The sequence below is a fragment of the Lipophrys pholis genome (assembly GCF_963383615.2).
Source record: "Lipophrys pholis genome assembly, chromosome: 11".
Taxonomy (NCBI): Eukaryota; Metazoa; Chordata; class Actinopteri; order Blenniiformes; family Blenniidae; genus Lipophrys; species Lipophrys pholis.
In genome coordinates, this window is record NC_137631.1 from 2,451,734 (window position 1) to 2,517,595 (window position 65,862).

General features: G+C 43.6%; 3 protein-coding genes across 12 annotated transcripts in view; 2 read left to right on the top strand and 1 right to left on the bottom strand.

Annotated features, from left to right (window-relative positions):
* LOC308116881 (alpha-1,3-mannosyl-glycoprotein 4-beta-N-acetylglucosaminyltransferase C-like) overlaps positions 1 to 24,497 on the top strand; it is a 49,982-nt gene extending 25,485 nt beyond the window's left edge. Inside the window, exons 3-5 of the mRNA XM_080475343.1 lie at positions 21,079 to 21,224; positions 21,318 to 21,465; positions 23,125 to 24,497. Of these exons, the coding sequence (XP_080331469.1) occupies positions 21,079 to 21,224; positions 21,318 to 21,465; positions 23,125 to 24,293 (1,463 nt within the window). The 3' untranslated portion in view covers positions 24,294 to 24,497. The remainder of the gene's footprint in view (positions 1 to 21,078; positions 21,225 to 21,317; positions 21,466 to 23,124) is intronic.
* A 4,485-nt stretch (positions 24,498 to 28,982) lies between these two features.
* rnf141 (ring finger protein 141) lies at positions 28,983 to 39,787 on the top strand. Of its 9 annotated transcripts, none has more exons than XR_013935819.1 (8): positions 28,983 to 29,160; positions 30,543 to 30,740; positions 34,775 to 34,883; positions 36,414 to 36,595; positions 37,837 to 37,944; positions 38,262 to 38,432; positions 38,851 to 39,539; positions 39,678 to 39,787. XR_013935819.1 is itself a non-coding variant. In XM_080475744.1 (7 exons), exons 2-6 carry the CDS (start codon positions 30,604 to 30,606, stop codon positions 38,410 to 38,412), a joined length of 687 nt encoding a protein of 228 aa, XP_080331870.1. In that variant the 5' UTR covers positions 28,992 to 29,334; positions 30,543 to 30,603; the 3' UTR covers positions 38,413 to 38,451; positions 38,851 to 39,787. The 9 variants fall into 9 exon arrangements, 5 of the variants coding, with proteins under 5 accessions (XP_080331870.1, XP_080331871.1, XP_080331867.1 ...); XR_013935822.1 differs by having other exon boundaries at positions 29,002 to 29,160; positions 38,262 to 38,451; XR_013935820.1 differs by having other exon boundaries at positions 28,989 to 29,334; positions 38,262 to 39,539.
* Positions 39,753 to 59,284, bottom strand: LOC308117083 (AMP deaminase 3-like). 2 transcript variants are annotated; one of them, XM_080475739.1, is made up of 16 exons: positions 58,975 to 59,284; positions 57,447 to 57,514; positions 50,448 to 50,670; positions 50,148 to 50,313; positions 47,932 to 48,097; positions 46,522 to 46,741; positions 46,293 to 46,422; positions 45,731 to 45,925; positions 44,659 to 44,790; positions 43,364 to 43,527; positions 42,861 to 42,987; positions 42,596 to 42,759; positions 41,346 to 41,466; positions 41,012 to 41,185; positions 40,819 to 40,929; positions 39,753 to 40,690 (listed from the first exon to the last, which is right to left on the bottom strand). In XM_080475739.1, exons 2-16 carry the CDS (start codon positions 57,502 to 57,504, stop codon positions 40,511 to 40,513), a joined length of 2,331 nt encoding a protein of 776 aa, XP_080331865.1. In that variant the 5' UTR covers positions 57,505 to 57,514; positions 58,975 to 59,284; the 3' UTR covers positions 39,753 to 40,510. The 2 variants fall into 2 exon arrangements, with proteins under 2 accessions (XP_080331865.1, XP_080331866.1); XM_080475740.1 differs by lacking the exons at positions 57,447 to 57,514; positions 58,975 to 59,284 and adding an exon at positions 53,345 to 53,624.
* Positions 59,285 to 65,862: the final 6,578 nt, after the last annotated feature.

Here is a 65,862-nt window from a genome sequence, read left to right on the forward strand (position 1 = left end):
TTTGATTGAGATGATTGCAGTGGCTCCGAGTCATTGTCATTTAAATGGCCACCCAGTAAATTCATTGTTTATCTTGCTCACATTAAGCCTCTTTGTTAACTTTGGGACTTCTTCCTGTTCCACAGCGAGAGTTAATATGAGGCTGGACGCCTCAGTTATTTTGTTCTCTTCCAATTCTGCTTCGTTAGTCAGAAAATCAATGGGAAAAACACTGTTTCATCTCTTTCACTTCTTTTTCACAAGCAAGCATATAGATCGAATCCTCCACTTCCTATTGGAATCCCATCTTCACATTGGTAAATTGTCACTTTACACAATAATCGACACCATTTACAACCAATGACAAGAGTCAGATTAGACCCCATAGGAGCCCACTGTCTATAGATTATATAGGAAAAAAAGAAACATGAATACCCTTTTAATCTACAGGATGTGTTTCAGTCTGGGTTTAGAACCTTCCCAGCGCTGAGTCGCCACTGCTGGAGGTTCTTAATGAGCTCTTCCTGGCCACAGACTCTGGTTGCTATGTTGCTCTGGTTCTGTTGGACCTTCCAGCTGCCTTGGACACAGTGGACCATCAGGTCCTCCTGTCTCGTCTGGAGACCTTGGTGGACATAAGGGGCAGTGCTTTAAAGTGGTTCAGGTGGTATTTAGAGGAGAGAAGTTTCTGTGTCTGTGTTGGACCCGTAGAGTCCTCTGCAGCACCTCCTACATGTGGAGTGCCTCAAGGCTCTATACTGGGCCCTCTTCTATTCTCCCTCTACCTCCTTCCTCTAGGATCGGTTCTCCAGAAACATGGCATCACTTTTCATTTCTACGCTGACGACAGACACATTTATTTTCCTCTGAATCAAGAAAATGCTTTTTGTGTGAAACCACTTCTTGACTGCAGAGTTGAAATCAGGTCCTGGTCGTCCTGAACGTTTTACATTTAAACAATGAGAAGACGGAAGTCATGTTGTTTGGGCCCAGTGGTTCCACCAAGGTTCTTGTTGATCTGGGTCCTTTAAGGCAACACTTAACGCACTCGGCTAAGAACCTCGGAGTCAGACTGGACTCTGATCTTAAACTAGATCTACAAATTAAATCAGTGGTCAGTTGAGACAAGGAGCCAGAGTGAAACCTTTCCTGTCATTGCATCACTTTGAGATTTTAATCCCTGCTTCTATCACCACTCGGTGAGATTACTGCAACGCTCTTTACGTTGGGCTCAGCCAGTCTTCACTCTCACGTCTTCAGCTGATCCAAAACGTCGCTGCTGGACCTTTTTATCAGGATCCAGAAAACACCAGCACATCACACAGGTTCAGTATCGGTCCACTGCTCCCTGTTTCTCTGAGGATTGATTTTAAAATGATTTTATTTGTTTTTAAAGGCCTCCATAGCCTCTCCTCACAGTATTTGTCCGACCTGCTCCGGCCGTCCACTCCCTCGCTCTCTCAGGTGGACAGGTCGGTCCTTGTTGTTTGTCCCTCAGACCAACAGGAAGCAGAGAGGTGATCCAGCCTTTTCAGTCAGAAGGACTTTCCTCTGCTCATCAAACAGGCCGACTCACTTCCTGTTTTTAAAACCTCTGAAAACTCTTCTTCTCTTTGGCTTTTAACTCTGACAGGTGGACTTTATTGTTTTTACAGTTTTAGTTATTTTTATTGTTTTATCTAGTTTTTATTGTTCTACGTTGTTTTTTATTCTGTTTCAGCTTATGTCCTGACTTATGTCCTGACTTATGTCCTGACTTATGTCCTGACAGGTTTAACCTGGAGCAGAATGGTCATTTCACTGCTTCATCATCCAGCAGCAATCACTCTGATTGTAACCTTACTATTGTCAATTGTTTTGTCACTTTGGTGAAATGCATTAGAGATGATGAACATGATGAATCACAACAGGACCAAACGGAGAAAGCGAGGCAGATCCACAGTGATGTGTCTGAGTTACAGTGAGAGGTGGCAGCATTAGTCATCAATTGACGGGTCTTTAGATCAGACGGAGATATGAGTGCAGAGCACGTGTGGGGCTGAACGGCAGATGAAGTCAGACGGGACATTTTCCAAGAGCATGTCAGCCTCTGTCCCCTGTGATCGATGAGCTTTATGGGAAACATCATGGTGAACTGCTGGCGATCTCCAGTGGATTTAAGTGCATCCTATATGTTTATCTATAGTAGCAGCTTCTCTTGTTCTCCGCTGGCAGGCAGACCTCTGTGCTGAGGATCTGCATGCTGAGGCTACATCCTCAATGTGGGTTTTTGGGCCAGGTGCCAAACTACGGCTCCGGTCTGATCACGGTGCGTTTGGGAGTAATAAAGGCGCGATCGCAGGAAGCGTTCACAGGGGAAGAAAACCCTCCACTCTTTTACTGCAAACAAATTCAGGGCCGAGGTAGTGATAACACCAACGTAGGACTGCTTGCCGAGCAAAGGACGGATGAATCAGGCTGAGGAACAGTGAGTCCTCGGTTAGACACACTGAGGACACATGATATGAGTTCTCTGCTGCTCACAATGGCAGCGCCAGTCCAGCCGGGACAAGCTTCCTCTCAACTCACAAGACAATACATCATTCTTTCTGGCTTATTATTTATCTATTCATTCATTCATTCATTCATTCATTTTGCTAGAGCTTCAGAACTTCCTGCTCTGGTGATATCTGTAATGATGTAATTCTAAGGTAACGTGTGACAACACAGTAAATGTTTGGTGTCTGTCAGTTGGCCACAGCTTTGAGATTCTAAACAAACAAATCTAACCTTTACCCAAATGCAATCTATTATGGCCTTTTAACTTTTATGGTTTATTACGATTTATTGTGAAAACAAAGCAAATAAAGGATTCAGGGGACTTCTTGGTGTGAGACAGTTTGAGTTTAGAGTTAATGGTTTCACACTGAGCGCTGCTTTGTTTAGATTATAAAATACATATATTTGATTTGGTTAATCTGGCTTCTGGCTCATGTGTCTGGAACGTTGTAATGTTTATCAGTTTTAACAGTTTATCTGATCAGACTACACACAACCTGTACTGTAGTGTAAGTGGACGTGAGTCTCAGGTCTTTCATTTCATGGTTTTACAATCCGGTCTTACAATGTTGGTTTTCACCTCATGAATAATACATTTTACTTATGAGGCCTTTCAATAACCACAAGGAAAAAATATTTAATAAGACCGAAAGCAAAGTTAAATATGTTAAAAACCGGAGGGTTTATGGGTTGATTGGGGGTGATGAGGTCATGCAGAGCGGCTGGGAGTGAGGAGGAAGAGCTTAGCAGGTAAAGGAAGGACGTCACAAATTTATCAATATCCCAATAATATTTAAAACTCTCCTTTTGAAAAAAATAAATCAATTTAACCAGGTGAATCCAATGGAGATTACAGGATCTCCTTTCCAAGGGAGTCCAGGCCGAGATGGCAGCAGCAATTACAATTACATTTAACAAACATTAAAACATTAAAAAACAAAACACATCCATTATAAAAAATCCTCTGTGGAAGGTGAAATCTGAACACTAAAACGTACTGTGGACAGGAGAGGAGGGAGGGAGGGGGAGACCCTCTCTGGGTCTGAAGAGGTGTGGGATGATTTCAGAGCCACAAAGATTCTGAGTGTCTCAATGCCACTTTGAGCATGCACTGATGTTTCTATTGCACCCGTTGCCATGGAGACCAACATTCTCTCCCCATATTCCTCATCACATCTCTAAATCTTTTTTCCACGTGTGTGTGTGTGTGTGTGTGTGTGTGTGTGTGTGTGTGTGTGTGTGTGTGTGTGTGTGTGTGTGTGTGTGTGTGTGTGTGTGAGCAGCAGTAGTGAGGGTGCACCTTTCCCATTCATTTTGAAAGTGTGGACCTCAGCAGGAGCGTTGCTCCCCCCAGCTCCCCCCAGCGCCCCCCAGCGCCCCCCAGCTCCCCCCAGCTCCCCCCAGCTCCCCCGCTCAGCTGGGGAATACTATTTTACCAGTCCTGTTTCCCTGTGAGGAGGTTCGATTTCAGTCCTGGAGTCTGTGATGGCTGCGGAGCACGTTATCACATTGTGTCACCATATCATGTGTCTAGAGTGACAAATAGCGCCATTGCTCACCTCGGGCCATTGTTGACTACTCACAGGAGAGCTGTTTGTTATTGAACCTGCAGTTCAAGAGACTGCGTGACACTCCCCCCCCACCCCCACCCACCACCCCCCCCCACCCCCCCTCAGTCCTTTCTCATTGAAAGAAATGTATCATTGGTGAGTCCATAGTTGATATCATATCCCATCACCCTGGTGTTCAGCAACCAGTCCAACATAAATAGAGGTGACTTGATAATACATGTGGACCACCTGGCAGCACTCAGGAAATGTGTTTACAGTAAGCACCCCCCCCCCCCCCCCCCGCCCCCCCCCCCCCCCCAGCCCCGTCAGCATCAAGTCCCGATCTGCTCCCGTTAGTTTGGGGCTGAAATATTTCCTTTCCGAGGCGTTTACCTGCTGCAGTATCCATCTTCATCTGACTGCTGCAGTAAATAGTTGTGATTTAACCTGAGATGAGCTCATAAAGGCTCTCCGCAAGGCTCATCCTCCCTGGTTCTCTTGTTTCTCTCTGCTCTGTCGTCACTCCTCTGTTCTTCCTTCCTTCCATTATTACCTTATGGCTCAGCTGAAAGCAAACGTTTTGCTGGCGTGTTCCCGTTTGGGGGGTTTCAGGTGATCCATTGCACCATGTAGATTTCAATACAGTCACATTTCCTCATTACCCACTCATATTTGACACCAGGAAGCATTTTATCTCTTAAACTTGCCAAAAGCCCGTTCCAGCGCCGGCTCGCTCCATCGTCCTCACCTGTGTGCCTGTCATATAAACAACCTTTTACTGTCTGTCACGTGGCACCAGTAAATTTGTGTGGAGCTGAAACCTTTACGAGAAACAGCGTCGTGAAGCCCGATAAAACGCAAACATACTGAATCTCCCTCTCACCAGCTCCTCCACTTTACAGTGGTCAACACGGGACTGGTACATTTGAATGGATTTCTGTTGACTCAGCCTTTAAAAGAACTATTGTCACTGTGATAATCATGTTTTCACGAGCGGCAGGCACCCAGCAATGATGGAGGGACTCTGCTCCTGTGTGCTACATCAACAACTATCAAGAGTAAAACCGTGGGAAAACTGTTTTTTAGAGGTTATGTTCAAAAGTATAAAGGAGATTGTTTTTGCGTTTGAGATTCTAAAAATGGATCTTAATTAAAACAATAAAAATAGTCATGATGTCACCTTGTCCATCTTACTCTAGTGATTTCTACTGAAGCCAACCGGCTGATCATGCAACTGTAAACCACGAGTTTTCAATCCAATCAATTTCATTTATAAAGCACCAATTGACCAACGCAGTCAAACCAAAGCACTTTTACATAGAAGTTGACAACATGGGCAAACGTTAGTGATGGTGCAAAGTGTCAGGCTCCATGTTGTATCTTAGCTAAGTCTCTCACGTGTCACTTCCTGTGTTGTTCTGTCATACCTCTTTGTCCGCGTCTAACGTCCACTTGTCCTTCCTGCCGCCGCCCCTTTGTACGTCTGATTTGTCTCAACGTGTTTCACTTGTGTCCTCCCACTCACATCGTGTATTCAAGCCTCCTTCCCTCCCTCCCCAGGGCCAGATCATCCATTGTACCCCAGTACCCCAGTGTCTGTTGAGATCCCACATCTCACTGTTTTCCATTCTGTTTCTCGTGTCTTTTGTTTTTGGAGTTGTTTTTTATTTTGACATAGGCTTGGATTACCCTTTTGGACTCTTGATTCCTAATATACACTGTTAAGGTTCTATATTCACCTCAGTCTGCTTTTGGGTTTTAGAACGAACACCCCCCCCCCCCCCCCCCCCCTTTTTTTTTTTTTTTTTTTTTACAGGAAGAAACCTTTACAGAACCAGGCTCAGAGGTGAAATCTCACTGATTTGCTCAAACAGGACAAAACAAACCAACAAATATCCCCCCAAAACCTAAAAAACTGCTTGGTAAAAGTATAAAGGTCTTGTGAAAAAATAATTAATTAAATGTAGAATTTTCCCTAATGCACTGTAACAATTCTGCACTCAAACTAATGGAACCATTTGTCCTTCTTGACAGGTTATTCTCATTTCAAATGAACCGGCAGTATTTTACGCGTGGACTGTGACGACTGAGACACTCTTCTCCGGTCCTCAGAGAGGTTTTTCTCCTCTGAGTGACAGGAGAGACCATCTGAAGGTTATCGTGAACGGTAAAACGTCCCGATGTGACTGTGAGCAGGGAACCTCACTCAGTGACCTTGTCCTGTATGAGGACGGCGCGAACGAAAGCGGCACGCCGGCCCATTTCTAACCAAGTGTCGAAGATGTCATGACAGGCTGCCAATATTCTTCCCAAATTAGCCCTGAACACGAAAAGCCTTCAGCCTCGTCTTCACTGCTTCTTCCACAGACAAGCTCTGATGTTAAAAACAGGAGAGTCGCTCGGTAGCTGCAGTTACACGGTTACTTTTTTTTGGTCAATCCGATTAAATTCTTTCCGATTAATGAATAACTGAATATTTGGAATATGGTGCCAGTTTTTTTAATGTGACCCGATAAATTTCAGTGGATCAATCCCATAATGCTTTGCACTGTGACGTTTGTGGTCTGTGACACGTGCACCGGCTTTACCCGGAAGTCACCTGGAGTTAACCAGACTTATCATGCTCGTGGCGCTTCTCTTTTCATCATTCCTGAAACTGCAACACCAACGAAAGCTCGTGAGGAAGTAGAGTCAGAAAGAGGCGAACGAGGGAAGCTTTCGTGCGCGACGTGGCACGGATTGTATCACGTTTAAAAAAAACAGCCAATTGTGAAACTGCGCGACTCGTAGCTGGTGAGTTGTCTGTATTTTCGGCACTTGTATTCGAATGCGTAGACTTTACCTGATTTTCTTTTTTTTTTTTTAACAAATTTGAAAACTACTTACACACAGACAACTTTTGCGGATGCAGGTTCACATTGACAAAATTCTTGTACACGTTGACAACTGTGACTTCAGACAGACAGATGGAGGTACACCTGTTCTAGTGGTGGAGCGGCTTTACAGACAAGAAGCTCGTCTTCCTTTCCAACGTCCTGCGGGACGCTGCGATAGTAACGCACATTGACTTGGAAAAGTTACTTTAATCTGATTACTGGTTTGGAAATAGGAACGTGTTAGATTACTTGTTGCTCCAAAAAAGTGGTCATATTAGAGTAATGTGTTTACTACTAAACCGGCATCACTGGTTGCCGATGGTTTCATTTAAACCATTATCTCCCGATGTAGAAATAATGTCTAAAAACGTTGTTCTGCCTGTGGCAGTGCTGTTAAACGCTGGCAACCTTTGCTTCTGCTCCATGTAAATCAATAAACAGGGTTCAGACAAGCCATGAATATTTCATCTTTATGATTAAATCGATGAGCGTTTCAGTGTTAGAGAACAAACCAACAGAATGCTCCTGAAGGAGCCGAGTGGATAAACAGGAGGAACTGTGTGATACTGAGCTGACATTTACTGCACAGTCACACCATGGAGCCGGGATTATATCTGACACGGTGCGATGTGTGGTTAACCTGTGAGGTGATTACTCTCTCCTGCAGGTCTCCTATAGACAGGACAACTATGGATCATTTCTGTCAGAATAAAACAAAAGCCTCAAGATCAGGGGTCCGCGATGCTTTGTGAAGTGAAACACCACGGAACTAAAGAAGGAAAAGCAGGAGGATCTCCTGATGGCGTTTATTGAATTGTGTTTTTAAATTTAATTTAATACGAACAATCAATAACAAACCAATTTATGGTGATTTGGTGTGTGTGTGTGTGTGTGTGTGTGTGTGTGTGTGTGTGTGTGTGTGTGTGTGTGTGTGTGTGTGTGTGTGTGTGTGTGTGTGTGTGTGTGTGTGTGTGTGTGTGTGTGTGTGTGTGTGTGTGTGTGTGTGTGTGTGCGTGTGTGTGTGCGTGTGTGTGTGATTAAATTACCTACATTGTCTGCATGCATTTATCAACTCACCATTTGGATAAATGATGATTTGTAGTCAAATATGTGGGATAGAAATGTTCTAAATTGTTCTGTAACATAAGACTGGTGTCGTGGCGGCTTCTCAACATGGAGACTTGGAGTCAACATGCATTTTGACAGTTTATTTTTCAGTTTTTCTTTCCTGTGTTGCCTGTTCAGGGGTCTCCCTTCCCCTCCTCTTTATGCCGCCCAGTATGCCACTCAGGGAGGGAGGTCATTAGTCCCTGATGGGACTCACGTGTCACTAAATAAGTCCGAGGAAACAGTGATCCACTCAAACTGTTACAAATTCCCTGTAAAGTGTGTTATGTCTTCAGTTGGAATAAGTGATTGCCAGTTAGGCATTATTTTTGGACAGCCCAGTCAGGCCGTGAGGTCTGAGTATCACTTCTGGGTGAGCAGTTTATTTTTTCAGTAATAAGATGGTAGTGGACCCCGCGTTACATATTAAATGCGTTCGTGAAGGAGTAAGTCATTAATAGTTCACCAAGCATGCCTACAAGTGTTTTATGGGATATTTAAGTGGGATATGTTTAGTTTATACGTTAGAAGGCGTGTATTTGGGAACAGCCCTGTGTATATTTAGCTCAGATCTAGATGATCTACACTCTGATCTACATTAGAGGGGATTTAATCCCAGTTTATGGAGCAATATTATCATTATTGGTTGCTTATTTGTATATTGCTTATTTGTTACAGAAAACCATACATCATTCACTCTACATTCATTCTACCTTCATCATTCTACATTAATTCTACCTTCATCATTCTGCATTCATCATTCTACATTCATTCTACATTCATCATTCTACATTCATTCTACCTTCATCATTCTACATTAATTCTACATTCATCATTCTACATTCATCATTCTACATTCATTATTCTACATTCATCATTCTACATTCATCATTCTACATTCATCATTCTACATTCATTCTACCTTCATCATTCTACATTAATTCTACCTTCATCATTCTACATTCATCATTCTACATTCATCAATCTACATTCATCATTCTACATTAATTCTACCTTCATCATTCTACATTAATTCTTATTTCATCATTCTACATTAACTCTACCTTCATCATTCTACCTTCATCATTCTACCTTAATCATTCTACATTCATCAGTCTACATTCATCCTACCTTCATCATTCTACATTCATCATTCTACATTCATCCTACCTTCATCATTCTACATTCATCATTCTACGTTCAGATCCACGTGCTGTACTGCCAACTATTCGACTCTACTAAAGCAGATAAAGCTCTTCCGGGTGTCCGTCTCTACACTCTGACCAGAGCAGTCGCTGTGGATAGAGTGGTCCCAGCACCATCAGCTACACCCGCATAATCAGCATTACAAATATTGTTGAAATATTTGCTTGTTCGCCGGGTCTACTAACAAGTTAAGCACAGGCATACAGTGCCCTCTAGTGGCAGCACAACATTTTTATTTGTCTTCAGTAAAATTCATTTACATTTCTTATATTGTGTTGCATCAAAGACACAAAAGCAGCTCCAGACCCATGTCTGACCTGTTCTGTGGCCTTGTGAAAGCTGCATTTCACATTTTTTCACACCAGAAACATGTGGTACCAATTCGGATATTTTCTACACTCGACTGTCTTGTCATCGACATGTGACGTACGCAGCGGCGGGGGAAGCGACTCCACCAAAATGTTAAAAGCTGTGCTCTCTTTTTTCCTCAATCTCCTTCTTCTTTCCAGCGTCCTTTTGTCTAGATCTTCTCTCGCATTTCACAACCACTTGATAATGGATGGTGTGCTGATCTGTGTTGCCAGATATTTCGGGTCTCCCCCAATTGGGGAGCTGAATTATCCTACCTTTTAACTTTGTTCATTTCTTGCAATTGTGTGCTTATGGTGTTCTTTATTACACATATAATTGTTTTACGGTTTTAACATGACTCCTACACAGGCTGAGATTCGGGCTGGTTTTTATTGAGGTGTGGGTTTTATGTTGTTTGGGCTGGAAACCCTTAGTCACATCTGGCAACCCTGCGGCTGACAGGCAGTGCCATCCATGTTTTACCTAACCAGTGTGCTCTTTGCGCTCTGCGGTCCGAAAACGTCAGGTCTGATCACATCCACACGGTAGTTTGATAGTACGGAAGAGTATTAGGGCCACTGGAGAAAAACAAAAATTCGGAGGCTGAAAAAGAAAAAACCTTAATGCACTTAAGAAAAAGTCAAAAATCAAAGTCGAGATTTTTTTTTTTCACGGTGGAAAAACAAGTTTTTTTAAAAAGTCCGTCCATCCAAACGCCAGCGGTGTGACTGGTTCTACACAATGCAGGAGGTTTAATGAAGCGATGAAAAGACGCTTCAGGACAGAATCCAGCTCATGACACAGTCAGTCATCAGTACCAGGACCAGAAGAGACGGAGCAGCCTGCTGAATTGTTTCCTCGTGGAACTTCGTCGAGTACGAAGGACAAAGACACGGATCTCGGGCTGCTTATTTAAATGTTCTTATTAATCAAGGAAATCCTGTGTAAAATCACACGTCCATAAGCAGTAAGCAACCCGATATAATCCCAATTCAGAGATATAATGTGATTTCACATCTACGGGCAAATAATGAGGGACGGACAGATGTGATGCCAACAAACTTGCAAAGTTCCCTCACACCTACACTTTCAAAATTTCACCCTTGGTAAGCATGCAGTTTTGTGGGAAAGCCCAATCTACAGAAAAGGTTTTGCCAGAGGACCTTGCCCACCGTTGAGGCTTTTAGATCCTTGGTGGGGTAGGCCTGTGCATAACGAGAGAAGTGATCAGTCACAACAAGCACATTTTCTATGCCACCCCTGGACCTCTCAAGGGTCAAAACATCTACACAAACAAGCCCCACTGGTGTGGCGCTGTGGATACCAACCAAGGGGGCCTTGAGATCTGCAGTGGTGTCTTCCTCGTACAGCATCTCTCGCACTGCTCACATCTTAAGTTCTTGGAATACACCTGGCCAGTAAAATCATTCTCTTATCGTCTGCAAAGTCCTCTCAAATCCCAAGTGCCCTGAGTCCTCATGAAGGGCTCGCTCGGCTGCTGTGCGGAGACTTTCTGCCCTCTCTGGCAGTCTTTAACCTGACGGTACATGATTCCATCTCTTATCGTTCACTTCCTCCACTATGAGAAGGCACACTTGCCGACCACCGCTGATCCTTTCATTGCGGTTTGGTTTTTGGTTACGGCTCTTGTAGTGGCGGACTGGAGTAATGACAAGGTCTGTTCTCTGCGCTGCTCGAATCTTGTGTTGTCAAAGCAGGTAGATTCAGTCCCCACAGCCCCATAGAGCTCACCTGACACAGGAGGCGGGTCAAGCATTAGCCCCACGGATGTAAGATCATTCATAACTGGGAGGTTGTTGAATACCGTCTCAGCTTGAGGCTCCATTTGCTCACTGGATTTCACCCATTGAGGGCACGACTGGAGAACCTGGGATACATCTTGGCTGGACAGACGGGAGAGAGCATCAGCATTTGAGTTACGTTGACCCTGTCTGTACTGGATGTCAAAATCAAATGTTCTTTTGAAATGAGCAGCGCAAGAGTGACACCCACTGGCACATCTGCCTTACGTAACCAACAAATGCGTAAATGAAGAAAGATTTATCTTTGCCACTGATTTTAAATTTGACTCCGGAGGTCGGGCACAGGGGCGACCCTGATGCCACAGAACCCCCTCAGAGTGGGGATGGGGTGAGCCACAGATCGTTATACCATATATTGCAGGTTTACATTGTGCATGCTGCCTGTAGGGGCAGCAGCCCCTAAATGCTCATCACTGGTGACATTCGACCGAGGGTTTACAGCCGGGGCAAAGTATGAGAAATCAAGATGGCTTCCCGCAAGACAGAGAAATGGGAATGTGAGAGCACACAGGTGTCTTTGCAACGGCACAATCTCAACATTGTGTGGAAACAGCAGGCATGCACACACACACACACACACACACACACACACACTCTATCTTATTTAGTGAAAATGTTGAATGCAGTTTCCATTGATTTGATAGCTGGAAAGTCTAGAGGGGGAGTTTTTGAAGGATCTAGAGTCAGGAGAGCGCTGAGTGGAGTGAGAGAGTAGAGCAGAAGAGGGTGGCGTCAGTGGCGAGGACGCCTTGTCGTTTGGTTCCGGCGTAGTCACGGCCGACAGGAATCTTGTTTCTTTTAACAAAGTATCTGCAGTTTGGGTTCAATTCCTGCTCCTTCTTACAGCTACAACACCGATGCAGCAGAGCATCAGCGTGGAAAGAAGCTAAGCTAACAGCACCTAGCGGATATGAGTCTTTGTATCAGCACAATGCTAACATGTTGCCACCAGTTAATGCTGAACATTTAGCCTCCAGCTAAGACTAAACATGTAGCCTCCAGCTAATACTAAACATGTAGCCTCCAGCTAATACTAAACATGTAGCCTCCAGCTAATACTAAACATGTAGCCTCCAGCTAATACTAAACATCTAGCCTCCAGCTAATACTAAACATGTAGCCTCCAGCTAATACTAAACATGTAGCCTCCAGCTAATACTAAACATCTAGCCTCCAGCTAATACTAAACATGTAGCCTCCAGCTAATACTAAACATGTAGCCTCCAGCTAATACTAAACATGTAGCCTCCAGCTAAGACTAAATGTGTTGTCATTTAACGATCACTAACCATGTAGCCACCAGCTAACGCTAAACGTATCACCACCAACTAACCCGAGCCACTAAACTAAACACTCGGTAATCTGGGATCAGCTCCAGCGCCCCTGAACGGGATAAGCGTTATAGAAGATTTAATGGATCATGTGAATAAAATAAGCTAAACGTATTACCGCTGTTAGATTTAAAAAAGGCACAATTGTTCACATTGAAATTTTTGGGAAACTAAATATGGAAAGAGTTTTTTTGAGGTAAATATCTGTGAGTCTATTTATTGATCAACCAAAGTCAGTTTGAATTTAAAAAATGTCCCCTCTTGTATGAAACACTATGCAATTCAAATGTGATCAATTTTGAGTAATGATCAAGCTTATACTTAAGTCATTAAAGTTTTTGATATTCATATCACTAGTAAATCTTCTTGTTGCTTTTTTTGTAGTTAAAAAAAAAAAAACTTTCACTTTCCAAGCAATTCAAATTCAAAACATGACAAACTCTACACAATTCCACATTTTAAAGAAATATTTTGTTGAACAGATTTTAGATGAAAACCAAAAACAGTGTCCTAAACCGTTTGAAGTGAAGTGACACTGTGACATGAGCCTTCAAATATCTATTCATCCATCTTCCATCTTCTACACCTCCATGAGTCCACAGCGACTCTGGTCTCTCAAAAAACAGTGAGGTTAAAACCTTATTTATGAGTGGACAAGTAAGAAAACCATCAAAAAATAACATACATGAGACTATTTCATTCAAAGACGCCTGAAGAATATCATGTCTTTCATTTAAAGGTTTTTTTTGGGTTTTTTTTAGTCATTGTGATGCTTTTTAAGTAGTGTGTTAAGGAACAAGATCATATTCAGATACCTTTTATGCCGAGCTTTTCCATTTTGCTCACATATCCTCCAAAGAACTGTACAGATACTGTGTTTGAAAGGAGTTTGAAGTCTGCCTGATTTGTAGTGAAATAGTCTAAAAGATGCGGAACAATGAGAGCTGTTATTTAAAGCACTAGATCAGGAAGAGGAACATCCCACTGAAGCTGCTCTGGGAGCTGCATTATCTCTGCAGGCTCACCAACAAACCCATGCACACATATTCCTATGCCTTTTTAATCAGGCTTTCTGTGCGCTCCCCCTCTCCCCACCCCTTCCATGTATTACAGCAGTAAAGAGTGTAACGGCTGGAGCTTCCACCTTGATGAATAAGTAAACACATCGACCCCAACACTGATGCAGCCGGTAAAATTCCTCCGCTGGAAGCTTTTTTTCTGGAACAGATTCTGTTTACGGAGCCGCTGGCTGAACTCCATTAACATTTTCCTTTGAGTCCAGATATTTTTAATCTGGCCACAATATTACATTTCAGGGCCTCAATCACACTCGCGGCGACACTTATTACAGCTCATGAACAGAAAATAAATAAATAAATAAATAAATACATCTAAACTGCTCTTGATTTGTGGTCTTTTACAGACTTTAGTTTGTTTTCTCATTGAAGTGTGACATAAATGGATTTCCCTTATATAGGGCTTTTCAACCGCTTGAGCAGTCCCAAAGCCCTTTAGAGAGTAAGTGACATTCACCCATTCACACACACATTCACACACCAATGGCAGTGGCCGCCGTGCAAGGCGCTCAGCAATCTGGGATTCAGTGTGTCGCTCAAGGACTCATGTGAACAGGTGGAGACGGGAATCGAACCTGCTCTGCTAACCGAGCCACAGACGACTCCTTTCAAAACATGAAGTCGGCCTCCAGCAGGAGAAATGAGCCAACAAAGTTAAATGAATTAATAAATGAATAATTTACTCACAAAAGGTTAGGGATATTTCACTTTGGGTGACAATTTTGTAAAACATAAAAAGTTCATGTGACAGTGATAATATATCATGAAAGTCGGACATTTAAGTAGAACCATCAATACTGATTTCATCATCTCTAACAAGTTATTGAAACAAAAGTCAACAACAGTAAAGATATACCACAAGAAAATGTTAAATAAGTGAATAAACTTTCATCAGAGAACCACACTGAGGCCCACTGGTCCCTGGTCCATGAAGACCATGGGTCCGGTGCCTGGTGGTGTGGTCTGGTACCTTGCAGGTGGTCTTGCACCGGACCACGCTGATAGGAAGAGTTTCCAATGGTCTGAGGTGACACTTGGTGCCTCTCGCCTCCTTAAATGTTCCTGGAGTTAAGTGACACTCATCATCTGGTTCCACACGGTTCACCATGAAGCGGCCATCAGTGTGAGGGGGTGGACAAAGTCTCTCTGTGACTCTTCCAGTCTCTCTGTGTCTCAGTTCACCCTGCCGATGACACCGGGAGCTCAGTGGACCCTTCGTCTGAGAACTTCCTGTTTGAAGTTTCCATGTCGAGGTTCTGTTGATCAGTTGTTGGCTGTGGTCTTGATCTCATGATGTCAAAATGTGAACAGCATGATGAGGAGGACTGTTTCTGTACCAAGTCTAACTGAACCAGGACATTTATTGGATCCATCATGGGTCAAACACCTGTTGTGATTTAAGCTCCTATTCTATTCAGATTTGATCTTGTTATTTCATCAGATGACTCTCGGAGAGATAAAATCTGTAAATATTCTTTGGTATCACATTTTTACTGAATAATCAGCTATGCCAGCAAATATTGATTGGAAAATACCAAAACGTTTATCTTGTGCTTAGAGACTGTTCCTCAGCTTGCTTTTATGAGTTGTCCTTAATAGAAGATATTTTCCATTAGTATGAATAGGATTTAGTAAATATTCCAGCTATTGAATACACATTGTTTGGGAACCAAGCAGCTGGATAAACTCATGGTGTGTACATAAAGCTTCACAAAAAACAGAAGTATTTTCATTTTGTATTTTTAAATACAAATTTGTGTCCGTTAAATAAGCATTATTATTGGTTGTTGGCCCCAATTCCTTATTGAAGAGTTATTTTTGTAAGTACTTACAGGTACAAGATCCATTTAAAGGGTCAGAGAATCCTTAAAATTTTTCTTTCTATTGGAAAAGTGTCCAAAGACACGATTTACTCTATCACAGTTTTGTTTTTCTTTTCTATTTTTCAGAGAAGCTTGAATTTTTCATCATCCGGACACTCGACAAACTCCCCCATAAATGTGAGGCTGCACACTTCCATCTCATTCCCATTTATTGAGAGATTAAGGTCCCGTTGACACGACAACGAAGACGAGTGTATCCGCAAAACTTTCTTCACTTTTTGGGGGGGGTCCGTTTACACGGCACCAGTGTTCAGATCCACTGCATCCATGAAGTTTTAATCTCGGCTCCCAAGGTGGAAAGATTCTTTCACGGTCGCTGTTCCCTCCTGCAGAGACTGATGGAGGCTATGAGCGCTCTTACTGAGCATGAGCATCTCTCTCCCCCTCCCTCCCCTTCCTCCTGCTCATGCACTTGTAAACAAACATGGCCGACCCGTAGTGGGATTCTAGTTTTATCGTCCAGATCAGTAGTTTAATAGTTGACACTCACCCTGATAGCATCCGATGCGTCATCAGTCCTTACAGATGTCGGGTTCTCTCCATTTTCTGCATGTTTGTAGTGTTTTGTTCTCTGCTCACGTCTTTGTGGTTTCATTACAAAACCAAGCAACAGCGCCCTCCCGTGGCCCGGCATACTAAATCCTTTTTTTTAACGGATTAGGTGTAACGGGGCCTAAAGAAATGAAGTATTGAGTCCGATCTTTCCCCAGTATGTTACACCAGCACTTTACATCCCATGATAGCGAGCGAACAGAAAGCACTGATTGAAGGTTAAAGAACAGCTGTGAATATTCATCACATCTCACGTCCAGTCAGAAACGTTAATACATCCTGACACATTCAAATACAGTGAAAAACACAAGAAAAGCAGTGGAATTCAGCGGGTGACGTTTGATCAGCAGCTCACACACACACACACACACACACACACACACACACACACACACACACACACACACACACACACACACACACACACACACACACACACACACACACACACACACACACACACACACACACACACAGTTGTCCAACACTGGAGCTGATTAAAATGGTATCTCTTACCAGACACCGAGTGGCCCTTTGTACAACATTCATTTAATTTTTCCTGAAAGTATTTTCTCTACGTGACTACTCTGTATCACATATGGATTTGTGGTGACAGTAACAGACTCTCACCTTCATTTTACTGGAAGCTTCTTTGGGAAATGAGCCAGAAATGAAGCTTTGCTGGAGTTCTGCCTGAATTCTAATTTCTCTTTTCCCACAGTGAAAAAAAAAGAAAGAACAGACTCAATGTGTTCTACTGATCACTGAATGAAAAGAGCTTTCACACTGTTGGCCTTCTGTCATCCATATTTCTGCTTGGGGGCATTGATCTATAAAGTGGCTATTTGAAATAAGTTCACGCTTGCTCACTTCAGCTGGATGTTCTGATCACATCACACCAGCTTGGAGAGTCGCCTCCAACAAACATCAGTGCAACAACAGTCTCTAAAAGTCACGACTGTTGTGACTGGGTGGATTATCAGTGTTTTTTACATGCAGGATTTTACACTCATTTTACACATACACACTTTATTTCTCAGTTAGTCCATCGCAGTGAAATGGTGAAGAAAAACCGGTGAATTACAATAACTCCAGTATGTTTTAAATTGTTGAGAGCAGAGAGGTGTGAGTACATGCTGGAAAGGTTTTGGACCCCCAGCTCTGAGCCCCCAGATTTGAGCGCCAAACTCTGAACCCCCAGCACTGGACCCCTGCTTTGGACCCTTGTTTTGGACCTCAGCTTTGAACTGCAAGCTCTGGACCCCCAGCTTCAGACTCCAGGTTTGGACCCCAGCTTTTAGCCCCCAGCTCTAGACCTCCAGCTTTGGACCCCAGCTTTATTTCGTTTCATTTATTTGTTTATTTGGACAGTACAATGCATATTCATGAACAAGCCATCTCTTCATGGGGTTACTGTAAATACGCCGGATTTAGCACAATGCTAATTTCCATCCGTTGTCCCACATGAAACACCATACAAGGTTACAAACATAGAAAAACAATAAAAACATAGAAAAAAACCACTATGGTAAAACAAAGTTGATAAAATAATTCTTCCTAAAAACCTACCATAAAGTTTAAAATATTAAAGTGCTTACTCAGTAGTCTGACATGGGGAAAGTGCCATTTTAATATCTATCTATCTATCTATCTATCTATCTATCTATCTATCTATCTATCTATCTATCTATCTATCTATCTATCTATCTATCTATCTATCTATATCTATATCTATATCTATATCTATATATATATATTAAAATGGCACTTTCCCCATGTCAGACTACTGAGTAAGCACTTTAATATTATAGATATATAGATATATATACATCTATATATCTATATCTATATCTATATCTATATCTATATACATCTATATATCTATATAGATAGCTAGATATATATATAGATATATATCATAGTGCATAATTGTGTTATCGGTCGCAAGTTTGGTATCGTTTCCACATATTCAGCCATATCGTTTCCTGTTTGTTTTTTTTAAACCGACAGAGGTGGAGCTTTCTCAGATAACGAGAGAGATACTATTCCAGTTTCTGCAACCTTTAACAGATAAGGCATTCTGTGCGAAGGACGACTTTCTAAATTTAATTTCACAATCACCCCTGGTGGTTGACCAGACCTATTACTAAGACTATTTCTTTATTTGATAAAATCAGGCACTTTAAATAATTAAAAATTCTCAAAGCCGAGAACTTCTTTTAAATTGCACGATGATGTGATCCCTGTGGCTTTCTGTCAAATACCTTGATGGCTTTTTTATCGAGCTGTTCAACCGGTTGTAGGGCAGTGACACTAGCAAACGACCAGGCTGTGAAGCAGTACTTCATGTGAGAGTGGATCATGCAGTGGAGGTAAGATTTAACACCTTCAGTTGTAATGAAGGGCCAGACTCGTTTAAAATGTTGTAAATTGAATTGGATTATTCTGGTCACCTGTTTGAAGTGTTTTTTAAAATTGAGGTTGGAGTCCAACAGGTACTTAAAATGAGCTATCATCTCCAATTCTTCTCCGTTTAAGAACACAGAGCACCTGCTTTGTGTCGTTGGTCGCTTGGTGAGCCTCCCGATTTTTCTGTAATATTCTTCACAGGTATTGTGGTTAACGTCATACAAACAGTTTTTTTTTTTTTTTTTTTTGGTGTTGAGCATGAGACAGTTCAATTTTAGCCAATCATGAATTTTGGACAAGGCCTTTGAGAGATTTGCGGGAATGGTCACTGCTTCCTTTCCCTCAGTGAAGATCACTGCATCATCTGCATACATCAGCACATTTAGTCCGACACAAATATTTGGGAGGTCATTAATATATAATGAAAATAAAATGTGAAGTAGGATAGACCCCTCAGGTATTCCAGTATGACAGCAGAGATAGGAAGATTTGACACCATCCATGGACACACATTGTGTTCTGTGAGACAGGTAGGATTCTAACCATTGAAGGGCATCTGCAGAGAAATGTGTCATCTTTGTTTTAGGATTTGATGGTTTACGGTGTCAAACACTTTCCTAAGATCTAAAAATACGGCTCCTACAAAGGGGTCCTTGTCCGGTAAAGTCTTAACCTTTTCAGTCCAAATAGGTTTAGTCCCCCAGCATTGGACCCCAGCTTTGAACCCTGCAGTGGAATTCCAATTCACAGCAGCTTCTGATGTTTGACGTGTCTGTCTGTTGGAGCAGAAATGTCTTGTTCAATTCTGGCAGGCAGAGCCAACAGATGTACTCTTATTCTTTTATTTCCTGTGTTGGATTTCTTTGGACAGCTCAGCTGTGCTGTTGGTGTTTCAGGGAACAGAATGAGGTCTGGTGATGGAGAAAGATTTACACTCAGTCAGGTAGAAGACATCAGAGTGTTGATTTGTGAGCAAGAATTCACATCAACATAAACCTCTTTAACACACATCAACAAACAACCAATAACACCATCATAATTTGAAAAAGAAGAGATCCACTCCTCGGCACCATCATAGACAACACAGTGCGAACAATTAATAATACAGTTTATACACATTAGTCCTTCCCTTAAGACAGAAGCAACCACACAGCCCTGGGATCAGCCTCCTGTGTTGTATTCACCTGTTGCTGCTCCTCAGCCATCCGACTCTTTTTTACAGCCCGTCCTCCCTGCACTTAGTAAGCACCATTATTTTGTACTGTTTCTTTAAAACTGCTTCATACTTGGACGCTGCCTGAACTCCACCTTCAAACTGTTCCACTTTATCACTCAACACATAGAAAGACAAAATTACTTCAGGGTTGTGCAAAAACGTCCATGTTTTCACTTTAAACCCCCTCTTCAGTTATAACCCCCCATCTCTGCGAAAAAAATGAGTTTTGAATATTTGTAGGAAGTTGGATGTTTATTACGTTATATATTATTTGTGTAACCCTGTCACCATAGGCTCGTAATAAGAGGAAATCTTTGACTGAATTGATAAAGTAATTACTCCTTTGAATAAACACAATTAACTCAATGTGAAGGAACTTGTCTAGGGAAACACATGATTCTCTCTTACAATATACTGATCTTGAGGCTACCAGGGTCATTCAAATTATACTCACACTTGTGAGTGAATATAGGAGAAAACAGAAATAATACCACAACCAATGAAGAAAATCCAATTCTATTAAAAACAAAAACAATGATTTGAATAAACACTTTCAATGAACCAAGAACAAATAAGTCGAAATAAAATACACCATATCAGAAATGAGTCTGTGTCAACCTGAGTGCACTCTCTACTACTTTATTGTTCATTGGTGAACCTTTTTGTTGGAGACAAACATTCCTCATGGATGGATGGATGGATGATGGATGGATGGATGATGGATGGATGGATGATAGATGATGGATGGATGATGGATGGATGGATTAGGGATGATGGATGCTGGATTATGGATATTGGATGGATGATGGTTGATGGACAGACGGATGGACAGATGGATGGATGGATGATGGATGGATGGATGATGGATGGATGGATGATAGATGATGGATGGATGATGGATGGATGGATTAGGGATGATGGATGCTGGATTATGGATATTGGATGGATGATGGTTGATGGACAGACGGATGGACAGATGGATGGATGGATGGATGGATGGATGGATGGATGGACAGATGGATGTATGGATGGATGGATGTATGGACGGATGGATGGATGGATGGATGGATGGACAGATGGATGTATGGATGGATGGATGGATGGATGGACAGACGGATGGATGGACAGACGGATGTATGGATGACGAGCTCCTGTGATGTTTTCCTGTATTTGATCTGCAGCAGTGACCGTCGCCGTCATGAGGCTGATGTGGAAGTCGGTGGATAAGATGAGGTGCTTCAGGAAGCGCTCCATACTCCCCTTCCTTGGATTTCTCCTCACCTCTCTGCTCTTTTTCAACCTTTACATCGATGATGGATTCGTGCTGGTGAGTTTGTGACCACAAAATGGGAAAACACAACAATTTCAAGTCTGATTTTGATTTATTGCTTTTTTTTCCTCTTTATCTGTGTGATTTTAGGAGGCTGAAAAAAGACAGCTGGGAGATGGCTTGACGCACCCTCCGAACTCTGAAAGATATGTCCACACATTCAGAGACTTATCCAACTTCTCTGGAACCATTAATGTGACATATCGCTACCTCGCAGGAATTCCTTTATCGCGAAAAAGTATGTTTCAATCCAGCAAAACCCGACAATTTAAACTCATTTTTATCTCTCAATAAACAAATGTTCATATTGTAAATGTGGCTTCAAGTTTGATTCTGCTTATAACAACTCTGACACGATAAGCTACATTCTTTTACTTTTTGCATAATTTACATGAATTTAGAAGAATCGTACATTAAATGTATTAACAGATTTAAAATGATTTAAATGTCTGTGTGTGTCTTCTGTCCTCGCAGACACACACACAGTATGTACAATCATGTCTAATCATTTGCAGGCTTCTTAAAATCGCTTGTCACATAATTAAGTATCAGCAATCACAGACACCTCCTTGGATCTTCCCAAGAATGATGCAAAGTTAACCGTAAAGTTTAAAGTCATATCATCTGGGAATTGTGCAGCTGAAGCTGTCAAAAGTCATGTGTTCATGTCGAGACAGAGATTGAAGAAACTCAACACATATGGGCTCGAAAAGATGTTTGCTCTCCAAATAGTACTGGATGGAAGAATGAGTATTAGTCCGGGGGGAAATGTTTCAGGAGAAAGATTGTGGGTGGATTTGAATCCAGCAGTACTGTTTCAAAAAGTCTTGAAATAATCAGCAGATTAAGAAAAAACTGCTGTGAGGAAAGTTACAGAAGTCATCCCATATAGCCCATTGGACCATGTCTTCACTGAGTTCATGTTGGAGCTTCCAAGAAAAGTATTCAGAGTATTCCTCTGAATCCTTTACAGGAGCAGCGAGTTACTTTTGTACCTCTTATAAAGGTCACAGACTGACTGTCGTCACACTGTTACACAGACATTGCTCTGATTTCACATGATCAAGTAGTTCCTTTTCTAAAAAAAAGATTTAGAGTCAAACGGTTTGGTTTCCAGTGAATTTATTGTTTCTAATTGATTTGTTTTTATAATACAATATGATATGATAAGATAAGATACGATACGATACAATACGATACAATGCGATGCGATGCAGTACGGTACGGTACGGTACGGTACTTTGCGGTGCGATACGATACGATATGATAAGATAAGATACCAGACCATACCATACCATACCATACCATACCATACCATACGATATGATACGGTATGGTACGGTACGATATGGTATGATACGGTACAGTACAATACGATACGATACGATACAGTATGGTACAGTACGATACGATACGATACGGTATGGTACGATACGGTACGGTACGGTAAGATGCGATACGGTGCGGTATGGTACTGTACGATACGGTACGACACGGTACGGCACGGCGCGATACGATACGATACGGTACGGTACGGTACGGTACGATACGGCACGGTACGGCGCGATACGACACGATACGGTACGATACGGTACGGTACGGCACGGCACGGTACGGTACGGTACGATACGATACGGTGCGGTAAGATACGATACGGTACGGTACGATACGATACGGTACGGTAAGATGCGATACGGTGCGGTATGGTACGGGACGATATGGTACGGCACGGCGCGATACGATACGATACGATACGATACGATACGGTACGGTACGGCACGGTACGGTACGGTACGGCACGGTACGGTACGATACGATATGTTTATTTAATTTTGGCTGTAAATTCTGAATTTGTCCATCGAGAGAACAACTTTTGTTTTCTTTTCATTTCTTGCAGAGTATCTCACCATAGGCTTGTCGTCTATCAAGCGGAAAAAAGGAAACTACCTCCTGGAAACGATCAAATCCATCTTTGATCAGTCCAGCTACGAGGAATTGAAAGAGATCGTGGTTGTGGTCCACCTGGCAGACTTTGACCTGGTCTGGTGCGAGACGCTCGTCCAGGAAATCAGTAGGAAGTTTGCCCATCACATCATAGCCGGACGCCTCCTGGTCATCCAGGCCCCAGAGGACGTTTATCCATCTCTGGATGGGCTGAAGAGAAACTACAACGACCCGGAGGACCGGGTCCGGTTCCGCTCCAAACAGAATGTGGACTACGCTTTCCTCCTCAACTTCTGTACAAACCTGTCTCACTTCTACATGATGCTGGAGGACGACGTGCGCTGCTCCAGGAACTTCCTGACGGCGCTGAAGAAGGTGATCACCTCCAAGGAAGGTTCCTACTGGGTGATGCTGGAGTTCTCCAAGCTGGGCTACATCGGGAAGCTGTACCACTCCAAAGACCTGCTGCGCCTGGCTCATTTCCTGCTCATGTTCTACCAGGAAATGCCGTGCGACTGGCTCCTCATATACTTCAGAGGTTTGCTGGCCCAGAAGGATGTGATCCGCTTCAAGCCCTCGCTGTTCCAGCACATAGGCTACTTCTCCTCGTATAAAGGGGCAGAGAACAAACTGAAGGACGACGACTTCGAGGAAGACTCCATCGACATTCCCGACAACCCTCCTGCCAGCCTTTACACCAACATCAACGTTTTCGAAAACTACGACGCCACCAAGTCTTACAGTAGCATCGTTGATGAGTACTTCTGGGGGAAACCTCCGTGCACCGGAGACTTCTTCCTCATCATCTTCAACAAATCAACAAGAGTCAGCAGGATTAAAATAGTGACGGGCACCGAGGACCGACACAACGACATTCTTCACCACGGAGCCTTGGAGGTGGGCCAAAGGGCTGTGGAAACCAAGCAGGGGCGACAGTGCAGCTCCTACATAACACTGGGGGAGTTTAAGCTGGGGAAAATCGAAGTGAGCAACGTGGACCACAAGATTGGCTTTGACATTGAGTGTGTGCGAATAGTGATCACCGCTGGCCAGAAAGAGTGGCTTATCATCAGAACTATCAGTTTATGGACCACACAGCCTGTCAGTCAGTTACAACAGTAAAAAAAGGGGCGGATCTAAACTTCATTTATGGACTCCTGCTCTTGATTAAATCACAATCAATCCATATTTTCTTGGGTTGGTGAGAGATCTGGTGTATATTTTCATTGTCGTGTGTTAAAAGGACCAATGTGTACTGTAAAGAAACTTTATACTTGCACTCATTTTCAGAAATTGTGTATAATAAAAAATCTCTCTCTCTCTCTCTCTAGTCTGCTGAGCTCATTTCTTAACATTTTGGCTCGAGACAAAGTCGCCAACTGGAATTAAAAAGTGATTTTGGAAATCCCAATCCCAAATTCATTCAATGAAAATGTTTTACAAGCAATAAGAGTCCATTTATTCACATTTTGCTCCACTTACACAGCTGACAAAGTCCTTGACGGGGATCTTATCTCTCCAACGGGTCCTGGGTCCAGTACACTTCTGATAGGAGGCATCCTCCTCACATGCCTGAACCACACCACTGCTTTCAGTGAGGATTGGTCGCAGCTCTACTTTCAGTTCCTATCAGATGTCTCAATCTTTCTCTCTGCCATGAAGAGTAAGACCTGCCATCATGGGAAATGCAATCTCTCCATCGCAGTTATGACATGCGGCTGGAGGTGAAGATATAAAACAACCTTCCATCAGTCTGTCAGAGCAGCTGCTTCTGAACATGGCAGAAAGAGGGAATAGAAACACAGTAATGCTGCTAATATAAACTCTATTCACAATGCAAAAGTTTAAATTCTATTGAATGATTTTTATTCGCCTCGAAAATTCCTCCTCACATTCCTTCATGCAAACATAGCACAGTCCCCTTGGCTCTGAGTTGGACCTATTTGTGTGCGGTGTCCTCTGCTGCCACCTACTGGTATTCTTTAGAATCAATCCCATCCAACTTGGGCAGAGTCGATAACATCCATGGTTCATTCAGACACAGATTTATATCCAGATGCGGGGAGAACATACAGACACAAAACACCAACATAACGCATCTGAATGTGACGTCAACAATGTTAGGAATGTGCCACAAATGAAGGCAAAATTATATTCGTAACGATTCATGCCTATGTGTAAAAGCAGCATAAGATGGCACGTCCATCTCCTACACCTTCTCTGCCTGCCCCACCTTCTCCAGTGGTACAAATTATATCAGTCTTATCGATTGGAATTTTGTCAAAGTAAGACTTTTTTTTCAAAAGGGGTCCAACCTGGTACTAGCAAGGTGTACCTAATAAAGTGGCCGGTGAGTGTAATTAACTCACAATGTTATAAACGGCCATGTATTAGTATTCATTTTTATCTAATATTTTCATTACTTTATTTTTCAAATGTAAAATTAAATTAAAACAGTCTTGTTTTCATTTTCACTGGTGAGCACGATTGTTTTAATTACTGAGTTCCTGTGAGATTATTTCCTTGTGGATCAATACTTTTGTGTGAGTCTAGGTGCAAGTATACAGTATATGTAGCCGTCGTTGATTTGATCTCTAGATGGTCTAGATCTACACACTGGTGCTGCAACACGTCCTGCAATTGTTGTAATAGTTATATTTGATCTTATATGACAAATTTATGCAAATTTACCATCTTAGATATTTACCTGTGGGTGGATGAGCCACATGATGGTGGTCTGCAGTAGCAGCTTCAGCCTGGAGAGCTGTGAGAGGACAAGCTGCCGTTTCTGAGCCAGAGACAGAATCCCTCCGAGGTGGTGCAATAAAGTCATTCCAGGGAAAGAGAGATGGAACAGTTCCGCTTTTAAGGCGACTGGTGGTGGATCCGCTGACAGAATCCCCCTGGGTGAAGTGCCGGCTGCATACAAACGTGCTCCCTGGCTTTAAGCAGAATTCCAGACCCTCATCTCTTCTGACAGCCTGGATCCGCGGCCTCCTTTAGCCCGGGTCCGTAGGAAAAGCGTGGTAAGAGAGGTATGGCTGTTTTCTTGCCCCACTAGAGCAACCGGGGACACAACAAAAACAAATGTGTGGAGACTTGAGCCATAATCGTCACTGTCCAACGCTAAAGCGAGAGCCACCGGAAGTAGATGAGCTCCACATCCGGTTTAAAACGTGGAAGTGGGAAAAAGATTATTATATGTCTGTGAGCACAAAGCCTGATAAGGAGCCACTCATTGCAACCAGCCGTGTTGAAGCAGGGAGACGTGGACAGCATGCAGGACTGCCGCCCTCCAGGATCTGAGTTTGAGACCCTTGATAAAAATTGAATTGAATTGAAATTCATGCAGCGGGGGGGGGGGGGATAACTGTATTTATTTTTTTTACATTTGTGCCCCACTTGTAAATGAGAACATTGATCTAAAAAAGATTGCCTGTATACGTAAAAATAACGAAATGATACCGTCCCTGAGAGCGACAGAATGTTCCAGAGTTCATGAGGTCAGGTTAATATTTGAAAGCCTGCAGTATCTGTTCTAACGTTGTTCTCAGAATTATTACAGTTTATCGACAGGAAACAGACAATGAAACGAATGTAACGGCGTGAATCTGGCCCGAGGCTGTCTGAAGAACATGTTCCAGTCAATTAAATATCATCACTAACATTTATCACTGTCATTTTTATTTATAAGGCTAAACACCAGTCAGAAACTGGCCTCGAAGGGCCTCACAGTCTGTGCAGCATGGCATCGTCTTTCAAAATAAAGGCACCGCAATGGAAGACAGAAGGACATTAGATGATCCTCTTTTGACTGATGAGCAGTGGGAGACGTAATCAGATGAGGAGCGATGAAAAAGCAAACAAAGTGCCGGCAGGTTTGAGGAGCAGTCACGTTCACACGCTTCCAGTTGCACGAGACCTTCAGGTGAGGAAGCTGCCAGTAAATAACAGATGGGCTGTCAAACTCAAAATTACTTTTCAGCAGACAAATGGACTCTCGCCATCATCTGGCTCCGAAAGGAAGAAACCAGTGTTCCGAGTGATCAACACATTAGTTTGCATAGCAGTGCAATCCGTTTGTATCTCTTCTGCTCAGAACTGTTAATAACATGACCATGTATGGAAGAATAAATCCGGTGTGTGAGGCAGAACAATTGAACTATTGAGTCTTAGGAATAAGCGGACCATTGACCTTGGTCCCCAGGCAGATAACGCCATGCTGGAGAAGGGAGTGGGGGACTCTTATCTAGTGGAAAGCCAGCTGGAGAAGGAAGGAAATCAAGACGTCGCTAGTTTAAAGCCGGGAAGATGTAAAGCCTTGTACTATTGTGAGATCACAAATCTTCTCCGGGACAGAACAATAGAGATGTGTTCAGTTTCGGTAAAAACAACTTGTGGCATCCACACCATATGTGCAGGGAGGGGTGAAAGAAAATGCTTATAAACCAATGTTTTTTTGGGCACTCGGGGCTCTTCCACTCTGACGCCTGGTCCTCCCGGACAGTCTGATGGTTGAGCCCGAGATCTCGCTGTGTCCCACGTATTCTGCCTGGAGGTAATTATCAATAAACCCATTGTGATCAATATCTTTCTGTCCCTTCATCAATTTAAAGAACACATTAATGACTGCATTTCCTTCACTCCTCTAACTGTTACCGTGTGGTGATGCTTTCTCGGCAGCCAGTTCTTCTTCAGCAGCCTCTCGCGCAAACTTCTTCATGTCTTCCTCCGCGGATCCTTCTGTTCACAGCTGCGCCTCACCAAACCCTCATCTTTACATAAAAAAGATTAAAAACATAAATTAATATCAAACAGGAGACAGCCAACCTGGAAAAAATGTGTCGTTGTTGTTTTCTGCAGCAAGTCCATGAAATAATAAATTTTAAAGAAGAGAAAGTTCACAGTTGTTTGGTTTCATCATTATTCAACCTGTGATCATGTGTAGATTTAGGTCCCGTTGACACGACGACGAATGCGAGTGTATCCGCAAAACTTTCTTCACTTTTGGGGGGGGGGTCCGTTTACACGGCACCAGTGTGCGGAATGTCGACGTTTTTAATCCGGCTCCCAAAAGTGGAAAGATTCTTCCACGGTGCTATTCCCTCCTGCAGAGACTGCCGGATGCTGTGAAGCCTGTTACTGCACATCTCCCCCTCCCTCCTGCTCATCCAGTTGTAAACAAACATCCATCCATCCATCCATTTTCTCCCGCTTATCCGTTTCCGGGTAAACAAACATGGCGGACCCATCGTGGTTTGACTTGCGGCCCATATTCTAGTTTTATTGTCCAGATCACTAGTTTAATATGTGAAACTCTCCCCTGATAGCATCTGATGCCTCATCAGTCCATGCGGATGTCGGCTTCTCTCCATTTTCGTCACGTTTATAGGGTATTGTTCTCTGCATACACATCTGTGTAGTTTCATTACAAAATCAAGCAACAGCGCCCTCCCGTGGCCCGGCAGACTAACTACATTGTTGACTCTGTGTCAACTGCTGCAGTGGAAACGCATCTTTTTTTTTTTTAACGGATTAGGTCTTGTCACGTGAAACTTGTAAACGGGGCCTTAGAGTAAAAAACAACAACACACACACACACACACACACACACACACACACACACACACACACACACACACACACACACACACACACACACACACCACTGAACTGGACTGAACCTTCAGAATGGCATCGAGCATGTGAGCAGACATACATTGTGATCGTAGGATAAACAATTAGTGAAATCATCAAAAATATATTAAAGGGGAGGAGGGGGGTCCAATTTTACGTTGAGAGCCCCGCGGTGACGTCATAATCACGCGCCACAGTCGTGACTCATACTGTCAAAACAAACCGGAGCTAACGGAAGCTATCTGTGGAGTTTACAGCCAAACCGTCGACATCAATGTGTTCGGAAAGCCGAGGACCGTTCTACTATCAAAAGGAGGCCCATTAACCGCTATTTCCACCAGGTTGCACCTTGGTGGGTGTTTAAAATGTGCCTTTAAGCGGAGCTGCTGCTCGGTAGCTCAGTGCTAACTTTGGCTCCGTGTGTGTTGTTTCTGAACTGATCCTAACTGCTGGATTCTGCCTGATGACGGTGATAGAACGAGTTTTAGTACAATCTAACAGACGTCTAAGAAACGCTGGAAACACGGTAAAAACAACTTTCCGAACAAATAGTTAAAAACATGGTAAAAAAAAACCCAGCTGATCACATTGTTTAACAACATAGTCGTGGGTTTTTTTTAGCATTATTGATTTGAACAATTTTCAAGAATATTTTACACATTCGGAAGGATTCTTAAGTATATTTGTCAGAAAAACACAAGATATTTATTTCATTGTGAAGCAGTCTTTATTGCATATCACAGTATATACGTATATATATATATATATATGTATGTGTGTGTGTACAGGTCTACAATGATCCCAGTAAGTGTGTCAGTAATACACAGTATGCCCAGACGTTGGGCTGATGCCACGCAGGGAATCAGGTGTGATGAGCGAATTTTGAGCAATTCTCAAGAGAAACTAAGCCATATGATTATATATTATTAATAAATATATATGGACATATACTAGATAAATGAAAAATATCAATTATAAATCATAATATGTAAGAGTACATTGTACAGGATTTATTTTTTCAAAAAATCTCATTTGAAATCTCATCCGTGGACGAGTTGTCCACTGAGGGTGCTGTCCGTGGACGAGTTGTCCTCCAATCCTGTGAGCCCCCTGGCATCGAGTTCCATTCATGCACAGTGGGCAAACCACACAGACTCTTATCTGTACGTCAAAAATGAGATGCGTTGTTGCTGTCGTTTGTTCTTTGCCGGCATGCCTGTGTATGTATGTATGTATGTATGTAACTTGTGTATTTGGTAAGTGCGGCGAACATATCACACAGCTCCTGTAGTTAAAACCTGCAGTTAAAACCGTACCACCGTTGTGACTCGGAACAAAAACTTTATTTTATTAATGAAACAGTTCTGCGAAATGTGTTTCTGAAAACATTGGAAGCGAGAAATAAGCTGCGCAGTTGAAAAGTTAAATCGTTGCTTCCCAGAAGTGTGCCTGCTGTGATGGGGGTGTGGCCTGTTATCAGTGGGCGTGGTCTGGTGTGAGGGGGCGTGGCCTGGAAGTTTGACAGCTTCTTCTCGAAGTATAAACTCTCCTGCCGAAAAAGCATTATTTTTCAGCAGCTGGCCGACGTCCCAATCGAACGATGGGCATTATATGATATCTTTAAATTCTGTAGCTATTTAAAGTTGATTTAGTGCTTTTTGTCTGTTCTTTCGTTGTGGTTTTCCTCTGGCCTGTGATTCAGACTAACAGTGTGTTTTGTTTCTTGGCCCCCAGGCTCCACGGAGCTGAATGAGGAGCCGTCTTCTGCGTCTGCTGCTGTGTAACTGCTGCTGTGATGGGCCAGCAGGTCTCGGGCCAGGCGGTGAGGAGCCACCTTCCTGAGAAGCTGGTGAAGCACGCCGCTCTGGTGCGCGACAGCGGCTACCTGACCTACGAGGAGTTTCTGGGAAGAGTGTCCGAACTTAATGACGTGTAAGTCGCAGCTCCTCCAGGAACTGCTGTGATGAAATAATCCACAGAAATGTGTGCGCGCCATCATTCATAGGCCTGTACTACGAAGTGGGATTAACATACCAGGACATCGCGAGTTACCTGGTTTGACTAACCCAGACATTCGCAATCCTTGATACCCTGGTTTGTAGCTGCTGATCAACTCAGTAATTCAACCCAGGGGTTTCCAATCATGATCAGTGTGAACTTGCGTAGAAGGGCCAGAGTTCGCAGCGTCTGACCGAATCACAAACATGGAGGAGCCCTGCAGGAGAGTGTATTTTACCTTGGAGAAGCAGAGGAATTCAGACCCGTCATTCAGGCCGAAAGCAACACTATTGCTGCAGCAAAAGCCAGGAAGGAATGTATGGTGTCAACTCAGTGCCACAATCCCACTATCGCAGGCGAGACCACTCTCTCCCACTCACTTGTTGTGTGCTGCCTTCCCCTCTGCACTCGCTGCCTCTCTTCATGCTGTTGCTGCGTTTATTTTCTTTATGCTGTTTGTAGTCCCGATGTCTCACATTTGTGATTGAGTGGAAGACTTCTCTTTGAAATTAATCACCGATTAATTTTTTAAAATCTTTAAAGATGCAATCCTAGTGACGCTTAACTGACTTGGAGAACAAGTTCAAAAACATACTTCAAAGTGGCGAGGCTTTCTTTTATTTCATCGGGGGACCTCTCTCCCTGAAAACTCTTCCTCTCTGAAGCAATCCTTTCACAAGTCGCGCACCAACATCGACATAATCGTCTAAGATTGGCCCGGTCGTTTTCCAAGAGATTTGATTGGTCAAGAGGCGGTGCTTTTATACTCTCTCTCATCCAGAACGTAACCTGCTCCGAAGCGGGTCAGTCGTTTAGCCTACGTAACCATTGGCTCTTCCCAGTTAACAAGTGAACAAGTATTGTAGGACAGAATAAAAGACATAAAAGAAAATCCAGCTTCATAGTTCAGGCCTCTGATGTCTGTTCTCACACATGCCGGCCTGTCGATCTCCTGAAGAACAGAGCAGATCCTCGGTGTCCCCTGACAGAGCTGCTACTCCTGTAGCATCTTTAGCATCCCTGGTCCTCTTCAGATATGAACAGAACAGTGATGATAATTCCATTTACATGTCAGTCTAACTTGTATTTTTCAAACTTTCCATGTAGAAAGATGATGTTTATCATGCGTCCTGAAAATGGTTTAAAAGTATTGAATGTACAAATGAGCATTTAATCCCTTAAAAAGGTATTAGGTTTGATACGGTAGGACTTAAATTTTGCTATGATATTTGTGTTTTGTGTTAAAGTGTCTGAAATGTCCAGGCTGCAAAGAAAGTAGCATTACTGTACCTGGTCTCGATTAGGAACCAATAACGCTGACTTGGCAGCCTCCAGTGAGAAACGATCAGCGCACAGTCCAACCGGTGCAGACAGCCGTCACGTAAAGCCCGAGAAAGCTGAGTTTGGAAACTTTATGGGATGGCTCGCCAGCTGAAGTCTCGATCTGGTTGACACCGGTGGAGAAGAACATGTTTGAAGCTCGCTGCACTTTGTGCAAGAAATCAATTAATAATTGGAACAACGAGGATCAAGGCGTTGGACTCGCGCGAGCAGTCGTCACAACACAGCCCGACGTAAAGCTAAACAACAAACTCCTGCCATCTCCATCGTGGCTCGGTGTCGTTTGCCAATAACAGGAGGGTTGGCGGTTCAAATCCAAGTCATTGTGGTTGTGTCCTTGGGCAAGGCACTTTACCCACATTGCCTTGTATGAATGGTGCATGAATGTTGGTGGTGGTCGGAGGGGCCTCTGTCAGCAGCCCCAGGGCAGCTGTGGCTACAGCGTAGCTTAGCACCACCAGTGTGACCGTTGTGAATGAATCATGGTCTCTGTACGCGCTTTGGGTCAGCCTGAAGAAAGCACTTTATAAATCCAAGCCATTATTATTATTGTTAACGTCTGCGCCAGGATCATCCGTTACCCAGTCCCTAAAAGCAGAGTGTGGTCGTGAAGTATGCTGTGAAACGGGTGTCGTGCTTTATTCCAAGTATGGCTGAAACATGGTGGTTTTTCTGATTTGTTTAAAAAAAACAAAAAAAAAAAGAACCCTCCGGTGTTTACCTTAACATATATTCCTGGATTAGAAGTGTGTAAATGTTGCGTCAGGTTGGTGGAGATTTTCCCAGCGATTTCTTCTCCACACAGTTTACTAGGGATGTCCCGATCCGATATCTACCGATCGGATCGGGGCCGATATTGGTGATTTGTGAGTGATCGGGGATCGGGAAATCCAGCCGATCACCCCGCCGATCTTAAAAAAAAAAAAAAAAAAAAAAAAACGCGGTCCACAACGTCACCTGATAACCACAACAATCAGGGACTAGAAGCTCGGGTGGAGCTGCAGTAGCTAGAAGCAGGCGGAGCGGGGCCATAGACCTATAAAACTAGAGTTATAAATAGTGGTTTATGTGTTTATGTGCAGAAGTCTACTTCTAAATTTCTATGTGGTCTGTCTTCTTCTGCTTTTTTGTTGTGTTTGGTGAGTCACAGCGCCCCTAAAGGCCTGGCATGTGTACTACATGTCCTGAAGCCTCGTGTTGAGCCGTGTTCATAGTGAGGTGTGGACGGAGGTTTGGGAGAAGGCCAGGGAGGACAAACTTCGTTTTTTCATCGTGTGGATGTACCCTCACTTTACAACAACAACTAAAGAGAAAGAGAAGAATTTTGATTCAATAAATGAGTTTTACAATAATTTCTAGCTAAACAAAGCTTCTGCCAATAGTGCTTTTAGCTTCAGACGTCTTAGTCGCTCCAAAAATAGACTATTGAGTATCTTTGCAACAACAATGTGAGTATCAAATCGGGAAAGTATCGGTATCGGCCGATACTCAATTCTGAAAAATCGGATCGGTATCAAGGGCAAAAAAGTGTGATCGGGACATCCCTGCAGTTTACCAATGGTCTTCTGGTCCTTGTTGTCATATGTGAGGTGTGACCAGAGGTTTTCTCTGGACTTTGTGACCTGCTGCTGCACAGCAACACCTTCAAATACTTCATTAGAGAAACGTAAAGTCAAAGCCAACTGAAATCAGCCAAAGCTGTGTGGCTGAGAGACTGCAACTAAACACAAAGTAGATATAGTGTAAAACTAATTGTTGTTGAAACGTCCTGCAAGCTGTGTAAAGTAAACTTTAAACGGTTGCTTCCACATAGATTAACCCCTGAAGAAGAGTTGCTCTGATTGGACGTCGTCTCCATTTGTCCCGCCCTAACATTTCCGTCTTGTTTTAGTTTGTTGGCTTAAGTGTTTATTATATTTCGTCACAGTCTTCGTCTTCATGTCTGACTTTATTTTTAGTTTTTATTAAGTTTTCTTCGATGAAAAAGGTTCATTGACAAATATTTTTCATTGTGCTTTTAATCAACAAACTGAACACTGACACGCTGCTTCTCATTTGTTGGTTTATTTTGGTTTTTCTTGTCTTAGCTCTGTAAAAACTACCGTTTGATCGTTTGGCTCTGAGGACGCGTCATATCCTGGTCAATTCACACACTTTGTGAGTAAAGTATATATATATGAGAGGAAATGAGAAGGCTCCGTCTCATCGCTTCATAAATGAAAGTTATATTATTTTGTGTGATGGATAAACATCCAATATCGTGTTTATTGTATTATACATTATTTTTTAAACATTTCACCTTTATAATGTGATGACTTATTATTATAACAAGAGACTTGTGTTTGAGGACATAACAAGTGATTTTTAATTGGTGATGGAAATACCGTGTACCTCTGGGAAAACGTAGGAAAGATTGAATGGTTTCAAAACGTGGATTCTGCCCGACTCTAGTTCAGCCTGAGTTCTCTGAATTCAAGCTGCACCTCAAAATGTGACATTGGACATTTTTAACTGCAAAAGATTCAGAAAACGTAAACTGGAAGGAGAAGAAATGACATTCCACCGTGGGATTTCTGATGAAGCACTGACGGGGAGTGTGATCATGTGTCTCTGCTGGTTTCCGTCAGGACGGCGAAGCTCGCTGCTGAACAGCAGAAACACCTTCTGTTCGAGGTCCAGCCCGGATCGGATGCTTCGGCTCTGTGGAAGGTGGCCGTCAGGATCGTTTGCACCAAGGTGAGGAACCGGGAGCACAGACAAAAAAAATAAAAAAATTCCACATGAGCGAGCATGGACGGGAGCCAAAGTCCTTAATTGTGACACCCTCTGGCATTTTTGGGAAAAAGTTGCAACCAGTCTTATTCTGTCAATTTGGGTATTCTGAATTCAAATCTGCCACATGCCAAACTGTATCTGACCTCTGGTGACCTCTAGTGGTCACTAAACTTTGATGGATGGAAAACACAAAGTAAAAGAAGAGCAGTGAGGAAGTTTCTGCCGTCATGAAGTAAAACTGAGTGATTACAGTGCTGTGCTGTCCGTTTATATTTTAATACGAATTAATATTGTAAAGTCTCACCAAGTCACGCATCAACAAGTTGGGAGTTTTCTGGCTTTGGCTGTGGCAACAGTGCTGCTTTTATCCTGAGGATGTGTTTGGATTCTTCACATTTTCAGAGAATAATTGCTTGTTAAGCAAGACGTGCCGGAGAGTTTCTCTGTTTGTGGAATCGGTCAGACGCTAGAGCCAGGTGTGGCTGCAAAGCTACAGGTTACAGACCTCTGATATGTCGACGGAACTAATTTGGGATAGTGTTTAAACCCGTATTCCAAAAATGGTTGGGACACTGCAAAGGTGTGTTCCTCCCACCAGTTGGAAAAATGCAAGAGCACGTTCACACTGCAGGGAACTGCGACCCGATTCAGATTCTTTGGATCCGATCTGTTTTCCGACCGTGTGAATGTTGCAGACCCGTATGTATCCGAAGTGTTCAATAACACCGCCCTGTCACAAATATGGGACAGCCGTGTCATTGGGCGTGACCGTGACGTCACGAATAAGCGCTGGAGGAAGTGGCACTGGCCAAAATGTTAAAAGCTGTGCTCTTTTTTTCTCCCTCCTCCTTTCCCTCGTCATTTTGTCAACATATTGTTGACCACTTGAAAATCGATATACATGTGCTGACCGGTGTTGCCAGATTGGGCGGGTCTCCCCCATTTGAGGAGCCAACTTCTCTCCCCTTTTTACTTTGTTTATTTAGTGCATTTGTGTGCTTGTGACCTTTTCTTTATTCCACATCTTAGCCTTACGGTTTTAACACAGGCTGAGGTCTGGGCTGGTTTTTATTGAGATGTGTGGGTTTTCCGTTGTTTGGGCTGGAAACAGTGAGTCATATCTGGCAACCCTGGCGCTGACCAGTGTGGCATCCATATTGGCTTTCGTAAACAGCATACTCTGTGTTAAGTCACGCCGTCTCCCACGCATGCGCACTGGTGTCTGATCACATCCACACGGCGGTTTGATGACGGTTGCATTTAGAATGTAATTGTAAATGGATCCCAGCAGAAAATCTGCATTGAACATCAAGACCTGCAGTCTGAGCGTCGTCTTGTGAAACATTAAAATGTGCCACCTCCAATGACTCGTAGGTCGCCTGTGTTCTCTTGTGAATTAATGTGATTTGCACATTTTACACCTGGGCCCAGCAGTACGGCCGTCGTACTGAGACCGGATGAATGTTCCACGTTGCTTGTTCCTCTTCTCAGATCAATAAGGAGAACGGTGTGGTGGAAGCAACTCGGATCATGAACCTGTACCAGTTCATCCAGCTGTACCGCGACATCACCAGTCAGGCTGCAGAGGTTCTGTCAGCAGGGGGCGCCACCGAGGGTCCGTCCAGCCAGCCCCCCTCCAGCGACTCCTGCCAGGCCAGCATGTGGATGGGCAGGTGAGTCCGCTGCCGCCGTCTCCTATACCGAGGCTTGTAGAAGGATTGCTTTCTCTTAAACTCTTCCACATTTTGTCACATTCCAGATGTATATTATTGGGGTTTTATGTGGGAAACCAACACGACACGAAGTGGAAGAAAAATGATAGAGCATGGTTTGAAATGTTTTTGTGTGACAACATGAACTCTTAACTCCAGTGTTGAACAGGCCAATGGTTTTCAAGCGGTGTGCCGTGAGAAACCGTCAGGTGTGCTGTGGAAAATTGCAAAACTTCATTTAATTGGTTAAAAAAAAAAGTAATTGGTCCCTGGCAATGATTTGAGCATCTGTGCCTGAAATGTGTTGACTGACCAAGAAAACTGAAACATCTTTCCTTGCCAGCAGGGGACAGTAGAGAGCACATTAATATGACCCTGTTAATTTAATAAAATAAGATGAGTGGTGTGCAGTGCTGCAATAGTCAGGATGCCAGCCACCAAGTGACAGGTTGTGGTGACAAGAACGCAATGGATGAATATTTCAAGAGGAAAAATTCTGACTCATTGAAAGAGGCAATGAGTTCAATATATTGTTCTCATTTGTGATATTATGAAATACTTTTGCGCCATCTTTGGGATTAAAATATTATCTTCAGAATAGAATCTGTGAAGAAGTGTATTGTCATTAAATGTGGCGTATAAAGGTACAATATGTAGTTTAGCAACGTCTTTGATTAGTGTGCCGCAGGATATTTTGAATGTAAAAAAACGTGCTGTGGCTCAAAAAAGGTTGAAAAACACTGGAATAGACTATATTTGCAGTGACATCACGTGATTCCGCCGCGGTGCATTGTGGGATACACTGTGGTACTTGCTGCCATGTTTGTGTGTATAAATACCATCTCACAAGAGCCACATGCAGCTCTCCTTTGTCAGCACTAAAGCCACAACAACATATATATATATATCACCGTAGGTCCTCATTACTGTCGTCCCTGTTTCACCGGAGACGACTGTAATTTTAGCAGCAAGTTTGTCGTCTTCAGCACCCATACCACAGACATGTCCCATGGTGCTTTGCACGCGGGGGGGGGGGGGGGGGGGGGGGGGGGGGGTATGACGTCATCGTGAATTAGATCCCTGTAGAGGAGTGTGGGGTAGATATCCGATCTGACCTTATTTCTACTGGATGATCCAGGTTGTCTGTCAAGGCCGTGGTGAAAAGTGTGTGTGAATGTTTGTACGGTGTGTTTGATGTGCAGAGTGAAGCAGCTGACCGATGAAGAGGAGTGCTGCATCTGCATGGATGGCAGGTCTGACCTGATCCTGCCGTGCACACACAGCTTCTGTCAGAAGTGCATCGACAAGTGGTGAGCCTCTCGCTCTCTCACTCTCTCGCTCACTCATTTGCTCGCTCTCTCACTCGCTCGCTCTCTCACTCGCTCACTCACTCATTCACTCACTCACTCGCTCGCTCGCTTGCTTACTCTCTCTCACTCACTCACTCTCTCACTCTCTCACTCACTCTCTCTTGCTCTCTCACCCGCGCACTCACTCTCTCTCACTCGCGCACTCTCTCTCACTCACTCGCTCGCTCGCTTACTCTCTCTCACTCACTCTCTCTCTCACTTGCGCACTCACTCTCTCTCTCGCTCTCTCACTCACTCTCTCACTCACTCTCCTACAGGAGTGGGCAGAGCCAGAACTGCCCAATCTGCCGCCTGCAGGTGACTGCCTCCAACGACTCGTGGGTGATGTCTGACATCCCGACTGAGGACGACGTGGTCAACTACATCCTGAACCTGGCGGACGAGGCGGGCTACCCCCACAGACCCTGACACCCGACTGGGGCACCTCGGTCAGCATCTAGGAAGCAGGTTCAATTTTTGTACAGATTTAAAAGACGGTGTGAAATGGGAATGAGATGGTGTGAGGAGTGTCCAAGCCTCATTTCCTTATACTCACGGTGCAATATGCAATATTTTTAAAATAAGAACTGAACTTGTGTAGATTCTACTAAATTATTTTCATTCAGCAGATTTTTCTGGTTCAGTTACTTTGTAGTGAGATGTTTTGAACCAGAACTAGAAAAATATAATAAACTCAATTCAAGCTGCCACATATATAGTATATTCATCTGTTTTAGAAGTTATGCTTTTAATAGGATAATAATAAAAATATGGGCGGTCCTGCAGTACTAAACTTTACCACCAGGAATGGTGGTGCCAGACTTCATTATTAATTGGATCACATTTCCATCCACCTTTTCTTCATAGAAGCAGCTCTTCAGGCCGAGATGAAACCTGGAGACCATTTCCACACTCCAAAATATAAAAGCAGGTATTCTGCTGAGCTCCACTTTCACCATCCATCGTTCCACATGGACGTTGACTATGAAGCAACTTAACATGCAGGAACAAACTAAAAATGGGACCAAAGTTCATGCTGAAGCACCACAGAATGGAATTTTACCCCAAAAATGTCATTTTAGGCTGATAACTGAGCAGTGAACAAGTAATGGTGTAGTTGGTAGCTCCTGCAGAGCTGCACAGCTTTACTATTTAAACCATCTGATTTAATCTGAAAGTGCACAGAGGAAAAAGACCACTGGAGATTTGACACAGAATATTTTAGATGATATTTAGACCTCAGTGTTTCTGAACAATGGCGCTGGTGTGGCAGCTGTGGGGAATAGAAACCAGCAGCTGCTGCATTTGGAATGCTGCGTGTGCCAGTTTGACTCGAGGCGACACTGGTTCTGGCCTGTGGAACGTTCCGGGCTTCGAGCCCGTTTGCGTAGAGAACCTGAATGAAACACTTTTTCCCGGTCAGAGCGGATTTGTTCTGACGGACCAACCCATGCTGATGAAATGTGATGATTTTTCTTTTCCACTGAAATGCAACACTTTATTTTTCACTAGTTTTAAGAGGGACAGTGATTCTGTGAGATTTGACGGGACCAGCGGTTTTGGTGCTGCCGCTTTGACGATGCTAAAGAGTGGACTCCTCACAGCTCACTTTGTTTGTAAGAGACTTTAAAATAAGGATTTGAATGTGGGCTTCAGCTGCTGTGTAGTGACTGGATTTAGCCTGCAGGCGGCAGCACCACCTGTTGGAATCTTTATTTTCCAAAGCTGATTGCACGGAGGCATTTCTTTTTTTTCTCATTCTTACTGTAATTCCTGAAATTAAACACTCACTTTTTGCACTTTGACTTGCCCATAGTTTTCTGTGCTTTACATTTAACATTTACTCAAACACAGCTGATTACAGCGCTTTCTTCCTGGACCCAGTTTGAACCAGATGAAACTTTCACTCTGCTGCAGGTATGAAAAAGTAAAAGACCAATCAGAATATGTACAAAACATTTTATTGGCAACCATGTGAATACACACTTCTGTGTTAAAAAGGTCATCAAGGAGAATTGTGTTTACATATCACACATGAACAGAATGACACCACAGAGTAAAGACTAAGTTGGGAGCTCCTGCAGCGTCTTTACTATTTCAAACATCTGATTTCATCTGGAAGTGCGCAGAGGAAAAACTGAAACACACAAGAGGCTGCTGGAGATTCGACACTGAATGCGTCATCAGGTGGCGCGGCTCGATTGGTAGAGTGGTCGTCTCCCGATTGGCAGGTGGAGATGGGACTCAAACCTGCAACCTCCCAAAGTGTCCTTGAACAGGACGCTAAACTCCAAACTGCTCCTCATGGGTTGACGGCCGCGGCCTCCATTGATGTGTGAAAGTAATTAACAATGTGAAGCGCGTTTAAGGCGCAATCGAAGTGAAGTCCATTTAACATATTGAGAACTCGTCGTTCTGAACAATGACTCGGAGAGACACGCACACACACACACGGCAGCTGTGTAGAACAGAATCCAACAGCAGCTGCATTACAAAGGGGCCGCAGAGCCCCGGTGGGGTTCCCGTCTTACTCACTGACTGCACTCTGGTTGAGCTCCGTTTTCACAGCGTCCACCAGAAAACTGAGTTCGTTGCACAGAGTCTCTTGACGGTACGCCATCCGGATCTGTGCCACGTTGGTCCTCTTGATGTCGTTGCCCTCGGGTCCATCTTGAAGGTAGTTGGCGCCGATGAAGTGTTTCTTCTCCTGTGGATGGGGGGAAAAGTGAAGAAACATTAAATCCAAAACACTGAGCAGGGGAACTGCTGCTCGCCATCACAGCAGTGTGTCGAGTCCTGGGAGAGGGAGCCTGAGGCAGGCAGGCCTGATGTTACCTGGTGTGACAGGCCGCTCTGCAGGACACTGTTCCTGGCAATCTCGCACAGATCACAGGTGCTGAGCTTCCACAGCTGGGCTGCAATGGCGTACTCCTCCATCAGGGCCTCCTGCAGGGTTTGAACAGGAACACACGAGGTCAGGCTGGAAGCATATTGCTTCGGCTCTGAGGACGGCCTGGGAGCCGCTCACCTTGGTGTAATGGAACTGCATGGGGTCGTCTGTGGACAGGGACACACACAGGCCTTTCTGCAGAAACTCCCGCAGTGGGTTTTTGGAGTACTGCAGGAACAGGCTGTTGTTGCTCAGAGGAGACATGGCGATGGGCACCTGGGCCAGGTAGTACAGGTACTGCAACACTGGACTCTGAAGGGGAGGACACATGGGGACACACCGCAAAGTGAGTCGACGTGGGTCCACCATTCACCGGGTCCGACGATGGTTTACTCAGCAGTTTTTGCACATCTCATCTTCCACTGCGATAAAAGAACCAATCCCTAAAGCCAGCATGTGGAGGAGACTGCACCTTCTTCAGGTTGAGTCCATGGGAGATGTTGTCGGCTGTGAGGAACGCGGACACCAGGTGAGTGATGGAGCCAGCCTCGCCACAGTGGGGACGAAACTGGAAGGTGTTCAGTCCTCGCTCCCTGCAGAAACACGGAAAAAAGTTCAGTGGTTCGATTTGTCATTGCCCCTTTCCCCTCTGAGCGGCTCTTTTATCATCCATCAGAGCAGAGCGGTCACGTTTCATCGTGAAAAATACTAAAGAACTGATGAAGTATTCATATTTGTGTATCGGCGCGTGCTATATACACAGTTCAATATTCAATCTTTGTCTTTAAATTGAGTTCTATTGATCATATTAGATTCTACTACAGTCAGTTCACCAATCACTGTAATAGAATAAACACATCATCTTCAAAAGGTAACCAGTTCTATACAGAGCAGCAGGTTGAACTAATCTCAGGGATTCACCCAGTTGGTCGTTACTACTTCCTTGACGATTATGATATTCTATTAGAGCGGCTGAGTTCTATTGATAATGATATCAGGAGTAGTTTAACCTGTAAACCAACGTTAGCGCTGACACGCGCGCACACACAGAATCTGTGTTTTATTTGTTTTCATTGTAAATAAATATAATTTTAAATATACTTGCCGTTTTATTAATGAGCACAAAGGTGAATGAAATGTCGACTCTTCTGTGTGAAGAACTCCAAAATCCTTCAAGCTTTACTGTTAATTCTGTTAATTGTAATTAACTATTAGCTCAAATTCCTAATTAATTGTTTAGTAAATCTTATGAGACTGATGGAACTGAACTGGCTGTCATTTCCTGTTAAACAGGTGGAGCTCTCCAGGTAAAACTTTCAATAGCATAATTAAAACTATCTTTGATAATTATTAATCATTATTGATAGCCAAACTGCCGAAACGCAACATGAACGGTACCCCGTGCCTTAACTCACTACATACATGGTACCACGTGATCCTTATGAGGTAAGAAATCCCTCCACTGCCTCGAGGATTCAATCCTGCTTAGAACAACTCCTCTCAGGGGACTTTAACAGAGAGAGGCTGACGTCTTGCCCCTTGGGCAGACATGTCCTTTATAGCAGATCAGTAGTGTCAAACTCATCTCCCATCTTCGTTCAGGGGCCAGCACAGCCCAAGTTCATCTTCACTAGGCCAGACCGGTAAAATAATGCCATAATAACCTTTAAATGTAAAACGTAGTGCAGAGTTAGGGTTTATTTTCCAACAGCCAGGACTCACTTGCGCAGGTTGTTGAGCACCATGATGTTGGCGTACATGTAGAACAGGTAGTAGGTGTAGGGGGGGTTGTCGTCGGTGGTCCACGCTTCAGGTTTGGGGCTTTTATAAGAGAAGAGATGATCACTATGTTTGGACTCGTCATCCACGCTGTCGAATCCTGTCACCTACAGAGAAAACAAACCTTTTAGGAATTACGTCAGTCATGGAGAGACTCGGATGCTAAAACTTTTCACAAGTTCTACTATGGTGATCATTAAGTACTCACATATTTGAGGAACACGTGTATTATTTTGTGCTTTTGTGGGTTGACTGTCGCCTCAAACAGGGGCAGGAAAATGTTCTCCAGCATCTTGGCAAAGTTTGGGACTAATTTCTTTGACTTGAAAATGTCACTGCAGGACAAAACCAGTCACGTCAACGCTCCATTTCATCAATACAATATGACTCTCATAGCTTTATCTTGAATATTTAGAAAAGGGCAGCGGCGGTCTAAAAAGGTCACTACTATGACTCCCTGAACAAATCTGCCTGATCTGATCCCACGAACCGTGTGTGAAGGCCGGTTCAGGTGGCCTTGGTTAACCTGTAGTCACTCACCATCAGTGGGATCAGACTCAGAAATTGTAGAAAACGGTTGAATGAATGTTTCTTTTCTTTTGCAGACTTCACTTGGGCCTCGTTCGATTTTTTAGGTTGTTTGCTTTCCAATAACCATCCTGACCATGCTTTAGAGAAACTAAATGTTTGTGTTTCCAGTGAGTTACTCACTAGATCCTGGGGACTTGGATCATCCATCTCATGTTGGGTGAGTGGACTTTATGCTGGATGAACCAGGTGGCTAAGCTCTCCCACTCGCTGGTAGAACGGCCATAAATGGACAGACGAGGCTCGGCATGCTGGTATTTGCTCTCTTCTAGCTCTTTGGCCACTTCCTGAAACAAACCACAAGGAGGAAGTGAGGGTTGAGGAAAGCAGAAGTGACTGTTGGTAATGACTCACTGATCCGTTTACACATTGTTTAGACTTTCCTCAAATAGCAGGGTCATTCAGATGTAACGTGTAAATAAGATGGAAATTTCAAAACTCAATTACTTATAGTACACAGCAAACATCATATATTAAAAGACAAGAGCTGAAACAACCGACTGGTCGGTGCCATGATTTGAAAAGAACCATCAGGGAAAGAAATGAAGAAATCCTCCCTGAAAGACTGGAGAGTAACTGGGAGGTTCAGGAGGAATGTTCATGTAAGAAACTCAATATTGATGGTTTGAGCTCATATAAATGTACACCGTGTACCACAGGCAGAAAGATGTGCATGATTTGGCTGAATTACGGTGGAAACACTGTACAGAGAAAGACCCCGGCCCCCCACACTCAGTTTGCATATTCTCCATGTGGGTTTCCTCCAGGTACTCTGGTTTCCTCCACAAGTCCGAAGTGAGGACAAGCGGTGATGCTAAATTATCCTCGGTGTGAGTGCGAGTCATTATCTGTGTCTGTGTGTTGGTCCTGTGACGGACTGGCGACCTGCTCGGGTGTATCCTGCCTTGCCCATCGTAAACTGGGATTGGCTCCAGCACCCCGTGACCCTGAACAGTATAGAAGACGGGTGGATGGACACAACCTTCGGATTGTTGGTAGCTGAAGTTAAACCAACGCAGAGAACAGGCAAACGTCTGTTGTGTTTCCTGGTGACAGATTGGTGGTCCGTGCAGTGGTGCAGTGTTTTAGTCATCACTCATGAGAATGTCCCCAGTTGGAGTCTGGACGTGGAGGACGTTTGTACGTTCTTTCTGCATGCGTGGCTTTTTACAGCAGTCTGGCTGGTCCAACTCTGAGAACCGACCCCATGTGAGACAGAGTGATGCAGAAGGTGGATGGATGCCAACTGACTTTTTCTTGTATGTAATGAGAGCCAATAAACTCATTTATGGCCAACGATTTTTATACCAGCTATGCTGTCGTTCAGATAAGATCTTTGTGAGACAAGGAGTTCCTCATTTCTCTAATTCTATGTCCTCCACATCCAGCATCAGTCCAACAGCTCTGTAGTAGCATACCTTGATGAGACGTGCAAAGTATTCTCCTTGGATGTAGTTGTCCGTCTTCAAATAGATCTCTCGCAGTTCGCTGGCTCCTACTGGATTATACTTGGAGTTGAACTTGTCAAAGCGATGAAATGTTTGTCTTCCCTAAGGGTCAAGAGTGGAAGGGGAGGGATCATCTCATGCGCATCACAATCGAGTGTGTACATGCATATTCAGAACATTTAGAGTCCCAGATGAGAAAACGCCGCATTTAACGGGTACCGAGATGCATCAGTATTAGCAGGAATCTTTTCATGCGACAGAAAGATCTGCAGGAAAGTGTCATTTCTTCATTTTGTTTCGCAAATGTTCAGACACAACACCACCACTAATCGGTGCTGTGCTTCTGTAATACAACCACACACAGAGAACATTGGGATGGAAAGCTGTTGGCTCTTTTTCTCTGTGATTCATGGTAAAAGTCCACTCAGTATCTGAAGGGAAGTGAAGTGTCTTCACATATACACAGGTGATGGTGTAGTAGATAGTTGGAACTGTTAACTTTGTTGGAGAAGAGCTGTTAAAGTCTAAAACTCTGAATCCTCTATTGTGATCGTCCATCTGTGGACACTGTAAGAAATACGACTTTAGAGTCCATGAGCGAGATGTTTCAGAAAGAAAATCAAGTCATGTGTTCACCCATACAGAGAACAATACAGTAGAACCTGTGAGGCGCGACACGCTGTACTGGACACGTCACTGTGTACGACACATATTTAACTGTTAACACGCCTTAATGAGGGACAATCTGCAGAACGAGGACAATGGACAGGTTTTCCTGGCAAATTTCAAGCTGAGCGACACTGAAAGGACCAAAATACCTGGGCTGGACCGGGTTATTGGAATATTTAGGCGTTGTGGTGTCAGGAGATTCGTTTCAGATCTGAATCATCACCGCTTCCCCGCAGCACCGTGCTGCAGTGAAGCTCCTCTCCTAAGTCACATCTCATCTTTGTTCCAAAAGCAGCACATCCACAGCAGTGTTCATGTATCTGCTCAGAAAAACCTGATGTACGTCACGGTCTGTGTTTGGGTTTGTTCTTACGGCGTGCACGTCCAGCGAGTCCACAGTGAGGTCGTAGGGGTCCATTTGCAGCTTTCTGAAAACCTCCCCCAGTGTGAGTTTCTGCCCATTGTTCTCCAGGATGACGCGCTCGGCCTCAGTTTGGAACGACGTCTTAATGAACTTCAGCAGGTGTTTCTGGTTCATGCATGCAGCAGCATGTATGTGTGTGTCCACCTGTATGATACAAAGAAAAGTGATGAAAGACTGAATCAATACAGTCAAATTCAGAAACCTTTGGCGCGTTTTCATTTTCTAAAAATCTCATTTTCTCTTTCTCCAGTTCTGTTTTAACTTTTCAGTTTTAAAATATTTCATGCACCTTTTTTTTTTTTTTTTTAAACATAAAGCCCAAATGGAATGATGAAAACATAATCGTCAGAATGTTAAAGACATCTCTCTCTGCTGTTGGATAGTGGAGGTGTGCCAAATACAAACCCAGATGTATCTAGAGGCTGAGAATGGATCATCACACTCAGTTAGCAGTTGTATTTACATGTTACTTGTTGAAGTGTTAGACTTGATAATACAAACAGCTTCCAACCTTTCTAACGTTGTAGAAGTCTCTGTGTGGAACGCACTTCAGCTCCTTCAACTCGGGCATTTCGTTCATCATTTCATGAAGGTAGAATTTAGAGGCAAGGAAGTTCAGTCGTCTGTGACAGTAAGTTTTCCTGTGAGGTGACATGAGATCGACAAGATGCATCATCACTCCGCGGTAAAGATTAAATCAAAAACACAGGGAGGAGGGGGGGGGGGGGGGGTGTCCTCACGTCGGGCCGTCAGCTATCATAGCAAGAACATGACTCAGGTCGATGGCAAAAGTCTCAAGGTCGGGGTAGGGGAGGCTGTGTGGCTGCTGCCGTGTCACAGCTTCTGCATTCTCATAAACGTGCACGATGCCATCCTTCATCTGCAGCTGGTAGTTAAGGTCCTCGGGAATCCCCTCCATGGAGTACGGGTCCTGCCCCTCCTGAGGGCAAGGGCTGATGTCTGCACACAATGGAGTAAGAAAGAACCAGGACATGAAGAAGCTTAGCTATTCAAAGTCTTTACAGTGTCATTGGCAATGTTTTCCAGGAACAGATTCTTAAAGCCACGCAAGATGGGTTCAGATTCGAAGTCCAGGCTTTGACCTCATTTCTGCTAAAATGTTGGTGGTACAATGAATGTCTGAATGCAGCGCTCTTGAGTTGGATGATTTACACTTTTCTCTTAGAGATGCCCGATACCGGTATCAGATATCAGGTCCGATGCCGCTATCAGATATCAGGTCCCATACTGCACGAGGTCCGGGTAAAAGATCCCAGATAAAAGTCGATGAGTAATACATTATGCAACGTCATCCATCAGCAGCAGGGAGACGAGAAAAGACGATTCGGATGTTCTACAATATTATTGCAAAAGACAAAAGTCAGAAAATGTAAATCATGTTTTGCCAAAATATCAAGAGGAGGATATAGATCGTTCTTAGATCACCCGCAAGGAACAATCACCAGAGACATTTGGACCAGCAGAGTGAGAACGGTGTCGCTCAGGAGTTTAACTGCTCAGTGAATCAGGAGGATTTTACTCTGAGCCGTGCTACATGCTACATGCTAAAGAGTGTCGGGGCTGACACACCAGCGATACTATACCAGTCAGACTTTACCCATGTATTGCATACACACATTAACAGTGAGTTGGAGTGTGTGGCGGCACACAGCCAGCTCAGTCCACAGTACATATAGGATAGTGTGTAGATTAGTAATAATAATGCATTAGTTTTCTATAGCGCTTTTCTGGACACTCAAAGACGCTTTACATTACAATATTCATTCACTCGATGGTGGTAAACTACGTATGTAGCCACAGCTGCCCCCAGGGGGGGCAGACGGACGCAAAGCTGCCATTTTGCGCCATCGGGCCCTCCGACCACCACCAACCACTCACTCTCTCACTGCCTTCACCCAGACAGTTTGGGGTTCAGTGTCTTGCCCAAGGACACTTCGACATGTGGGCAGGTAGAGATAGGAATCGAACCTGCAACCCTCTGATTGGGAGATGAGTACTACAGTACGGACTGTGTTTATCTACCATAGACACAGTCGTGTACTGAAGCCTTCGAGGAGGTTGGAGGTGTGCATAGCTTGTACAACAGCTTGATGATATCAACCATCAGGAAGCTTTGTGAAAGTGTTGACCTGGTAAGACCTCGTCCTCCTCCTGCCACTTCTCATTCTCAGCATCGCGGAGGAAACGAGCGATGGTTCTGGGGAAGCGGTGGTACGCCAGCCTGGAGTACTTCTCTCGGATGAAGAGGGCCTTCAGGAGACTTTTGGCTGCCTGCTCATAATCCTCCACCGTGATCTGAAAGCACCATCAAGAGGTTTTCATGTGTTTAAGCTGGTAATTCACAAGGTTAATGCTGCGGATCAGGGCTGCTGTGGAGTGAAACGCAAGTGAAGTACAAGGTTGAACAATAATGTTGAGAAATTAGTTTGCAACTTTGAATTGCATGCAAAGTTGCACAAAAAAAGTACAAAGGACCAGTAGAGTCACAGCTGTTTAATGTGTAGAGAATTTATATATCCGTTTACTGTTTGTCCACTTCTTGAGCTTCAGTACACCATGGTAATAAACATCTTCGTTTGTAAAAGCTCTATTAGTATTTCTATGAAACACTTGAACTTGTGGTATGCAGCTAAATGCAACACACACTGGCAGGCTTGTGCAATTTGGGGCCTCGCCCAGAGGAGTCACAGCCTCAGCATCATGGGAGTGACGGCCACCGTGTGTCACAGTGTCGGAGAGGAAGGAGACATTTTGGTGGAGACACAGCAGACTGATAAAGTTCAGTTTTATCTGAAGGTGGAGGCCAGAGGAGAGTGACATCATGAGGGCCACTGAACGACTCTACGTACTGACCGATTCAGAGGAGGTGAACGACTCTTTCGAGTTTCAAGCTGAGTCGGGCATACGTACTGAAATAACACCTAGGAACTGACACGAGCGTGCACACTGAATGCCTCATGTGAGCTTACGGAGCCGGTAGCAGCTATTAGCAGTAGCAGCTATTAGCAGTAGCAGCTCGGCTGCTTCTCCCACAGGGCGACTAAAGTGAGTAATGTGCTGCTGCTGCTACTCTGACTGAATATATCACAACAGTGACGTTTGTGTTTCCCTCTCTGCTGCTGGACGGCTGGAGCAAGAATGACTCAGTGAACAAGTTAATGAACCTGATGACTCGTGAGTCACCGTTTAGTAAAGTGACTCACGGGTTTTGGACGATTCATTCAAACTCGCACGTCACTGCTCTGAGGGGCCGTCCACAGGAGAACGCTGGTTCACGTAAACGCACCGTTTTTGGTTGATCATCCACAAGAGGCGGCTTTTTAGAAGCCAGAAAACTCACTCTTTTTTTTTTTTTTTTTTATAACACGGGTCCCAGAGTGGGGAAATTCTTAAGCTCCTCCTCAGCTGTGAGGTGTGGACGACAAAGAAGATAATCTGTGGTGAATGATGTAGTTGCCTCGGCGGTCCGGGATGCTACCTAATAACCACAACAATGGCGGACTACATGCTCCAGGTCGACCGTCAGAAGCTACTGACGCTACCAGGAAGAGGAGCAGGAGCATAGATCCATATAACTCTGGCGTTACATTGAAGTCTATGAGCAGGAGTCGAGCTCTAAACGTCTATGTGCTCCGTGTCTTCTTCTGCGTTTTAGGTGTATTTGGAAAGTCACAGCGCCCCTAAAGGCCTGGCATATGTATTGCATGCCCTTAAAGCTCGTGTTGAGCCGTGCTCATAGTGACATGTGGGCAGAATACATTTTTATTTAAACAGTGGGGAGAAAAAAAGATTGTTTTTGACTCGTGTTCGAAAGTGTCTTTTGCATGAAATAGCAATGAGCCGAACAGGAAGTTCTCAGTTGACAAGCTTTAAGCATCCGGTCAGTGAGTCAAATATGACTTTATTAATTCAACATTACGTCATACTGTTATAGAAACTTGTTTTTGCTTTTTTACCTTATTGTACAAGACGTTTGTGTGATTTTCAGAGACTGTGTTCCCAGGACAGTCTGCCCCTCTCTGTCTGAGGAGCAGACTTGCACCTGCACATATATATATATTTTTTTTTTTTAAATCACAGCTCTTATTTATTTCACCCAATAGAAACCGATCTGTGAAGAAAGTTTTAGACAATTCCTGGGCAGCCTTAGATGAAGTTTGTACTGCGATTTGTTTCTCTTGCGGCAGGACATTTAATCAAAATACTTTTTGTATGACAGTTCGAGTTTCACTGCGTTTCCGAGAACTCTGACATACTGAACCATAACTTGCTCCACTGTCCGATCAAAGCGGACCCCACGTGCCTCCACCCACAGTGATCAAGTGTGTTGGCTGAACATATTTACCCCAGCACAGTAATCTCCACTGATGGTAACTCTCTGAAACTCCGGAACAGTTTCGGAAAGACCACAATCGGCTGCGATCGGCGAGAGTATCGAGGGAATGCCGTCAACAGACAAAGGCATCTGCAGAGACAGGGACTGTGAGCGTTTCAGCATGAAGTTCTTCTTCCTGGTGATGCAGAAGAAAGAACAGGGTGATCACTTCAGACGTTAAAAACTCCCATCTTAGTTTCATTTAGAATACAAGGACTTCTCTTGTACCTTGAACAAGCTGCATGTCTGCCCGGACGCGTGACTTCTCACCTCTTTGCGGACTCCTGTGAATGCTGCTCGGCCATCTCCTTTTGCAGAGCCCTCTCCCGGTCCTCGTGCAGACCAATGGGACAGTCCTCGGGCACGCTGAACAGTGCCATGGCTTCCTTGGTGTCTTCCTCCTTCAGGGCAGAGGCGTACACCTTTTCTGCGATCAGACGCACCTTCTCGTCCACTTCGGTCATCGACATTCTTGGGAAATGTCGCGGCATTTCTGAGGGAGACAAAAGATTTGACTTTCGAGGAGACGTTCCAGAGAAAAGCACACATCATATATTCCTGTACTCAAGAGTTTTAATGTCTGCTGACATGTCCATTTCAATCTAAGAACCTGATAAAAGACGGCCGCCTGTAAAAGAAACAACATTATCTTAGCGTCATTAAACCTGAGACGCATGAACCTCAGCAGGAAGTGGGGTCATCGGTCTGACTCGCTCCAATAAACATGTCTGGAGGGGCTCAGATTCTCCAGGTTGTTACTTCAGTTTCAGTAAACACATTTCACAAGTGTCCCGGCTGTCCTCGATGACCTCTCGGCTTCCAAGGCAATTAGGGTCAAAGTGTGCAGCGTACTCAGAATGGTACGACATGTACGCAAACGCATGCACTTTCCAGCTTCGTCAGATTGGATTGGCTTCACACCGGAGCAGAAGATAGAACCCTTGACCCTGTTTGAGCAGCTGTTGCGATTATCCGCCCGGCAATCGTGTTTGTGGGGTTAAATCAGTAGGAAAGGTTTAAAGTACTCGTCACGGGCAGTAAATTAATCAACAGAAGACTTGTAGCCGCTCCAGTTTGTTTCCTTCGTGCCAAACCTGATGAGTGTGAACAGGAAGTTCTGGGTCTCTGGGGTCAACGCTGTAACACAAGGAGCACCGTGGTGTGTCCATACTCTACCCTCTACGACCCTCAACCTGTGTTACTTCTTCTCACAATGTATTGTGGTTTCCCTGGTATTTAAATGTCAGACTTCCAACTGAGCTGCCAGCTTAAATGTAATTAGAGTGGGAAAACCACGAGTGCTCCTCGCTTCATCACTGAAGGTAAATGTGAAAGTTGTGGCGGATTCATGTCCTCACTATGTGTTTTTATATTTAAAACTGTGGTTTCCTCCATCAAACCACATGCAGACATCTTAAACAGGTGACTTGGGGATGCTGCTGAGTTACAAACACAGTAACTCCTCGTTAACTTCCAATATGAATTCGCCTCTTCCTCATCTCCAAAGTCAACTGGAAATAAGTTTGTAATAAAATAACTGGAATTCTTTCTTCTGCATGAAAACACTGAGAAAACCGACCAATAGGGTTTTAACAATAGATCCAGACATTTTCTCTCCAAGACTTACAGAAGGAATTACAGAAGGATATGCAGTGGAAAAACATGTTTGTGTGACACATTTCCATCCGAGCTTTCATTCTGGAACAAACCACCTCAGCAAGGATTGTCACACCGTCCCAGGAGGACATACCTCCGTGTCCAGGATCAACACCTCGGGATGACATGCAACTCCTCCTACATACAGTGTGTCTCACTCTGAGCTGGACAGGGACAACTGGAGCAGGTACAATTGCTTTCCAAGCTTTTAATATCAAACTTCATGTGAAGATGTTCAGTTGATTTTAAATCTCTTTTTATTTTTTGACATGATAGACAATTTGGCTTGTTTAAAAAGTTATTTACGAATCTTTGATTTTTAAGAGTATAATCTTAAAGGATTCTTAAAGTAAAATTTACCTGCCGCATGGACAGATAATTCTACTCGTGATTTTCTTATATTTTTTGCAGTGCAGGACTTCGAGAAGTGTAGTTGGCAGCCATTTTCTCTCCATCCATCTCATAAACCTCTTTCTTTAATTGAAGTTACTAATCTGGCAGGTTCACTTGGACGTCCATCACAGGAGACACAGGGACACGGGGACTCCACACAGAAAAGCTGGGACTCACACCGGCCCTCTGAAGTCTATTTTATGAGTTTTAAATGCAGATCAACTCTAGAGCAGCTGATGGCCTGAACGTTTCCTGGAATCTGCAGAGGTTTGTGCTGATAACTGATGTCGGGCTGATTTCTGTCGTTTGACTCTAAATGGGAATGTTTTTTTTCTTGATAGGATCACTCCAGCTTCAACATGTCATTGTTTTGTCTCTCGGGACATTTTGCTGGGAAAATTAGTCCTGTTTATTAGCACTGGCCCTGGCCCTCCGACACAGCCAGGGGTATGAGCCAGAGGGGTATTTTTAGACTGCAAACTGAGCTTTGCCATCCTTCATATTCTCTGATCAGAGTCTTTACTGATGTGGGAACAACTGTTGCTCTCCGACACGCTGTCCACGGGGAGGCGATGGTCTATTCGGATCAGCCTGTCATCGTAGTCACAAATAAAACGGATGGGACTGTTGTGAGGGAGGTGTGTTGAATGATCAGGATCGAATGACTCCAGGCTGCATCCTGCACAGTTGACATGATACTAGATCCACCGGACAGCTCGCAGCGAACATGAGGTCCTCACAGGCCACAGCGGCACAGTTCTCGCACGTGTAGACCAGCAGCAGCTGAGAAGCCTCTCCGGTGACCTTGACCTACATCTCTCTCCCACAGAAACATGACATGCACACTGTGGCACTGCTGGGACGGCCCGTCAGCATTTCTAATAAAAAAAAAATACCATCGGCTCTTTATTTCTTTGCATTTTGCAGAATTGGTCCATGATTTTACATACATCCACACGTTCAGCATTATATAAAGCCATCGTTTGCTGCTGTACTTAGAAATCCTTTGCCAATCATATTTCTTACAGTTGTATCTCAGGCAGGGCTCACCAAACGGTCCACTTTAACAACTCGCTTATCGCCACGCTGTCACGTTACAATGGCTGCATCAGTCTTACCTTCGCTTGTGATTTTGGCCATGTTTGACTCTCAGTTTGTCTCTGTTGAGAAAAGTGTTTCAGCTTTCATGCGAGTGCGTCCGTCTCTTCGGGCTCCCCTGGACCGCACAGGGTCCGACAGGCGCGAGGCCGTTAACTGCTCACACTGTCCTGGTCTCCGATGCCTCTCCTCAGGGGTTTTCCCTGCGACTGCCCCTCTGCAGCTTCGCTCTGTTGTTATGTGTTCCGGCTCTGGGTGTATAATGCAGCTGCTGGCTGTTGCTGTCTTCAGTATCCCTCTGTCTCTATTTTAGGGCTCCGAGAGCGTCACAGTAGCGGGGCCTGTAATTCTAAGCTGGTATGTCACAACTGGCTGCCATCATGAGAGCGGCCATCAGGGCGATGGAGCAGGAATAGGGGCATGACACACTACAGATGTCCAGATCAAATCGTCATCTGAGGAATCAACACTCTGAAACAGCAAGCTTTAGGGCCAAAAAGAGCCATTTTGGTCACTTTTCACAGAATTTACCTGGAGCTACAAAACGTGTTTGATATCAGACTAACGCAGCTTATGAGGTGACACACACACACACACACACTCACGTGTTGCATTTAGTTTCTATTACAATTTAGGATGGTAAACATTTCAATACATTTTCAGCAGTTTTGTACTGGATTATTGGTTTCAACCTATTGTTTTTCAGCATTTGAGACCATTTGTACAGTTCAGCTGTTTTAATCATTTTAAAGTAGTTTTGCATGATTTTTTGTTCTCATTTCATAAGCATTTAATTTTTTTCAAATATTCTTAGCAGTTTCTCATTTCTGGTGGTTTAAGCAACTTTTTTTTTTTTTTCCAAGTTATTGTGCCTCTTTTAACCAAGAGCTACGAGTGCTTTTAAAAAAGACTTCTGTATAATTTTGTGAAAGGTTCATGGAGCTGCTCCTGAAGGGCTAAAGAGCCACATCTGGCTCCAGAACCGCAGATTGCAGACCTAAAAGACATCAGTTTCTTCCCAGGTGACGCAGCTGAACACAACTTTAACAAATTACCAAAAACCTCCGAGTCCATCTGAATTCCTGTTTTGTTTTTTTTTACCCTCATTTTGGTCATGAAACGGTAGTTTTTAGTTTTCCTTGACACACACTGACTGACGAAGGCTCACTACCCTCACCTGAGCTGAACCACCAGAAGATGCTTTCACGCCATCAGGCAGCTCTCTGATACCTGTGGTTCATTATATACAGTAAATCTATTAAACAGTGTGCCTGTCCGGGGGGTGAGGACATCTAAACTACATGCTGACGGAAGCAGATCCAGTGTTCTGCCAATACAGTCCATGTATGTATGAAAAAAACGAGGAATCTTCATTCTTTATTAGTTCAAAGGGCCTAATTCAGTTTGTATACCAACTGCTGTACATTTGTACTGACATGAAGAGCAAACACAAGCCATTGCTCAGGGCTGGGTCATGCTCCAGTACGAATGCCTTTATTGCCGAAACAGAGAAACCCGAGCCAACGTGTGCTACTGAAGAACAAGTACGCACATGGTTCATCTGGTCATTAGGGGCAGGTGGGACTCAGCCCCACCTGGTGTCATGAGGACGAGTACAACTGCACAACTGTTGGCCTCCAGGGAAACGTCCCAATTCACAGGCAGCCAAAGCTGAGTTACAAAACCACACGCAGAAAGTAAGACTTTTCTACAGGCGACACAAGAACAAGCAGCAAATTACACAGAAGGGTGTTTTTCAGCTACTGTTTATGTGGTGGGTGTCCACACAAGTTCTGTCACCATCGTGAAACGTCTTTTTTCCATGTCCGTTTTCACTCTCGTGTTAGATCTATGTGCTGTATGTCACATGCTGCAAACACATCAACTCCTGTAAACATTATTTGTAGTTTTATAAACCTCATCACACAGAGCTCTTTGTCTGAGCACACACATTCTTTCCATGTATGGCTATTATCATTGTCACACAGAAAAGACAAAAGACATGCCCAGGCGGGTGGCGAAGGCAATTACTCCAGCCCAAGCCCCAACACATTAGAATGAACCTGTGAAATACCTTTTTTTTATTCCGTTACTGGTCAGCAAACATAACATTACTGGATCTCAGTGTTTGAGAATAAGAAAGGTCCCCTGTGGACACATATGGAAGTCTTTTCTAGTCCTGACACCTCTCCCATTTCTCCATTGTGCTCTTCACTACCTGTAAAAGCCATCAATAAACATCAAAAAAAAAAAAAAAAAAAATGCAGTTGTTAAGGATTCTCTTAAGCCCCGTTTCCACAGTGGAGCTCCAGTTCAGGAAGTCCTTCAACTTTAGTGCTCCCTGTGGTCACATGTCCCTGACTAACCACCACCGCATCCCAGAGTGAAGCAGGATTCCGCGTTTGGCACGACAATGGTTTAATCTATTTCAGTGATCCATTCTCAGACGGCACCTTCATGCCTTTTGAAGCCATCCAGCAGGATCACCATTTACCTAGATCACATGTCTTCAGGTGTCTTCAGGCCCGGAGTTTTGCAAGAAGCCACGACTCATTTCCACATTTTGAAGTCAAAAACCCCCTTGACACGATATCAGACCAGGACCCGACTACAAGAGGCAACATCGCTAAACTACATAAAAAATTCCAAACTAATGATGTGTCTTTCTTTAGGCAAAACTAAATCTACATGGGAACAGACTCTCAATCTTGAGATTGCAGCTGAGACTTGGAAACAGGCTGTACTGCTCTGTCTAAGGTATAACCTAATCCAGTTCAAGATACTGCATCTCACTCGAGTTACGCAGTCCAGATTTGACCCCAATACAGACCCTACTTGCCAAAGATCCTGCCACGACTGGACATACGTGTTATGAATGCGCAGCACTACACGCTTTGGAGCAACATTCAGAGCTTTCTCTAGCATTTTCCCCAATCGACAGTCAAGGCCGACCCACGAATGGCTGTTTGGCATACCAGACGGAGACGTAGATATAACCGTCCCCAAAGCAAACTTTGTGGCATTTGCCTCACTTCAGGCTCGGAGGCTTAGTCTACGTGCCTGGGAATCGGACAAGCCAACCCCATCATTCATATCTCGGGTAAAATAAATGTCTCTAATTCCTCTGGAAAAGCTTAGAGACAATAGATCCAAATCAAGACAGAAATGTATTGATACCTGGTCACCAGTCACTCTCTTTTCCTCCAGCTGCATGAATATCATTTCCTCTGTTTGCAATTCAAATTTTATTTCAGGATCCATGGGTGCTTGTGTATGACCCAGTGCACAACCCATATTCAATGTACTGTATGTGTTCTCAGCTCAATAAATATTTTCGATGTTGTGCATCAAGGCCTCTGCTAGTGTCAAATGATCCATGAGCGGCTCCCTGTGCCAACAGTTGCTCCTCCTTTTGTTTGCTGATGTGCATATTGTGTTTTTTCACAGGTGTCTGGATGAAGGGTGGGATGGGGTATGTTTTCTTCTGTATGCGTATGTCTACTGTTGCTCGGTAAAATGCGAAAAAAAAAAAAAAAACTACAAAAAGGTCCATAAAGCGTCTCAGAGGACGGGCCTTTCAGAGTATAAATAAGCTGAAGCAGCATAATTCTGGGCTCGTCCTCCTTCCAGCTTCCCGAGCCCTTGGCCAAGACGTCACTTGATTATCTTGTGTCTATCCTATTTGTTAATAAACATCTGTGTGAACCATGACCACCTCAGGTCATTTTTCAAAGTTCGAGGCAGACGAGGACATGCAAGGAATGTACCACCACATGTACCCGACACGTGTAATCCTGAATTCCCAGCTTGTGAAACCAAACCAAAAGAAATCCTTCAGAAAATCGATATAATAAAAGCTCCCTAAATGTGTGTGTATATATATATATATAACTTTTCTCTAACGTGTGAGTGCAATGCACACAAACTTAGTATGTGTGTATTTATTTTTTGTTTTTTTACATTTTAGCAGTTTGGCTGTGTAAGGGAACGTGTGTGACGCACCCCAGAAGGAAATAAATGAGATAGAACTAAACACATGCAAATAAGGTTTGCTCATATCTGACTTTATTGATACCAGAGTTCATTCATGCGTACCACTGTGCATGTCAAGCGTTTACTCACCTTTCCCCAAGCATGGCGTGGACTGCTGCTTGAACAGGGGCGAGTCCCTCCTGCGCATCCTGACAGATCTGAAAGAATCAAGAGCTTGATCATCATTAAAGTACCTCCACCAGAGCACCTCAACACAAGACCTCGGCTGCCTAAAACGGGGAAAAAAAAACCTTCAAAGATGACTTAAGATAAAAGAAAAAACATAAAATAGCTAAAACACCTAAAAAGAAAAGAGTGAAAACGACTAAAATCTCTAAAAATGATCAACAACGGAAAAAACTAACTTCATTCATTTCATTGACAAATGTGCATCAGCTCTTCTGTCCCACAAGCTTTATTAAGCAGGACATTGGACTGAAGAGACACATTTCATCTGCCTGTAAGACAAACCGATAGAACCTGAGGAACGTGGATATAGAACTAGGAGAACGTCTCCGTCGGTCTCTGCTGATCACGGTTGAGAAGATTGTAAACACAATGCATGTTTAAAGGAAGTGAAAACTCAGAAGTTTTGGTTTCCAGGAATGTGGAATTTCCTGTTTGTGTGAATCTTGATAAGAACTCACAGCAAAACAGGTCAGCACAGCTTCAGTCACAATGGAAAGAGCAACATCAGTGTGATGGACAAAAAGCTAAATATATTTAAAAATTAGTAACATAGAATAAATCTTGCATTAAAATGAATAAAGTGACCTTTTTATGACCAATTAATTCTATTGTGTTAAATTTAATGACTGCAACGTGCAGTATGTTATCAAAGTGACATAAAGATGTTGGGACAGGTGAGAGTACTTATTTGGCGGTCCAGTAATGAGTGTTAAAACCTTTCCTGAAGCTCCATGTGTAAAGTCTCTAATTTTATTAAAACGATCATTAAAAACAGACGATTCTATCGGCGCTTCTTAGGAAGTTTGGTCCGGCTGTGCCAACCGTCCAGGCCAAAGTATGTCGGAGCAGCTCTGGCGTGTGCTGCGCCTGCCTGTTCCAGCTCGCTAATGACTTTCAGACAGATTCCTGGTCTGCTGCCAGAACAAGAAGCTCAGACCTGACAGTGTGTAAACGTCTCGGTCTTAAAGTGTTCAACCAAGACAGCTTGTCATCTATTGACATGGACAAAGTCTCATGTGTGAGACATCACTGTGGCTTAAGCAACCCCCGGATTTGCAGAATTTCAAGGTGAGGCTTCCTCAACAAGTAGAAACAGCCTTGTCATATTCTAAAAATGCAACTGGAGGAATTTTTTTATTCTGAAAATTAACATGCTTTGCTCATATAGAGGTTACATTTTTCTGATTGCAGTGTGGCTCATCATACTCAGGTTGCAAATTTCTTACTTTTTCCAACTATTGTGAAACATAGACCTTGTACAGATATACATCTTTACAATGTGTGTGGATCTGAAGGACAAACTAGTTCCACTATGTTACAGTGAATTAGAGGATTTAGAAAACTAAGGGAGACAGGAAGATGCGAGACAGAACAGACTCAAAGTTTACAGGCTCAGTCGATCAAGCACAAAGAAATGTTGTGTACTTACGGTTTCCAAAGTCACACACAGCAAAACTTCAGGAGATCGTCGGCAGCCTGAGGCTGAATGTGAGTGCAGCCTCCTGAAGACACACAGCTGGATCGCTCTTTGCAGAGGCGTGTAACTCGGGTACTTCCAGGAAGTGCTGTGTACCAGTGTGGTACAGGAAGCTTGCGTTTCATTATCTGCGATGTATGAGCCGAGTGGGCCGGCAGCAGCTCCTTTTAGGGCATGGCTTCACCGAGGAGCCGCTGCTCCAGCACTCCACATTCCTACGCTCTTGTCTCGGTGCAGAAACCCGATGAGCCCTGATTCACTCATTCACATCAGGTGTGTGGAGAGAGGAGGCGCCTGGGGCAGGTGCAGGATCCGCTCCACCAGAGCAGTTCGGTCAGCTCGGCTCACACAGAGAGCCAAATGACATGATTGTCTGAGTACGTTTTCCAAATCCACTTGGGAGAGGGGAACTGGTTTAGACAATCTCAGGCCACATTTAAATGTACCCGGGTACTTCAAGATACTGTGATACTTCTCTGCGTTTGGGCCACACATTTACACATAAACGCAGCTATGACTCACCACAAATGATGATTTGGGAAAACTCCGGCCCCAGTGGAGATCTTGATAAACTCCTATCTCCTTTTCTAGCTGCTTTTCCTTAAACCCCGGAAGTGTTTCAGTGGCGGCCATGATAAGGAACACTTGAATTCTCTATAAACTAAGGAAAGGAGGCTCAATGCTCCCTTGCAGGGGTGTCCAGGTTCGGTCATGGAGGGCCGGCGTCCTGCAGGGTTTAGGGCCTACCAGTTTCAACACACCTGATATCAATGAGGGGCTCGTTATTGAGCTTTTTCACAGCCTTGGTGATGACATCATCATTAGATTCAGGTATGCTGAAGCAGGGAGAGAACTAAAAGATGCAGGACACCGGCCCTCCAGGACCGAGTTTGGACACCCCTGTGAATCTCCTTTGGCCTTGGAACCACTGATGCTTCCTTTAGAACCTCCTTTAGCCTAGGAACCACTGATGCTTCCTTTAGAACCTCCTTTAGCCTAGGAACCACTGATGCTGCCTTTAGAACCTCCTTTAGCCTAGGAACCACTGATGCTTCCTTTACCAAAGGAGACCAGCTTCTTCTACCCCACAATTCATTGCAGTGACAACACTTAAAGGGAACTGCTTATCTGAACGTTCAGGGAAACTCAGGATGACTCAACACAGATCATGTTAAGTTACCAAAGCAATAATCTGCCTTGAACAACTATAATCTAAAACCCAGATCTCAGCTATGAATGTTATGCGGATGTTGTAAAACAGTAAAGTAAACTTTGTGCAGCCTATTCTCAGTTTGATTGGTTCTTTTTTCAGCTGTTTTACTTTAGTTCATCTTTTCCTTTGACTTCAATTCAAAGCTTGTGATATTTGAGATTATATCAGTGTTTAGAGGCACGGGGGAAAGTGTTTAGAAATGTGCTTTTTGTTGTCCATTTTCGGAAATTTGTAGTTTTTCACCACGGATGATGTCACTGACCTGCACTGCAGTCAGACTAGTATTACGTCACCTCGTGAAAGTGCAGTCTGATTGTCAAAACAACGTGATCGCCTTTCCCTGACGCCTTTAGAAAGTCTCCTAACACCTTTCCTTAACCCTGTGACGTCATCCACGGGGTTGAGGTAAAGTACAGAGGAAAGGAGAAAGGAGGGACAATTCTGAAGCACCCAGAGTCTCCACTTGCATCTAAAGGGGGGTAGGCAGATATTTACATTCCTGACGTAGTGGGGTTTTTTTTCCAGGGTTTTGATTGGCTATCATGGCTTCATCCTTTTAACTGCACTGCCCCCTACAGGTCTGGAATGCTCATAGCAGCTCTGAACCAGGTGTATTTGTGGGTCCCCGTCAAAGGTTTCTTTGTAAATGTAGAGGGAGAAAAATCTGTTCTTGTAAAAACCCAGGTATGTGTAAACGTGGCCTCAGGAACTTAGATTCAGTCAAGATCAGAGCCGAGACGGCACAAAGCAAATAAAACAATTCTGATATCAACACCACATAGTTTGCAGGCGCACGGTGGAGCAGTGGTTAGCACTCTCACCTCACAGTGAGAAGGTTGTGGGTTCAAATATGGCCTGGGGCGTTTCTGTGTGCAGTTTGAATATCCTCCCAGTGGGTTTCCTGCCACAGTCCCAAACCATGCATTGCCCCTAGGTTTGTGTGTGGTTGTCTGCATGTGGCCTGTCCAGGGTGTATCCTGCCCTCGTCCAAAGCTGGGATCAGTTTGACATGGTAACGAGATACGGGGCTCATGGAGCAGCCAGACGGAGCTGGCTGAAGAAAATTACGTCATTTTGTTGGACAGAAGTCTGGAGTCTTCTTGTACTTATACAGTATGAATCGGCTTGACACCAATCAGCAGGGAGGGACAGGGAGACGTTGTGTGTGTGTGTGTGTGTGTGTGTGTGTGTGTGTGTGTGTGTGTGTGTGTGTGTCCAACAGAATGAGCCACAAGGGCTCTTCGTGGTCCGAGTTTCCTCTCAGTCAGGCTATAACACCCTCTTGCTCTTGAACAGGAAGAGACCTGGAGTCTCCTCCTGTTGCTGCTTTATCAGAAGTTGGTATGGCTGCTGGACACGACCGGGGGGGAACGCTCAAAGAGAGAGAGAGGAGAGAAGAGAAGAGAAGAGAAGAGAAGAGAAGAGAAGAGAAGAGAAGAGAAGAGGAGAGGTTGGGGGAAGGGGGGGATAACACACAATACCTTTGTTGTACTACATATATTATTTGCAGTTATCACACTGATCCAAATACTTTCCAACTGTTAGTAGATTAAACCAGCCTGAGCAGCTCTATCTAGACAGTAACATGATTTCCTAGATTAAACCAGCCTGAGCAGCTCTATCTAGACAGTAACATGATTTCCTAGATTAAACCAGCCTGAGCAGCTCTATCTAGACAGTAAAATGATTTCTTAGATTAAACCAGCCTGAGCAGCTCTATCTAGACAGTAAAATGATTTCTTAGATTAAACCAGCCTGAGCAGCTCTATCTAGACAGTAACATGATTTCTTAGATTAAACCAGCCTGAGCAGCTCTATCGAGACAGTAAGATGATTTCCTAGATTAATCCATCCTGAGCAGCTCTGTCTAGACGGGTTTTCCAGCATTTATGAAATGGTGCTGATGTTTTTTGTTCATTGAAACAATACAGTGTAATTCGATATATGACTATGCTTCAGATACACCAGCTGCTCACTTCTCAGCTGGTGTATCTGCTGAGAAAACGTTCAGTTTTTCTTTTGCTTGCCATACTCATGCACAGGGAGAACATGCAAACGTGTCCACGCTGAAGCTTTTCCACAGGAAGAAGACGTTGTCTTGTGTTTTCAGAGTTCCTGGCTTCACCGTAGATGTTTCATCAGACGTTGGAGAGGCGGTCTTTGACTTTCCAGGTTAAAAAGTTTCAAGTTGTTGAACGAGATGATGAAATCAACTTGCACAGTCCAGCATGCAGTCCTGCCACACAGTGTAGACTTCAGCACTAGAATGAGTGGATTTGTGTGACTTTTCTTTCAGCATTCTTCATTTTTCACTTCATTAGTTTCGTGGCGTGTCAGGATTATATAATACTTTGACCTCTGAATTAAAACAGGTTGTAAAATCTGCTTTCAGCAGCAATAGCTTCCAAAGTAGAAGCGTCTTTAGAGTATTACCTCAGCCTCACCGTTCTTCACAGAGACTCACCTCAGAGATCCCTGAGTGGGATCTTTGGTCTTTACGGGACAAATGTTGCTGTTTATATAACGACTATTTCTCAGGGTTTATGATGACGTTTAGTGTGAACAGGCTGAGAACTTTCAGCTCCATCAGGACTTTGAGGAAATATTTTACATCACAGAATCAAATAATTGTCCCCGAAAGGGCTTGAAAAACAATCCCAATGTGAAATACTCCCGCCATGTTTAATTACATAATCTCTCATATGTGCTGTGATGTATGTATATTTTAAAATGCTTTAGTACATATCATCATAGACAACAGGTTTTCAAATGGTTGATGTTTTTAATGAGGTTTCCAGTACCTGTCAAATAAGAACAATGTACTAGAAGTGCATTATTAAACATGTTGTGTTGTGTGTTCCTGTTGGTTTATTAGATTATTTTGGAGGAATCAAAGCAGGAGATTGAAACTAGTGATAGAGATGTTCAACGTGGATTATAAAGAGTCTGAAGTCAGGACATAATAAATTGTTTTCTAGAGAACTAAGAGCATGAGAGGCTCAACTAGATGTTTGCCGACCTGTCAGTGCCCCCTGCTGGATGAACCCTGTACTGACCCCAGACTCAGTCATCGTCCCATGGTCCATGTTTTGAGTTTTAGAGCTCGTGTTCAGAAATCAGAGGAAGGACTGTGCAAAGGGATTTGGGGGAGCACTTTTCTACCTGTTCCTGGTAATCACCTTTTTGCAGCAAAGTGCCATAATTGTGAAGAGATATATGTTAGAGATTTTGTTTGAATACTTTTTTGCGAGGTATCAAGCCCAGAAGCATGACCTTGGGGTCCTTGGGGATCCTATATCCAAATACTTCCTCGAAAAATGTGCAGAATTCTGTCACAACGTAGTCGCAGCTTTGTGCATGACCAGAATGATTGGCATTAATGATTCCACATTGTCTCCAGCACTGCTGATGTAATCCTGATTGTTTGTTCTTTATGTGAGGTGTGATAAAAAAATCTAATTAATCTCATTCCAGATTTTAAAGGTGTCCTCAACTATGCTAATTGTCCCTCCCTGAACTGTAAAGTCTCTCCCACTAAGCTTAGTCTGGGGACAGGGACGGTCCATGTTCAATCCAAAGTGTTTCCACCTGGCCTGATATTCAGGAGAACACCAACCTAGAATGTATCTCATTTGGGAGGGATAGTAATAATCTCTGAGATTAGGCAGTGCCAGACCGCTGTGGTTCTTGTCAATTTGGCGTGTCTCAAATTTCATCCTTGGCCGAGCTCCTGTCCAGATAAACCTGGATATCATCTTGTCCCATGTTGTGGACTGAGAATCCGCGATGTTGCCTGGTAATGATAAACAAAGATACAACAGCCTTGGTGATATATTCATCTTAACTATTTAAATTCTTGAGCTGAAATCTTTGATTAATACTGACCACTTTGTAATTTCCTTCTGGATCCTAGTATTTATTTGATTATAATTAATTTCATATAATTTCTTAATATCTTTGGTAATAATTATTTCCAGGTATTTTATTGATTCAGTTTCCCAGTTTAATTTGTATTTCCGCCTAATTATCATGCCCGGTGTATAATTGATGGGGAGAACCTGTGTTTTTGTCATATTCAGGTTGTAACCTGACATCTGACTGTAGTCTAACAAAGTTCTCATTAATTTAGGAATAGTTGAGTCTGGGTCCTGGAGGGAGGCTATAATATCATCTGCAAAGAGTCCGATGACGTGATTTTCCTTTGCTATATTAATTCCTGGCAGCTCTTTGTTTTATCTAATAGCCTGAGCCAGAGGTTCTATGAATAAAGCAAAGAGTGAGGGGCGAAGACAGTCACCTTGACGAGTGCCTATATAATCTCAATCTGTCTGTCAGATGTCCGTTAATCTTAATTCTGGTTGATGGGAAACTATATAGGGACTGAATACATTTGATAAATTGATCATTAAAGCAAAAGAGCTCTAATACTCTGTATAGAACCGACCAGCTGACCCTGTCAAAGTCCTTTTCAGCATCGAGACTGACCAGGGCGACACTTAAATCTTGTTTATCAGCCTGTTCTATGATGTGAAGGGTTCGCCTGAGGTTATCAAGAGTTTGTCGACCCTTTATGAATCCAGTCTGGTCTTCATTGATTAACTCAGGGAGAGAGTGTTCAATTCTTTTGGAAATTATGGATGTATACAGTTTGTAGTCCACATTTAGTATAGAGATTGGATGAAATGATTCACAGCTTTCTTTGTTTTTGCCTTCTTTAGGGAGGACTGATGTCACTTCTTTAGGACTGATGTCAATTCTTACAGAAGGACTGATGTCACTTTTTCAGGGAGGACTGATGTCACGTCTTTAGAGAGGACTGATGGGGTGAGCGATTGATCAGAATATGCAAATTGCCTTAGTGATAGGCTACCGGAAGGTTCTGAACCATCAGAGGTAATTTACATATCGACGAATCATCAAACAGAAGTAAATTGTTATTTACTTGTTGACAATTACTGATCACTAGCGGTAGACCACTAAAGTAATGGATTACTGGAGTAATAGATTACTAAGGCAATGTACCAAGTGTAAGTTATGATCTTAAACGAAACATCAGTCTGAAAAGAAAAGTTCAATTAAAATAGTTTAGTTATTATTCCTGGTAGAAATGATAACCACACTTCAACTGAAACAGGAAAGGAAGGCTGTGAGTCCGATCTCTGACTGTTACAACCAGCAATTCTTACTGAAAAGCACACAAACACCATCAAGAATCATTCAATTCAACTATTAAGTGTTTATTAACAAACGTCCATTGCAAAATCATCAATCTACGATTCACATCTAATCAATAAACATCAAGCGAAATCTCATAAAACAAAACAATACAAAACAAAAGCCAGCAAATAAAGCGTGTGTGTGTGTGTGTGTGTGTGTGTGTGTGTGTGTGTGTGTGTGTGTGTGTGTGTGTGTGTGTGTGTGTGTGTGTGTGTGTGTGTTGCTGAGCGAAGGTGTGTGACTGAGTGGTGAAAGGACTGATGTCACTTCTTTAGAAAGTACTGATGTCACTTTAGGGATGACTGATGTCACTTCTTTAGGACTGATGTCACTTCCTTAGGACTGATGTCACTTCCTTAGGACTGATGTCACTTCTTTAGGACTGAGGTCACTTCTTTAAGAAGGACTGA

Bases quoted from the DNA above. Each gene is read 5' to 3' on its own strand.
- rnf141 (XM_080475741.1), top strand. From the start codon at position 30,604: ATGGGCCAGCAGGTCTCGGGCCAGGCGGTGAGGAGCCACCTTCCTGAG. The intron at 30,741-34,774 runs GTAAGTCGCAGC...GGTTTCCGTCAG, and splicing joins GTGTCCGAACTTAATGACGT to GACGGCGAAGCTCGCTGCTG. The intron at 36,596-37,836 runs GTGAGTCCGCTG...TTTGATGTGCAG, and splicing joins GCCAGCATGTGGATGGGCAG to AGTGAAGCAGCTGACCGATG.
- LOC308117083 (XM_080475739.1), bottom strand. From the start codon at position 57,504: ATGCGCAGGAGGGACTCGCCCCTGTTCAAGCAGCAGTCCACGCCATGC. The intron at 46,423-46,521 runs GTGAGGACACCC...GTCACCTCACAG, and splicing joins ATGATAGCTGACGGCCCGAC to GAAAACTTACTGTCACAGAC. The intron at 41,467-42,595 runs GTGAGTCCTGGC...GTGTTTCTGCAG, and splicing joins GTGCTCAACAACCTGCGCAA to GGAGCGAGGACTGAACACCT.